Here is a 72,089-nt window from a genome sequence, read left to right as displayed (position 1 = left end):
CTTCACTTCTCTCGGTCTCCTTGGTGACAGGCTTGGAGAGAGCTCCTTATCAGCTTTTTCTTGTTTCTTCTTGCTCCTTTAGCTGACAGGCCCACTGTCAGCCCCATCCACAATTCCCCTTTTTTGTTTTTGAACTGTAAATACAGCTGCTGTGGATTTTTGCAGGGCCCTTTGCAAAAATCCAAGCAGACCGGGGAAACACAAAACAACAATCACAACCATCAACAAAATTAACATCCCCATTCTTAATACAATCATTCCTGTTCTACACCCATTTATAAATTTCTTTACTTTATTCTTAATGCCCAGATTTAGCGCAGCAATTGCATACAACATCACTTGGCTTAGATGTCGTTTTCCGGGTATAACCCTTACACGCTGTTGTTGTCCACAATTATAGCATTTTGCTGAAGGTCTTAGAACTGCAGCAAGAGCTGCCATTTTATGCTCGACTGAACCAGCTTTCGAGCAAGCAGTAACAATTTCAGGCAATGTGGGTTCCCCAGGTAAGGTGTCAATAATTCTTCTGCAGTCTGGGTTTGCATTTTCTTTAATCAATTGGATACACAATTTGTTCCATCATCTACCTGTTTCTCAATAGCTGCAGCAAGCTTTTCCACAAATTGCAAAAATGGTTCTCTCATACCTTGTTGAATAGTAACATATCTCTGTTTTGGAGCTGCCATTTCCATTGTTTTGATTAAAGCACTCATGCCAAAATTGAAGGATCCCACCTTGCCTGTAAATCCGGGCTAGCAAAAGGCCCAGTGCCCAGTAAGGCATCAACACCAACAGCATGACGAGGGTCGTGCTGAGGCAACTGCACATTTGTTAAAGCTGTGCACTCAGCCACTTGCCTCCAAGTGTCTTGAAATACACCGTATTGTACTGGCTGGAATAAAATGGTTGCAAGATGCATGATGCCATAAGGTGCAGGCAGATCTGCATTAATTACACGTACTAATTGCATTACCTCTGAAGAATTAATACCGTACTGAGCCACTTTCGACTGGAGATCTAGCACAACCCTCCAGGCAAAGACATGATGACTATCATCCTGTCCTGTTCCAGGAGCTGCTTTAAAAACTGGAAAAGCCATAGGGTTATCACAAGCAACATTTGCATTGGCACTGTTCTCCTGAGGTAATCTTGGAGCACCTAATTTTTCTGTGGCGTCCCAATTCTTTTCTTCAACTGCTTTCCTTCTGACAAATTCCCAAAACTCCTGAGGATGTCGAGGAAGCCCAGTTACTTGACATGGGGGCAAAATCCATGGGGCAGTAGGGCTAGAGCTATTAGAAAGTAAACTGACAGGCCCCAACTCAGGTGTTACTGCAGGCATCTCATCACTTGACTCACTGCTGCTGTCACTGGTAGGTAACGGAGGATACGACTTTGCAGGTTGTTATAGCAGCTCAGAGAGGAGCTGGGGGGCAGATGGTTGGACCTGGAGCAGAGGGAAGCGGCGGGGCAGATGGCTGGGCTTCCTTCTCTGTTAAAGACATTTCAGCCAACTGGCGTAATGGTGTGGTATATACAGGCACCATGGTGAGCTGCTGCACAGGTGTGAGATAAAAGGGTTTAGGGGTCTGATAAGGAGCCACTATGGCAGGTTGCTCAGAGGCTCTGGCAGCTTTCCCAGAAGCTTTGGTAGCCTGCCTGGTAACTTGCGTGGCACCCGGACTTTCTTCAAGGACAGTTCCCCATTCCCCCCCCCCCCCCCCCCCCCCACCCCCATCCCCCCATCAGTTTCTGTTATCAGCCCCGACTCTTCGTCCACGCCCTGCTCTGCTTGTCCTCGCTCTGTTTTCCATTCTTTTAATGCCTCAAAGAGCGACCCCCAAGTCACCGCTAGATCGACAACAGTTTTATCTCTCGCTCGGATGACTTCCCACGGTCTGTCCCCGACTCTTTTCCATGCTTTAACACTAAATGCTGTGTCAGGATCAGTGCCAAAATCCTGTGATTTAGCCCACAGCAATATACTACGAAGGGCATAGTCTGAAGTCCGAATTCCCTTATTTCTTAATAAAACCTTCCATGTAGCCAAAACATTTTCTTCCTCTTTAGATAAATTATGTCCCATTATTACTAGTTGGTGGCTCACCTACTTCCAGGTGTCTTGATAGGAGGAAATCAGGTCTGGACCTCCCCGTGGCTTCCACCTGCCACTCTCAGCTGCACCAATGCCGCCTGCCCCACTACATCCCGGTGGGTCATGGTTGCCAATTGCTGGGACCCCTTATGGGTCCAAGGCGGAGGATGTTCTTAATGGTGTTATATCACGTCGGCGATCACCAGATGTCGCTGTCGAGGCGGTCACAAGACAAAGCAGAGACCACAAGCAGTCTCAGCTGGCAACTCTATTCTTGAACATGCCTGACCTTTTACCCACTTTCCAGTTGTTTATGCTTCTTCTACCTGAACTATTGGTCGCAACAAATCAACGTAATTCTATTGGTGTAACTTATGGTGACTTAACTAACTTTCTAAAAATACTTTGTCCAGCTGCAAAGGTCTTATTTTTCTTCAGTTCCTCACTTCTCTCGGTCTCCTTGGTGACAGGCTTGGAGAGAGCTCCTTATCAGCTTTTTCTTGCTTCTTCTCACTCCTTTAGCTGATAGGCCCTCTGTCAGCCCCATCCACAACCCAAGGCTCTTTTCCGCTTTCCCTCCCACTAAGCCATTGAAATATAAAGTCCTGGGTCTCTGGGGCCCAGCAGCTTTGCTTTGCTATGAAACTGTGCTTTATAAGGAAGTTGCTCCACCGAGGGCAGAGAAAGAACTGATCTCTTGCAGCTGAGACTATTTATTGTTTCGTCAATTGATTGCACTCACGGGCCTCCTTCTTAGAAGCAGTTCAGTATTCCAGGTCATTCCCTGAAAAGGCTTCTTGATTGCTGTTAATGATGTATTACCTGCATTATAAATTTTTGTTTGCCTCTTTTTATTATGTGAGGAGCACGTAAATACATTTTTCCACTGCTACAGATATGCAGTAAAGTTTCCTGGGTTTGAGGAGAATTGTGGATGCCAGCACACCCAGAGAACATGTAAACCTTGCGTTGTGGAAAACCTCTTTGAGGCTACTGCCATCCTGGAGGTGACCAATAAGTCTGGTCCCCTTTTCTGTTCTGTTTCTTTTTTCCAGGTTTGGCCATGAGGACCTAATTGGCCTCAGAGAGATTCTGCCTTGTATCCCTGGTGGGAAATGTCTAGTTCTTTCTGTCAATCCTATTCAGATAGTTGTGGTTGGGTATGGACATAGAAATTTTAGGAACTTTGTTCTGATGTTCCCATGCTGGCTGAGCAAAAAGGGCACTATTGCCTCTTCACCCACTTTTCCCTGCACCAGGCCCTATTTCTGTATTGTAGCGCCTTTCCTTTTCTTTCCTACTGTCTGCTGACATCCCTAATCCAATTCCCTTTACAAGGAGGAAGACTGGATTTTTGCAGTGTTGCTATCAAGTAATAAATCAGATTTGTTTGTTTGCAAACACTCCTGAGTCTCCTGGGGGTCTGTACCAAAACCTCTGGTGCTGGGAGTAGAAGTTGCTTTTATGTCTGAAACTTTTCCCCAGATGTGGGTGAGTTGGGTCTTGTTTCCTTCCTGATCTCAGTGAGGTGTAGGCAGCAGATGTCCTGCAGCCTCCCAAATACCTGCCTGCTGACTTCCCCACTCACTGGCAGTTGCATGGGAATGCATCCTGGCTCACTGACATGGGAAATGTGTCCACATACAAGGGTTGTGTCTTAGCCACAAACCACAGACCCTGATCTTACACCAGGAAAGCCCTGTGGAGTACGTTTTTTGCTCCCTGATGTTGTCTTACACAGGCGCTTGCATTTTGGTTTCTGACTCTCTGAAGTTGTGCCTCTTGGTGCTGTATTTCAGGCTGCACTAGTGTGCCTTGCTCAGCTCTTTGCTATTCCCAATCAACCAACATTTTTTTCTGTGACAGATTTCCATTTATCAGCCTCCTTGGCTTGTGCTGGATTCTGTAATGCTCAGGTACTCTGCTCTGCTCCTCCAGCTCAAGATAACCATGCTTATGTTTGCAGACTTTTGGTAGGTCATGTCTGTAGTTAGAGTTGGTGTTTGTGATCTAAGTTATGTGGATCACAGACCCTTGCCTGGCCACCAGAAAAGCAAGCAGAGCACATATCTGACTTGATTTTAAACCTGTTTTTCTTTAAGCTTAGTCTTTTCTGTCTTGGTGCAAGTCAAGAGGACATTTAGAGAGCTCATCATACTTTTCTTACCTTTCAAATAGTTTTTTGTTTTTCTTTTGGTTTGTATATTAAAGAAACCACCTTATTTCCTTTCTTGAAACCTTGTGCCATTTGAGTTTTGCAGTAAGTTTTTGCAAAATATTGGTAAAATCAACTTCCCCTAGCATTTGTAAGGTAACTTTCAGAGTCTTTCAGAAAGGTTCTTCATACCACCAGTGGATCTTGAATTTCTCTTTTTCTTTAAGGGCCAGGACTCTGAAACATAGCCATTGGAATAAACTAATCCCCTGTTTTTTGAATATTTGGCTTAACTCAAAGGAATGAAAAACAAAATAAATAACTAAATCTCTTAATGGGAGGCTTTCTGTGAAAATACTTGTGTTAATTGCAGGGGTTATTACATCTTGTTTGCTCATGCTGCTTTACCAATACAACTTAAAAGACAAAAGGTAGTGGTGAGATGATTGGATAGTTTTACAGAGCAGTGTCTTAGTAAACTTCTGTCCTTATGTAAGCACACTCCTAAACTGTTTTGAATGGAAATACACACAGCAGTTAAAATCAACAAAATGTAATCCAGAACAGCAAGCTGTATGTAGTTGAGCTGGATTTCACAGTTCATAGCTAATACCAAGTCAAGGTGTCTGGAAATTTTCGTGGAACACAGCTTCCTGAACAATCCCAGTTCTCTAGGACTCTCTTCATATGTGAGATACTCCATCTTTGTTGTTCTTCTCTAGTCTCTTTCCAGTATGACAATGTCTCTGGTACTATGGAACTCAGGACTGGATGTAGTAATCTCGGTGTGGCCTCAGCAGTGTTGAGTAAAAGAGATTCCATTCCTAATTATGAATAAAAATTATTTCTTGAGGATTAGAAATATTGTGTTGTATGGATTCTTTGCTGATTTTTGGCGCTCCAAAAGAGCAGCTACTGTTTTTCTGGTAAGCTGTTCTGATAATATTTTTTCTGGTTTAAGGTCTGGTGTGTAGCTTAGCGAATGGCCAATATGAGTTTGCTGCTCTCCAAATGCTGCAATAAACTGGCTGGAGTTCTGTCTACTGAGTCATCAACTCCTTCATGGTGTTGCCATGGTTAATAAAACTTGGTATTTCCCCAGATTTACCAAATGCATTGATTTCTAGAGAATAACTTGGATGTTTATAAGACCCCATGGATGGAACAGGGACTGTGAGCACATGTGCAAGAACTCTGAGCAAACAGAGCAGCATTGTAACCAGGAACTATTAAGCTAATTTATTAAATGCTTTTAACAAATTTGTTCTAACATGCCATGGTCAGATCTGTTATCTCAACCCTTTGTGCCCCACACTGGGCATCAAAAAGGACTGTTGTGGTTTAACCCCAATTGGAGTACCATGCAGCCATTTGCTCACCACCTCCCTTCTCCTAGTGTTTACTCCACATTTCCCAGCATAAGAGAAGAAACTTGAAAGGACAGACCTAGAAATAAAAGCCTGAAGCAATTTGCCTTTATTAGTATAAAAATTGTCATGCTGAGGTTTCTTTTACCATTATACACAACTCCTGTTTGTAAGAAAATCTGTCTGTACAACTTAAAGGGTGCTTTGCAGCTGAAAGTCTAACAGCAGCAGCAGGGATAGTTGATTTGATAGGCACACATGATGAAGTAATTCAATAGCAAAAAAAGAAAAAAAACCAATATGAAAAGAGTATATGTTGAGAAGTGTGTATAGTTAAGTGATATGAATTTCTTTGGGAACAGCCTGTAATAAGATGGCATAAAGAAAGAAAGGTTTGCCTTTCTTCTACAGCCAGAAGAAACTACCAGAATTTATCTATAGATATACCAGCTACACTCTCCATACCTCTCCTTTATTTTTCCAACAGCAAAGGAGCAGTGAGTGTTCCAGACATGCCACAGGATGCTCATTTTGCTTTAGCATTTTCAGGTGCCTCTTCTTTTTCCCAGCTCAGGTATAGGTAGCTTGTAGAAGGAGAGTAACTGGAGAGATATGGAAAAAATGAGCCCTCTCCACTTTAAGCAGTATGGGAAAAGCTCTTATATTGCTGTATAAGTGCTTGGGCTATGTAAAAAATTTGAGTCCTTAATGTTACATTATTACCTGTTTGGTTTCAGTAGAATATAATCAATGGCATGATGAATGATAACTTTGGGAACCTGCAGATTAAAATTTTCTAATCATTTTTATGTTAACAGCATAGACAATAGCTTCCTCTTGTCAGCAAAATAAAGTGAAGTACAACCTTAAATTTACTGTGTGCAGAAAATACTGCAAGTGAATATGGAAAATGATAAATATTTTCCTGGTTACCAAGGAAGCATGGTACTACTAATGCTTTGCTCATTGTCATGATTATTTGGTAATTAAACTTTCTTTTTTTAAATCTTGTTAGAGATTCTGATATGAGGACTTGGTGGGGGGATGAGAGAAGTTGGTGTCTCAGGTCATACTTAAGTCATTATTTTCAGATTTTTCACTCATTTTCTCATGGTTACAATTTAAATATAGGTTTCTTTTCTCCTCACACCCATCATTTTCCTAAGAGTTGCTACAATTGCCAGTGGTGACAAGCTTTCCCACCAGCTCTGCTCCTGCGCTCTGTGAGGTTTGTGGGATTGCTTTGTGTCTATAACTAAAAAAACCAAACCAACAGAAACCAACCCATATAATTCTTTAAACAGCGCCAGCAAACCAGTATTTCATGTAATTTTTTCTTGAGAATGGAAAGAACATGAGCAGAAATAGTGCCACTTTGTGATGCTGCAAAACTGTGTGTGGGAGATGGCGAGGGATGAGGTCCATGCCCTTCGCTGTTCTGCATGAGGAAAATGTAGAAAGAGCAATGGAAAAATGGCAGAACCTTGAGATCACGGCAAAGAAGGGATGTTGTACACGATCTGAAGTTTTACTTGTAATGGACAAAAGATGTTGCAGGATTCATCCAAGTGGCAGTTTAATGTGCTTCTTGCTTCTAAAACCACTTCCTGTTCTTTTTCTTGCTTGTCTCCCTAAAGCTACTTAAAATAATGTAAAATGAGCATTTTCCATTTCTGCCAGGACTTTTAAACCCATGTGTATCTAGCACCACCCGCTGCTTTTAATCCTAATAGGATTTTTAACTGCTTTTCTATGTGCTTTATTTCCCCAGCGTCTACTAATGTTTAAAAGAAAACTTGTACTAAGTAAATAGAAGATAGATTTCATGTATATCCATCCCTTTCTTTTGCTGAGTGTGTCTGATATTTCCTGTGCAAAGAGATCTTTTGAGTTCTGTTTAATCTTTGAGGAGAGCGCTGTGTTGCTTTAAAAGTTAGTGAGCAGTCAGTATTTTACAAAATGTTGGCATTTTCTAAACTCTTCTAAAGACCTTTGCAAGGGGCAGAACTAGGCAGAAGTAAGAGGCCTGCCTTTAACAGGCTTTTTGTGAATAATATAAACAGTGAGAAATTACTTTCAGTGTAATTGCAGTCCTAAATTTAAGAGACATTTGAATGTTTATTGTGATAACGGACATTTAAGCGAGCAGGTAGAGTGAATAGGATGAATGATGAGCCTCCAAGGTATCCTGAATGACTGAATGGCAGCAAAGAGATGTCTGAACCAAGGGAATAATTACCAAATGGTTGTCAACCTGCATGTTTCAGGTTCAGACAGTGATGCCCAGGATTTATTTCTTTTTTCAGAGTGTAAAACTTGCGAAGTCCCCAGTGACTGGTCTTGCAGGAGAGCACAGGCGTTTGTCATGGACTCTGACTACACTGCCAAGTTGTGACTCATCTTGCCTCTGTCCCTCTGGTGGGAGCTGGCTTTTTACCCAGCTGGGGGAGGTTGCCCAGCCCTCACCACTCTTCTGTGGGTGCCTCTACAGTGAAGGTAATTTGTACCAGTGGGGCAGTAGCAGCTAACTAGGCACTTGGTGCAGGGCAATAAACAGGAAGCTTCGTGAAGAAAGTTATTTCACTTTGTTGCAGTGAGTAGATGAGAAAGAGAAATACAGAGGGGTTTTTGGTTGTCTTTTGTAGGCTTCTTTTTCTGCTTGGATTCAGGATCCAGGCCCTGTGCCTGCCTTGCATGGTTTCCACCAAGTCTTGTGTGGCTGCTGAAGCGGGACATGGATTTGCTCAGTGAGTGACTAGGAAGGACTCAGTGTTACAGCAAGGGAGCAGCAGATGGAGAGAGCAAGCTATTGCACACTGTACTGCAGCAGCCTGTCCTTGGCACTGTGACATGGCACCACTGTGCAGTGCCAGAGGTGGTAGTGCTGCTGTGCATGCTGAGAGGTGTCGAGTCATCTCCTCACTCTGTGTGATCTACTTGGGATTGAGAAGCTTTCTTACTGCTGTTTGTGTGTGCCCTCTGAAGAATGAAGTCCTGCCGAAGATGAATTAATTGTGAAATAAATTAATTTTTCCTTTGTGTTTTCATCCTTTGTTGTTGTTTTATAGAGAAATCATAGTAATCAGTTTAGCCTTAGCGTGTTGAGCATTGATGAGCATCTGTGATGTGTAGGAAATGTCTGTAGAGATCAGAAGGCAGAAGATCAATGTCCTGCAGAGAACTGAGCTACAAACAGCAAGGAAGAATGAAAGACAAAAGGCCTTTTCTTATAAACAGACTTTAATAAACACCTAGGTTGCACAATTTCCTATTACAAATCAGTAGGTAAGGAGGAAAAAAAGAATGAAAGATGAAGTACTTGAAGTGGATAGATAATACTTTACCCAAACATTTATCTAAGAAGCAAAAAGTGAATATAACCAAACAGCAAAGTTTCTCTGAGCCTGGACTTACTGAAAAATCATTCCACTTTTCCCCAGCCAAACTTTTTTGATTCAACTAATTTTCTTATCATCTTCTAACTTCTCTACTTTACATCCTTAATAAGGAGTAAGTAACCATGACCTGCCAAATGCAAAGGAACTCAAACCAAACCAACCTTAGCCATAAATATGTGTGTTCATACCTTCAGACCAGCTGCTATGGCATCCTCCTCCCCTAGCTGCTCAGCTTTTGTTAATTTATGATCATTATCATAAAAGAGATTCTTAAAGAATCATAAAGAGATTCTTTTTATGATACTGATCATAGCCAGGCTGGAGTTAAATCCAGATTGTGAAACATGGTCTAAACCCAAATCTCCATTTTTAAACATGAGATCTACCTCAGTCACTTCCTAACCTGACAAGAAAATTTGTAACAGATACACAGATCATCTTGGAGACAGTAGCATTCCTGTAATTCCAAAGATGGCTAGCAAAAGTGAAGGAAAAGAAAGCCAAACCAAAACAAACAACTACTCTTCCAGCACTCGCATTTCTTCTTCCTGTTAATGTGGCTTTAAAAACACGTTTGGGAATAAGAACTGAAAGTGTCATGTTCTGGGACTCCAGGACAGACTAATGAAAGAGATGCAGTGTTAAAAATCTTGTATCTGTATCCATTAAGGTGCACTTTTTCCTGTTGAAGGTATATTTTTGATGCTGGAAACGGAGTCCACAAGTTGGCTAAATAACCCCTGGCTATTTAAAGGATGAACTTGTTAAACTCTGACAGAGTCTTCTCAGCTTGAATATTGGTTACAGTGAGAGTTGTTTACCCATGTGCGTCCGGGTGCACTGCTATCTAATAAAAGGCTTACAGCTGATCAGTTTAAGTAAAAGGACTTTCTGTTCCTGCAGCCTTTTCTGAGAGCCTGTTCCATTTTGTATTGTTCAGATAGGTTTCTTGCTACTGGCATAAGGTTTTGAAGCAAATTTTGAAATCCTTTTGACTTTCAAAGAAATTCTGTGTATGAGAAAAATATATGCTTTCCATATATATCATTTAAACTTGGTATCTCCAAAATATCAGAACTTTGATTTTTATTAACAAAGAAGGGCTGTAATAGGACATAAAAACAGTAGTTCTTACAAATATTTTTACAAGACATCATCTAGCTACATAAAGATAAAAAGAAATAAAATTATTGGGGAACAGTTCACATTCACACTTTCTGCCTGCAATTTTTAAGCTTTTGGCTGAAACTAAATTTTCTTTAAGAAATAGGAGCAATGATGACATTTTTGAGGTAGGCAGTAGAACATCTTTTAAATTCGCATTAGGTGGGTATAAAAAGGCAGCGTTTCCCTGATTTTTTAAAATTACTGTCCTGTAACTGAAATATTAATGTTAAATTGATTAAGCATTCTGTCAGTCTCCATTTGAGATACTCATTAATTTTTACATGAGACTGATTACAAAATCTGTCATATGATGTTCTAACATGACAGGTGTGTCTGTAAGTTAGAATAGGGAAAGTTGGGCCTTTTATCTTTTTTACTAGAATAGGGAAGAATGGTTCGCACATAAACTGAAAACATTTTAAAAATAGTGACAGCATGCTTTTGCCCTCTTGAAATAAATCAAAATTGTAAAACTTCTTGGCTTTTGAGTCCAAACTTAACTGAAGTAAACCTGCTTTTATGCAGTATTAGAGAATTGTGTTAGATTTGCTACTTTTGGGGGAGATTTTGATGGAACTGCCTTTTTCTAGTGGGAAGTTGTTCTCCCAGAAGATTTTGACTGCCTTTCTTTTTCTCAAGTGTCTACAAGCTGTTTACATACAATCCTTTTCCAAAGTACATATTGAAATTAGTCTTCACTTGTGCTGCCCTGAAAGGAGAACCAGACTTTCAAATTCAAATGTTTCTAGCTAGAAGCGCACACACTTGAAAAGATCACGAAGAGCAGACAGGCTGCATACTCATCTTAATTAATGGATGTATAAAGCTGCTAATCATAGAACCATTTAGGTGGGAAAGGGCCTTTGAGATCATCAAGTCCATTAACCCAGTACTGCTAAGTCCACCACTAAACCATGTCAGCAGATGCCACATAGATGCATCTTTTAAATACCTCCTGGCATGGTGGCTCTACCACTTCCCTGGGCAGCCTCTTCCAATGCCTGACCACCCATCTGGATATTTGGAGGATTTTCTTTGCAATCTAAACTTCTGCTGGTGCAACTTGAAGCTGTTCCCTCTCATCCTGTCAGTTGTTACTTTTGAGAAGAGACCGTCCCCCACCCGGCTACAGCCTCCTTTCAGGCAATTGTAGAGAGTGAAAAGGTCCCTCTGAGCACCCTTTCCTTTTTAATAATTTCCAAAGGCTAATTATATCACAGCAAAAGCAAACTTCTAAAGCAATTTTCTTGTAACTTTTAATATCTTTCTTCTTGTTGTTGTTTTGATTAGTGTTGTATGTCATGTTTCACATTTACTTTAAATGTCTTAAAAAGCAATGTATCTGTTTCCCCTCTAGTCTTTCACAGAAATCAAGTAATGAGATTTTTTTTCCCCACCTACTCCCAGGCCAACACAAGCTGTTTGCATTCCAACCACTCACCTGCACATGACTGCAGCCACCATGCAGGTCAGCCAGGAGGACTTCCAGAAGGCTCAAGAACAGCTGAAGCTTTTGAAGAAGGATCCTGGGAACGAAGTTAAGTTGAAACTCTATGCCCTGTTTAAACAGGTAAGCATGACTTGACTTATTTTTTTGGTAAGGAGCATTTATAACCTGAGGGGATGGGCCTGTAAAATTTATTTGAAATACTGGCTGTATGTACTGTGTGTTAACAGGCTCTTCATTTTATGTGCTCAAATTGTGTTCCTGAAATGCCAGCCCCTTAAAACCTAAATTCTGAGGGAAACCAAACCTGGTTTTTCATGCTTTCAGTAGAACCTTTATTCAAAGAAATAGAGCAAAATTATATCCATTGTGTGATGCCTTCCATATGGTAGTATTAATTCAGCTTTGGAAAATTACTTTTGCCTGAGAAAAAAAGAGTAGGTTGAATGCTTCCTCATAAAGTTCTTGTATCTCTTGTCTGGGTCTATAATATCATGGTGTTGACATTTGAAAGTTCATTTCTGGAATTTTTCCTCCTTTTTTTTTAGTATGTCATTGTAGGTTTTGTTTGGGGCTTTTTGTTTGTTTACTTTTAATTCAAGGAACTGTTCCTCCACAATTCCAGTGAAGGTTATTCTTTGCCACAGCATGAAAGGAGACCTTTGCAGAAATAACTGTACGCCCATAGCAGGGCTTGTATTGGTATTTTGTGAAGTATTTGTGGATCAGGATTCACTGCAGGGTCAGTAGAGGCTGTGGCTTATGTTGAGGAAGGCAATCAGTAAGTCGTTTAGAAAACCATAGACAGCTGATGGTTGCAGGTACCTTTATTGATTACTAATAGTGAGCTCATAAATGTTTTTGTTTTTTCCTTTTCCTTCCTCCCTCCCCCTTCCCCCTTCCCCCTTCCTCTCTCTTTTTCCTGCCTCACACTTGAAATATTTCTTTCCGATAGTTTATTTTTCTTCAGGAAAACTGATGATAGAGTACTTCAGGATAGCTCAGACTCTTGCAGTTCAGCTGGTCCATTGCCCTTGCTCATAGCAGGGCAAACTTTGAAGTAAGATCCAAATTTATAGTTCCTATTCAAAAGTCTCTTCACACAGGTAACAAGTCTTTAAGATTCTTCATAAGTATAATATTTTCACAGTGTTTGCGGCAGGAGAACTTAACATGTGTGGGGGTTTTGGAAACGAATCTCTCATGTTGGTTAGGGGCTTCTGGAAACCCAATTCAATATTAGAAATAGCAGACACTGAAAACCTCACAGTGTGTGAACTGTCAGAAAATTGTCCAACCAGTATTCCTTTTCTCTCAGAGTTGAATTCTGTATCCGGATCAGATAAGTTTTCAGAACAGTCATCATCTTTTCTACCAAATCATCTGAACTTTAATCAAAGGTTTAAATAAGTCTGTTTCTCTCTCTTTTCAGGCTACTGAAGGTCCCTGCAATGCTCCAAAACCAGGTATGCTGGACTTCGTCAAGAAAGCCAAATGGGATGCATGGAACTCTCTTGGCAAATTGTCTCAGGTGACAAAACCCATAATTTCACTTAGATACTTTGTAGATTACTCTACCTTGAAGTGCCTGGTCTTTATGTGAGTGGCTGATGACTAAAAATATTGCATGCTAGTTGAGCATCTCTGCTTCAGCCATAAAATGTTTCCTACTGTATTCCTCTATCACTTCACTGCTTCACTGTTTGGAGATTTTTTTTTTTAGTGTGTAAGCCTAGTTATACATTATTACTGCCAGCTTGTATCTGTGTAAGAGATCTTAGGTGGCGACTTCCAATGAGAATAGCGGTTTTTTGCATTATGGTCCATTCTGCTCTGCTCTTTAAGAAAGATGGATTGAGCTTCTCAGTTCTTACAACAAAACACAAATCTCTGAATTCATCATATTCTTAACGTTGCCATTTTAAAAAATCAGTCTATTATGCTGTTGACTAGAAGACTAGAAAAAATTGGTATATTGAGAACCTCTCTTCATTCTTTCTTTCTCAATATATCTTGATATTTTTAGTAAATTTCATAACCTTTAAAGAAGTCAAATGGAACAAGCAGGGAGAATAAAGATGCAGAGATACCATAAGCATTCCTTTTTCTTGCAGGCTTTAGTAAGTCTGACTGCATAGAGCTGCCATGGTTTCCTCAGCTGCTATTAAATGAAGGAAACAAGCTTTTCAGATCATCTGTGTCAGTGCTGCATTAGGCCTGCTGCTCAGTAGTGGTTGCTGAGCTCAGTCAAAAAGATTCTTTAATATAGAGGAGGGGTTTTGTATTTTTCTTTTTTTTTAAAAAAAGAAAATATGGTGGCATAATACCATGAATATAAGATATTGTTCTGCTTTGGGTTTTTTATGGTGCATTTTGATATTTGGTTTAGTTTGGGGTTTTAGGGTTATTTTTGAGATGGCCCTGCAGCTTTTAGGAGTAGTCAAGAAATTCTTAAGGAAAAGAATTGGCTCCTCGAGTTAGAGTGGAGAATGGATGGACAATTTCATGTGCTACTCATTATGGATTATAGAACTGTTCAAAGTATGTTATCCTTTCAAGCCAATAAGTTTTAACAACCAAGTAGTTAAAATTCTTCTAAATTACTGCGTACTTTAGAAATAGGGAGACAGGATTCTTTAGGCTTCTGTGTGTCATGTTAGTGCTAACTGAAAACTATTGTCTTCAAACAATTTTAAAAGGCCATAAGATCCATTTCAGAGATCTTACTTTCAGCAACACATATTCTAAAATAAAAACTTCTGTTGGAGAAATGTCTGACTGGAAAGCAGAAACAAAGGATCCATAGAAATGTGTAAATGCTGGGAATATGACAAAGATCTCTCTGGTAATCTTAAACATGGATGGGAGCACTCTTCCAGCAAAATAAATGTCATCATCCCAACATCTGTGCAGGTTCATTTTGTGAATCTGTTACTACTCCCTTTAACGTGACTTAAGCATGTTCTGCAGTGCTCAAATACAACGTTCCCCTCGTCTCCCCACTAACTGGAGTATGTTATAATGGAGATTTTCATTTTCTTTTGCCTGAAGCAGTCACCTTCCCCTCCCCCTCCACTCAGGTACCCATTTTATTAGTATTGTAACTGATTTCAATTGTCTCTTTTCATAATCTTGTATGTGTTATTTTCTTCTTACTTTTTAAAGTATTTTTCTTTTTTTTTTCCTCCTTTTTTTTTCTACCTTATTTTTAAATTTCTTATCTTTTATTACAGGATGATGCCAGACAGAAATATGCTGAACTTGTCTCAAGTCTGGTCTCTGCAGAATCTGCTCAGCAGAAGAAAGAGGCTTCTCCAGAAGAGGGCAGACATGATGGCTATGAAACATTAATAGTTACTACCAAAAACAATATCACGAAGATAATGTTTAACCGACCTGATAGGAAAAATGCCATCAACCATCTGGTAAAAAAATGAACTTGTGAAGACTAATGATTTTGTTCTTTCTGAAGAAGCTACTTTAATCTTTAAAGGGTCCTTACTGTGGGTTCAACAGAACTGACTGAAGCATGGTGGTCTTACCTTTGAGAGGGATCCAACAACAACCTAAGGAATAAATATCCAGGAAAAAATTAAATCATTCAGCTAAAATTTTACAGATTAGGCTTTTCTGTGTCTCTTGATTTCTTTCGAACTCAATATAGGATTATGGTTCAGAGTAAATTAAAATAGCAAACTGCAGGAAGACTGGCCTGTGTTTTGGATGCAAGATTTGACTGCCATGTTGAGTATAACAAAGCATTTGTGCAGCCTTTGGCTCAGTACTGCTGCGCGTATGTGTAGGTGATATTCTGTTTCCCACAGTTATCTTCATGAGCATCACAATCATCCTGGTTCACAACTGCAGAAATACTAGAGCAGGGTCTACACCCCACTGCTGCTGATTCTTTAGTGTGTTTTTTTGTCCACTTAAACTGCTGTATTGAAATTAGCTCTTTCACATCAGTGCTTGTTTTTCCAAAAGACTTTATTTTGTCCTTTAGATTTGCACTGCAAGTTTTCAGTATTGCAAGCATGTGTCTTTATGGTCTGAAGTACTTCACATGTAATACCAAACTTTCTGTGCATGACAAATTTTTCCGTAGTTAAAAGGATCATAGCTAATCTGTCTCTTGAGTTCCTTGTTGTCAGTGTCAATCTCATTTTTATGTTCTTTTGCAGCATCACATTTGTACTTTGTTGATTTTCTTTTTATGCAGATGTACAGAGAAATTATCAAAGCACTTGAAGAAGCTGGAAAAAATGATTCCACCATAGCAGTTATTACTGGTACGTTTTACATTATACCAAGGTATAGTACTGACATGAAATACCTACCTGTGTTTAGACTAAGGTAGAATTAAGTGAGGAAATCCTTTCCACTGTTAACAACCAACGCTTTTCCAAAGTGTTTTGGCAAATTTTCTTTAAGCTGGTGTTTTAAATTCTCAAGCAAGCTTGTTGTTGCATCAAAACATCTTTCTCACCTGAGAAGATGGATATGGAATACTTGTAAAGGCTTTATTACTTTTGAGTTGCCTCCTGTCTGACTCATCCTCATTGCAGAAAAGTGTCCTTTTAGGAAATTAGCCAAAATTCAAGTTTTGGCTGGTAGCTAAGTAGTGTGAATTCAAGGTGAATTTGGGCTTGATCCTGTTTACTCTGAGGAAATTGCTTGCAAATTCTTCTCCACGGTCTGCTTTACCAACACCTGGTTCCCATACCCAGGATGCTGGATTTCCTTTCTGTAGCAATGACTGTGCACCACAGCCCTTACAAGATAAGAAAGGCGATTCACACAACCAAAGCTGGAAAGTCTAACATATTATATAGCTGTGAGTCAACAGCAAACACCTCTGCAAAACCTTGCTGTTCCTTTTCACACAGGGAATAAGAGCACTGCAGTGGAAAGTAGGTCCCATCCTGTGAATGTCCTCATGGAACACAGGGTGATTTAGGAAATTGAGTCATGCAGTAGTCAGCTTTGAAATGCTTCTTGCTTTTTTGCTGGTGCCTCAAATTGACTTATACATTGAATACCAGCTTATCTGTTTCTTACTGAAGAATTCATCTTCCTGTATAGTGATGTTAATACAGTGCTGTCAGTCTTATGCTTAGACTGCTGTGCCTTTTTCTAAATAGATCATAAAAGTGTGAAAATCTACCATGTATTAAATAGGTTATTCTGTCTCCTTTTGATACCTTCATCAGTTTGAAGGTGGGTGAAGGGAGATGCATCGACTTACATTTCCATTGTCCTATTTAAAAAAAGTTTATCACATCTAATTGTTTGAATGGTTGCAAAAAACCTCTAAGGAAGTGTGCAGGAAAAGAAATAAAATATTTTTTCCATCTGGCAGTAACTGGGAAAAAAAAAGAAAATTTATTTTCCCCATCAAATATTTCATAGCTAGCATTCTTTGGCTTTTACTGATTGTCTTTTTCAAAAAATTGTCAGTCAAAACATATGTTTAAACTCTAGATGTCTTTTAAGGTATTGTGTATATTTTTGAGAAAATCCCTCTAATTTTTGAGAAAATCCCTCTAATTACTTAATGTTTTTAGACACTCAAGACGAAATTCTTTTGTAAATGAGATAAATGAAAGCTTCTCTTCTCTTTCCTACTCAGAAACTATTGGTGCATTTACTCCTATGTGTTCTCTGCAGGAAATGGAGACTACTACAGTAGTGGAAATGATCTGAATAATTTCACTAATATCCAGCCTGATCAAATGGAGAAGATGGCAAAAGATGGAGCAGTATTACTCAAGTAATACATATGAGTATTACTCATATGTAGATAAGTTACAGTAATGGGAAAAATGTAATTTGCAGGCATTGTTAGAAAACAGCAGCAGAGACCCAGATTCATCTATTTAGGTGGCTGTGTCTAAGGGCTCACCATATACATAAACACAAAGATCCTGTGGGAGAAAGTGGTATTAATTGTATTAAATAAATAGATTAATATTAGAAATCTTTTTAAGTGCAGTGATGCTAAAGACTTGATTTCCTTGTTTAGTCCCCGAAGTACATACAGGTATAATGACAAAAAGATTGTTTTAACTGTATATGAAAAAATTGTGGAGTTTTTGATATCCAGCAGTGTCTACACTAGCAGGAAATGCCAAAATACCTTCACTGTTAGAGTTCTTTGAACAGAGACAGGTGTAATGAGCTTGTTCGAAATTGCCCAGTAATTCTGGGATCTTGGTTTTGCCTTTAAGTTTTAATTTACCTGTTAAATGAATTTATTTTCTAAGGCCAAGTAGATCAGGGATATCATCTCACATAAGGGTCTGCTTAATTTTTCCCTTACTTAAGCACATTCTATCTTCTCTTTTACTTCTGTATGTGTTAATTGTATCTGAGAGATGCTTGCAAATTGGATTGTTTCCTTAGACACTTGAAATTGGTGAAAAAGCTAAAATGCACAGAAAATCAGCAGTTTTGGTTTATGTTTTAAAGATGAACTACAAGTAAAGTACTCCATTTTGCAGCTTTTACTTAGGTGAGCTGTCTGTGGATCACAGTTGCCCCTCAAAGTGATAGTGATGGAGTGTGAGCCTGTTGTGAAGATGTTACTCAGTGGTACTTGGCGAGTGTTCCAGCCTGCAGTGTTTTGCAGGGTGTTCAGCACAATGCAGGGTCTCGTGTGCATTATGGTCTTTAACCTTGCTCTTGTGAGAAGCCTGTGTTTGTTGGGCTGTTACTATTACACAGGCACAGTGCTTCACTACAGCCAATGCACAGAGATGCCAGAGAAATGGAGTTCTTACAACACTGTTCTCTTTTGTAAAATGTTTTATTTTGAGAATGCATTTTGCACCTCTTGGATGGAGAAGCAGCTGTCAGATGAAACAAACGTGTGCAGAAGAGCTCTAGGGAATTCTGTGTTGAGGTAGCATCACAGTGTTGGTGCCTGTTGGGGCTTCACTGCAGAACAGAGTCTGTGAAGGGAATTGCTATCCCATGGGTGGATGGATGCGTAGGCAGAGGGCTCTTGTCAGTGTGCTGTATTCAGCAACTGGAGCTGAAGAGGAAAACACTTCCATAACTTGATCGCAGGAACTAGAAAAGCTCTGCTGACATGTACATGTTTGATTCTTAGTTGCTAAGGAAATGCAGCTGTTCCAAATAGTTCTTATTTACTTTGTTAGAATTTGTCAGAATTAATTTCTGAAAGGCTCAAAACCCATACATTACATATTTCCGTCTAGCTCATGGGTTTTGTTATGCGGTGTCTAATTACGTGTTTTGCAATTTGTTTATATTGGATGAAAAACTTGAGGTGTGTCTCTTACATCTTGCATCTTCTGTTTTCCCTTCTCTCTAGAGACTTTGTGGGTCATTTTATTGATTTTCCTAAACCACTGATTGCAGTGGTAAATGGCCCAGCTGTTGGAATCTGTGTAACAGTCCTTGGTTTGTGTGACCTTGTCTATGCTTCTGACAGGGTAAGTACATTGCATGGCCTATCCCAAGAGAGTCTTAAAGCCTTTTTCTGTATTAAATACTATTTGATTTGGGGTAATCTGAAAGAAAAGAACACTTCAGAAAAGTCTAAAGGCTTTGGATATCATATAAAGGAGCACCTACCTATATCAATAACCAGCACAGGGGTGCATCAGCCAGTGGTTAACATGCATGGAATTTCCTGTGCTGTAGTTATGCTTATCAAGTTACTGACTCCAGCTTAGAGACTCTTTTTCTAAGAGCCCCTCTTCTAAGCTGGTGTGAAATGATGTTTGTAAGGCCCCTTTTAGGTTTGAAAGGGGGAGCTAAAGTTTATTGTGGAAGTTCAGTAACTGGCTGAAGTAATTAATTACAGATCACTGATGACTGTGTCACTCCTGACATATGCTTGTATAATGTGTATGATTTATTCAGTCAATTACGGCCCATAGATCTCTTTTTTTTACTAGAAAAATGTTGGCTTCTCCCTCTCTCACCCCTCTCATATGATCTTTTTTTTGCTACAGGGTGAACCTATGTTTCTTTGTTTCTCAGTTTAAAGAACAGTCTATGTTCATTCTCCCTTGGAATAACCTTAGCCATCAGTGTACGTAGCCTATTAGATATATCTGAGGTTTACCTTCTCAGGCTTTTTCTTTTTTTGAGCTGAACAGCTGCCATTTTTTCAGCTTTTCCTCACGTGGCCTGCAGTCACATTCCTCAGGACTCCTTCCAGTTGCTCCGAGTCTGTTTAAGTATAGTGGTGCAGGCTGGACACATCACCCCAACTTGTGTCTTACTGACGTGAAATGGAGCAGAAGAACTTCTCCACATTCTGCAGGCTGTATTTCTGATTTGACATCCCACTGTGTTATTTGATTTATATACTTGTGATCTGATCTAACACCTGGATCCCTTACTGCAAAGTTGCCAGTAAAACAGTTTTCCCTATTGTGTATCACATGTTACATACCAAGTTATTCCCAACAGGCTTTAACTTGTCCATCAGTAGTATCTTCTTTTTCATACCTCTCAATTTTGTCAAGACTATTTGGAAGTCTAGTCACTTGCCCTCAACATATCATCTCCTTATAGCCTGAGTTAGTATAGATTTAGTTGAAGTTTAATCCAAATACACATGAAATGTCTTGTCCTGTTAACATTTTCCTTCTTTCTTGAATGGCTTGAAATTCATACTTGAACTTTCTTTTACTTTTTGTGTATAATCATTGATAAATGCTTTCTTATTTTTGTGGTTTTTTTTCTAAATCTCTGACATAGTTTTCGCTTTCTATATATTTGTGTTTAAAGTGCATGACAAGCTCATTATTTAGAGTCTGCTAGTACCTTCCTACCAGCACCACCACTGGGACAGCTTTTGCTTGAACTTTTGGTAACAGTTCTTGGAGGATTTCTGTAGGATCTAACCTAGCCTTTCACTTAGATTATCCTTCATGACAATTTTTCTATTACCTTCAAGTTTATTGAAGTCTTCTCAAAGTTGATTGTTCTCTGTTCTAACAGATTGTTCACTGTTCAGTTCTAACTTGCAATTATAGTATTATTTTGTATGACTCCTTGCTGCATTTCTGGCACAGGCTCTTTTTATATTTGCTTAACATTTGGTGAAAAAAGATTCAGTGACTTGAATTTTTCAGGAGTAAAATAAACTTGGTGTGCCTTCAGAAAGGCAAAAATGCTTTTTGCCTTTTAAGTTATTTGCAATATGTATTTGATAACATATTTAAGGCAAATGTGCATGAACATCCTTTCTGTAAAGATTTTGCACATACACATTAGTTTCTCTAAGTGCTGTATTCAATTACTGCAATTTCATCAATAGGGCTGTTGGATGTGGCAATGGAGTTACACGAAGTTGGCTCTGGGGTGCATTGAGAGGATGAAGCACTGTTACCAGATGGTATTTGAAGGCTATTATGGCAGTAGTTCAGATGTGTTTGGTGAACTCTGTCTCAGTAGGAGATTTAAAATGAAAATGAAGTCCTAGTATTTCAATTCCATGTTTTGATATAAGGTTTCCTTTATTTTCTTCTCTTTTTTTTTTTTTCCAGGCTACATTTCACAGCCCATTTAGTCAACTTGGGCAGAGCCCAGAAGGATGTTCCTCTTACCTGTTTCCAAAAATGATGGGCTTAGCCAAGGTAAGAATGTCTGCACAGCCTGTGTTATCATCTGACCTTTGTGTGTTGGTATCCTCTGACCGTGGCAGCTGTCCATACTCTTAATTTCTCTGTCTATCCTAGAAATATGGAAACTAAGTAATAGTAAAAAGAAAAAAAAAAAAAAAAAAAGGAAAAAAACCTGAAAAATGAAGAGACAACAGAATCAATTTTTTTTTTATCAGAACAGCATGAATCCTTTTTGCTTCTTTTGATATTCTTCAGAAAAGATCTGGCTAGTTTTAAATATTTAATGCATTAATATAATGTATTTCTTTGATAATGTATTTCTTTGAGCAGGGTTTAAATCTATAAAGAGCAGAGCAAGTGCTTCATTGACATCCAAGTACCAAGAGTAGTCTGTTCAGTGAGACACAGCCTGCCAGTACATGTTCTAGAAATCTTGGAGTCACTGCAAAAGTGAACAAACACATTTATGATGAGGTAATTCCAGACTGCAACCTTGGAGCTCTGCTCAAAAAGACACGTACAGTCCTAGTGAACAGTAGAAACTGTAGGCCAGTTTCTAGTGATGAAGCCCAGGGGTTGATTTTGAGTGTGAAACTTGCTTAACCTCTTCCTTATGGCCTGGGTGATGGGACTGAGTAAGGCCTGCTCAAGCAGGGCCTTTGAAGTAGACAGTATCTGGAGGTCCCTTAATAATTACAATAATAATAACAACAATCGTCATCTATTCTGTGTTCTTTTCAGAGGGCAGATATTAACAAGCAAGAGAGTAAAATGAATGTGATGTAGAAGCATGCAGCTTCCCTGTCAGATAACTCAAGTCTTGTGTCTTGTTGAATCACACTTTTTTTTTTATATAGGCAAGTGAGATGTTGCTTTTCAATAAAAAGCTGACTGCAGCAGAAGCCTGTGCCCAGGGACTTGTGACTGAAGTCTTCCCTGACAGCAGTTTTCAGAAGGAAGTTTGGGCAAGATTAGAAGCTTATGCAAGCCTCCCCAAAAATGTCAGTATTTTTAATTTTTCTCCACGTTGTAAGCCTGTAGCATTCCCAATCCTTCTGCCAAACCTATCCTGTCGCTTGGTTTCACTTCATCCTTAATCGAAATAATGAGGCTCAATATATTTTCCTTCAAGCACAGATCTGGCCCTCTGCTGCTGGGAATCAGATCCTTCTCTTCTACTCTGTCTGCATCTAAGACAGTGCACTGTCCACAAAGATGCAGTGGCTGAAAAGCTTTACAAATTAACTGATTAATCCACCTTTGCAGTGCCTCTGTGAGTGCCTTAGGTGGCTTCTTTTAGGTTTTTATTTTGGCAATATTTTAAATTTAAGAATCTTACCACTGGTTTTGCAATATTATTATAGTGTGTGCACTCTGTGTACTCAAGATGACATTGAGTGGCTTTAATTTTTGCTGAACTCAGTGTTCCTGCTCCCTAGTTTAGGATTTGCAAGACCACTGAAGTCATGGTGGTCTTATGTTTACTTGGACAGGAGGAGACAGCTGTGCCAGCTGCTGGTAATGTGAGTGGCATTTGACACTGCAAACAATTCAATGGGTTTTGTTTCTTTTGCCCATCTACTCTGATTATAAGCACTTATGAGCAAACTGCTGGTTTGCTTCCTATGAGCTTTCTCCACCTTATTAGCAGTCTGGGGAATTAAATGCAGTAAATATTTCCAGCAAAAAGGTTGACTGAAATCTAAGAGATCTGATGTTAATGCATTTAGGATTAGGGTTAGGATTCCATTGTGGGTTTTGTATTATTTTCTGCAGCATTAAAGTATAGAAAAGAAAATTTACCTTCCTCATGTTCCTCTCTTTCTCCTCCAGTCCTTGACACTGTCCAAGCAGCTGTTACGAACTGTGGAAAAGGAGAAGCTCCATGCAGTCAACAACAGAGAGTGTGATTTGCTGATAGAGAGGTGGTTGTCTGATGAATGTTTAAATGCTATTGTCAGCTTCTTCCAGAGGAAATCAAAAATGTGACCTTCACCAGTAGAGTAATTCGCTATCTGCAGTAGCCTAATCTGCCCTCATCATGAATAATCTTCCTCTTACAGTAAATAGTAATTCTTACAGCTTTTCATGTGGTATATCTTTTCTGAGTACTAGGTCAGACCTGGCTCCCAAAATTAATACACTATTATGTGCCTTGGATCCATTATGGATGTTTAGGTTGGGGAAAAAGGTTCATTGTTCTGTAGGCATCAGTGATGGTTCTGAATAATACTAAAGCAGGTGTCTTCTAAAGGAAGCAAGAGATTCTATAGCACTCTATTTTGATAGCTCTTCCATAAATATCTTATGAATTATTCTTTTTATTTGTCTGGGGGAAAGTAAATACTGTTTTAATAAAAAAATAAACAGAAATATTTAATTACCATTGTGGTGATTCTTATTTTTTTTCTGTGAAACATCCTGAGTGAGAGGGCAAATAGTTCCTGGGTGCCCTGTTAATGTAATAATCTTATAAAAAAAGCATTCACATTCAACTCACAAGCTGTTTGTTTTGAGCTTTGTGGGTCTAATCCCCAATGTGTTTTTCCATTAATTGCTTCATATGACTCCTTTTTTGTGGAAAAGTGTGATGTGTTCGCTTTCCTCATGGGAAAATGCAGCCTGTTGATGGATGAAACAGCAGAAACAGGGATGCCTTGATCAGTAAATGCCAACATAGCAATGGGACATAAATCACTGCTCTCTGTGAGTAGTAAGAATAAATCAACATTACTTCTAGGGAATGGAACTCCTGTGCGGTTTTGGTTAACTTTTGGAAAAGTTAAATCGGTGTCTCAGATCACTTAGAAAGTTCATAACTTTTCTGTTCATGAAATGGTTGTTTCAAATTAGCATCTTTAGAAATTTATACACATTTTATAGGTGTATGGTATTAAGAACAATGAAGTCTGATGAATCTCCTAATTTCTATTTACTCCATACAACAAAGCAGCAACTTTGGATAATTTATTCTGAAATGCAATCACTTATTAATTACATCTATTATCATTAGGTTGTGAAAATTACGTAAGTGTTCCTGAATGTTCCCTTCCAAGGTATCACTGTTGGATGGTGCCCATTTTCCTAATTGGGGATGTGCAATAGGATTTGGGTCCTGCTTGGCACAGTGATACACACACTTACTGTCTGCCTCTGTGTTTGTATAGAATCACTGAGAAATAATCAAATGGACCACATGAATACTAGAGGCTAGATACAGCACCAAGCTTCAGAAAATAGAGCGTTCTAAGCTTACACTGATTAGACCTGCAACTTTCATTGATTACATTCATTATAGTTGCTGCTCATACAACACCTGTTTGACTAAAAGCACATTTGAGACCAACAAGTAGAAATCCAAAGTCTGTCAGAACCCACAAAACTGCCTATGAGTGATACACTTGGTGTTTTCAGGCTCCATTATGAAGCCAGCTTTTGTGTTTCTAACATTGAATTTACAGTGAATATCCATAACAACTGCTGTCTTGAAGTGCCTCTCTGTTGTTCCAGCTGGATGTGAACACTTCCATGAAGGTAATGTCATAGATTTCTGATCTGAACAAGGTCATAAAAAGTTTTCAAACAGGTTAGAATTTATGATGAAAAACTAAACTATGGTCATCATTAAAAGGTTTTCTGCACCTAGAAAATTTCCTGGGTACTTACAGACAATTATGTCTGTAAGTTATTATAATAACTTACAGGCATATATAATCTTGTAGAAATCAAGAAAAATATCTACATTTGCAAGATTTTCTTCGAAGATTATTTTTCTTCTATTTGCAAGTGAGTGAACATTAAAATGCACTCTGTATTGCCTATAACATACATAATGTCAATATCAATTGGTATCAATATATTTTAGCCATGAAGTGGAGTAGGTTTAGAATGCAACATGTAAAACCTGGGGAGGAAAAAGCAAGCCCAAAACCTTTGTCCCTTCCTAAAATTCCCTAAAATCTTGTTCGTGCAGACCCAACACCTGTATGTTAAAAGCCAAGTTCAGTTCACTGGAACTAAGTTACATGCTTGTTGCATGTTAAAATTTTCTAGTAAAAGATCAAAGGAAAAAGGCAAGTCAATAATTTCTGCAAAGTGTTTTCACATGCACTATATCTCAAATTGGTTTTCTTTTTTTGCAGGACTCTTGTGGACTTTTTGCCAAATTTGAGTTTATCTAAACATCAGTGTAGCATAACAGAGGTGAACTTTGTTTGCCAAATAAATTTGGTATCCTGTTTTATTTCATATTCCTTGTGCTTATTGTGGAACAAATTTCTGATATTTGAACAAAATTTTCCTTACTTCAGCTAACTCAAAATATCAAAAGGAATGAATGTTTTATTGAAAGAAGACAAATTTTTCTGAGCAGGTAAAATAATGTTTCAATAATTATATCAAGTTAAATTGAGTAGTTCACATGTCATAGGCACCCACCCAGGCTAAACAGGGGAGAGCGATGCACATAAAGATGTGTTAGCAGTTTGGAATTAAATATCAACAGTTAATCACATTTATGTACTTTCTAATTGGAGCACTCAACATGTTTTTATTAATTGATGTCAATTTTTTTGTCATTAAAATTAAGGAAGGGCATTTGGGAGGTAAAGACCAGTATGTTCCAGTAAAAGCCTTGAGTCTTCTCTCAAGCATGCTAGTCTGTTGCACCCTGAAGATGCTTGTAGACATCTAAATATGCAATTCATTAACCCCATTATTAGTATCATTTCTTCAGTAGATAATCTTTGTTCTCTGTCTGATTGTTGGTTTTAGTTATTGATGAAGCAGGATACAGGAGGAAGGGAGGTTTGTCTCATTGTTACTGGGCTTTCTCTTCCAATTTACTTAAGATGCTGGAACTGCAAGAGCCATGTCAGTACTTTCAATTTTAATTTCTTGTGCACCATACATTCTAATTCATAGAAAACATTTATGCAGATTGAGAACTCCAACCTGAACTTTGAATAATCACTTACCTTGTTTTCCCTGAATGTATACACAAATAATGATATATCCAATTTGTATCCCTCACAATAATTAGGGATATGAAGTGTGTTCACCTTAATTGATATCTAGTGATGTGTAGTTTCACATTTTTCAAACAGTAAAATATCTAGTGGAAATATATTTTTTACCTTGTCTTTTAGATAAAAGTAGTATAACTAATTTACAGATATAAAATAAGGAATTCTTTACTTATTGATATGAACGTTAATTTAAAAGCCTGTGAAATATTTGCATAGCTTATAAAAACAGGAATTGAAGTACTTACAGAAATTCCATGGAGTTTGTAGCAACATACCTAAAAGAAGGTAACAAAACAATTTTTAAGTTGCTGCAATTTGCAACAAAGGAATATTTTTGCTGTCTCACAGCACTGATGAATGTTGTTCTGTTTCATTTTGACATTTACAGTGATGACCGTGGAACATTTAAAAACCTTTTTTAAAGCATCTGAACAACAAAAAGCCAACTTCTGACATTCAGATATTGTTCCATTAGTCCTCATCATTTGAAAATGTGTGACTTTACAGTTCTTTTGTGATACAAGTACAGAATGCCATTTTTTATCAAGGTCTGCCATTGTAAAAGAAGTAAAAGAAGGTACAGGTAAGTACACAAAATCAGTGAAGAAATTTCTTGGAAATCTCCAAGTAGTAATGGAATTCAGAGACATAGAACAAAACATTTTGTCAAGGACAAACAGTATCAAGTTGATCTAATTTTCTTCATTAGTGTGACCTGCTTGGTGTGTAAGTGGACAGCAGTGAATGTCTTTTAAGTTTAGTAAGGCTTTTGTGTTCTGCAATAAACAAAGCCAGGAAATGGGATCTAAATTAAATCACAGTTGTAGGGTCATAGAATTGGCTGAAACACTCAACTAAACACTCAGGTTATCAAAGTGAGAGGGCTTAGACTCGGATCTGCAGGAATTACAGAACATTTGGGCTGGAAAGGACCTTTAACAATCATCTAGTTCCAACCTCCCTGCAAGGAGCAGGGACACCTTTGCTCTAGAGCCCCATCTAACATCCCTTTGAATTTTCCAGGCGTAGGGCATCCCCCACATCTCTGGGCAACCTGTTCCAGCGTTTCACCACCCTGATTGTAAAAGACTTTGGCCTTAATATCCAGTCTAAACCTCTTTTCCCCTGCAGTTTAAAACCATTACCCCCTGCATATTGCAACAGGTTCTGTTAACAAATCCAAGTGTGGTAATGATGTGTATCTACACATGTACTTTTTCCTAGAAAAGTACACAGAATTTGCTGCTGCTGCTTTTGCTGATTGTGTTTGTGAATTAGTTGGATGTCAGAAGAAAACATTATTTTATAAAATACATGGCGAACACCAAGTTTTAACAATAATGAGATGGATTGTTCATAATCAAAACGATGAATTTCAGTGAAGAAAAGCACCTTTCCTTTCATACTAATACTGTTGTACTTTCTTTTGATGATTCTACTAACAATTATTGTCTAGCAATGCTGCAACTGATACCCCAAGCATGGACATAATTGCTCTAAAAGTGTTACCTCAGAACAATTTCAATAATGATTAACGTTTTAGCAAACCTTAAATAGGTTTGTTTCAAATTTAGTTCTTGCTAATCCACCCATCTAGGACAAACAAATTCTGCAATATGAAGTAAGAACTCAAAAACCTCTTCTAGTAAACATTTCCCTTTCCCAAACCCTGCCCTTACCTCATAGATCTTCATCTCTGAGATTGTGCTCTCCCTTTGCTCTTGCTGGAAAACATAGAAAAAGGTGATACTAATGGGGTGGAGAGGGGAATTGTCCCAGGTTTTGCTACTTATGTGCTGTAGCTAGCAGAGAGCATGTGGCCAGGTTTTGGAAAGTTTTTTCTTTTTAATATCCTTTTGCAAGTGTTTTGCAAACTCTGTGTTTCAAAAGATTTAGGAAGAATGTCTGCAATATTACATCTCCTGTTGCAGGACACTTGTTACAGTTGTGCCTTCTCCTCCTATAGTAAATCAGGAAAGCAATGGATTTATGTGTGATTGTCTCTGCTCAGTCAACTAGGAACGGGGAGAACCATGGTGGGGGCTTCTGCCACTCTCTCCTTCCCTGCTCCATAAAGCCCTGTGGAAGTCCAGTGGCTTAAGGAGTGCTCAGCAAAGGCAGATAATATTTTACCTGTGATGGTTATTAAATCAAGAAGCCACTGAGATTTTTTAAACTCCTGCCCCTTGCATTCAAAATCAGCTTAAACCAAACCACATTTTCCCCTGTGCCCTTCAAGCTTTATTTCCTTTTATCATTCCTATTGCAGACAAAGACCCTGATAGCACTTTATTTTCTTCTGGCCAGTGTATTATTACTGGGGATTCATCACAGGCCACTGGACTGCTCATGGTTATGGGAAAAATGAGATTGGAGCTAGAACACTTTTTAGACCAAAACCAGACTGTGGTTTGTGACTTTTGGTTTGTTTGTTTTGCCTGGCATCTAGTTGTGTTATGGACATTTGGATAGCTTTTAATTCATAACATTGCAGCATATACTCTGAGTAAGATTCTGCTTTGCCTCAAATTTCTGTCACTGAGGGGCAGCTGGGAAACAGGAAGGAAGCCTGGACGTTGCCTAGATGTTACTTGTGTTTTGATGTCTTGATGTGTTTCTTTTCTGTGATCAGTGTACTAGAAAATCAAAGCCATGTTGTGAATTCAGCAGGAACAGTACAGAAAAGGTCCTCAGCCTCCCCTACGAGCATAAGAAGGTAAAGCAGGCGTGCACCTTCTTGTGGGAGTCTGGAACAAATCTGGAAGTTGGTTACACAGGATTAGTTGCAGTCTTTGGAGCAGATAGTCTGTGAGATATCCTAAATTGCTCTCAATTTCATGTATCCAACTGCTATGTAATTTATTACAGGAAATGAGGATTTCTGGATTAAAGAAAATCCCCAAGAAAGAAAAGGCATTTGATCTATGCATTATTTGGGATTTTCATGTAAGCACAGCTCAGGTTTTTTATTAAGGTTTTATAAACATAAATAGATTGCAAATTACTTGCAAACAAGAATGGATGTGGTATATTAGCTTTAATGAGCTACAAAGCAATTTGGGTCAACTTGTGAAACCACCCATTTCGTACCCTGTCAGAGTGCTGGATGTTCTCTGTAAAAGGAGGAACCTCTATGCCTACATTTGCACTGCCAGCTTTATTTAAGCCTCCTACAGGGAAGAAAAGGATAGGCATTCTGTGCATTTCAGATTTAATTTAAAAACTCACAGTGACCAAACTGTCATTATTCTGTGTAAAGGAGATCACCCAAAGGAACACTGGTTACAGGCAGTCCTCACGTTCAGCCACAATGCTGCATCTTCATTCCAGAGGCTGAAAGGAACACACCTTTACCAGATTGACCCAGCTGGCCTAATCTGCCTGGCTATTCAGACTAAATCCAGAAATCCAGACTAAACTTTTTGAAATTATTTAAAGAATTGTGTGTGTTGCATTCCTAGTTGAGTAGTAGATACTCAAGTAACCATGGTATGGAGGTCAGTTTGGCTTTGATTGAGCAAAACCTTGTTCCTTCCCATGGAAAAGCTGCAACCCTAATGTCAGGTTGTTTTACATGGAGTACTTATTCTGGATAACATTTTTAGGATGGGCTTTGTTTTAACAAAGGAGAAAGATTTGTAGAGTATCTGAGCTGTCCCCTTCACACACAGAGTTTTGCTATCAGTAGTTAAGAGCTGTTTGAAAAGTGAATATATGCAGACTGTCAAACCCAGAATATTAAATACCCTTTTCTTGCTAAGACAGAAGATTAATTTAGGTGGCTACCTGTCTTTTCATCAATGAATTCAACTTCATCCTCTAAGAAACTATGCTTGTGCCTGATACTATGTCAGATTCTGTGACAGATCTGCCTCTCCAAATGGAAAGGTCTAGTGTAGCTACAGGTTTAAATTGGCTCTCAAAGCCTTGAACATGTCAGAGTTTCACTAAGAGTCTGTAAAAGGTGAAGTGCATTTCCTACAACAATTCAGAATTAGGGTTTTAACACTTACTGGCCATCAAGAGTAGTTTCTTCTCTGCCTTCTTGTGCCCAGTAACTTTTATTATCAACTCATTTTTAAAGCTGTACAGACTTCCTTTGCTTATTAGTCTTGGTAGCTACTACCAGTCCCATTTTTCAGACTGGGTGTACTTCAGGTATCCTCAGGGACCCCTTCTAATTTTTTTTGTTGCACTCTCACTTAAAAAGTCACTTCTGAGACTGAAGCATCAACAGTTACTCTATCAGATATAGTCTGTTCATTGATACCTTCCCATAAGAAGCTTAAAATTATTTCTCAGTAACTTAAGCCAAACACTGAATCTTAATAAATGTTCATGGGTTTTCATTATTTTATAAATAATTACCTCATACCTACTTTATAGAAATATCTGGGCAACAATCATCAAAATTGATGTTTATGAAGAAATAATTAAGACAGTGAAAAATTCAATAGATGTATAATGGAAGGAACGCCAAGGTTTTACATTTAGAGTAAGTATTGTCACAAGTTAATTTTAAGTTTTAATTATCTACATACTTAAATTAACAAAACTAAGATGACACAGATGTGTATAACACACATGGTAAGTCTCACTTCTGTACCCACACACAAACATAGTTTAATTATGTAATACATAATTTACAAGTTAATAAATGAAAACACACATTCCTTCCCACTTCACCATGCTGCTACTCCCCACCTATTTTTTTTTCTTAAAAAGATTAATCTGTGAGTATATATGGCTTCACTTTACTGCAATACAATCCAATTCTTTCATCCCCTAACTCAGTACAGATTAACACCTTGCTATAAAAAGATAAAAAAAGACACAGTAAAAATAAAAGTGAATTCACATTAAATATTTGGTGCTGAGGGCCTTCCAAAGCTATGGGAAAGGCACCTCAACAAAAGCTCCATTTTACAGGAAGACTTTTCCCAAGAGATTCTCTAATGCCTCTGATACCTGAAGAGACAACCCCATTCAAAGAACTACACTTAATTTCTAGTGCATTTAAAAGTTGTTAATATATTTCACAGCTTTGCAGTAGGATATGGAGGCAGAACAGAAGACAGGAGGAAGGCAAGTTTAAAGCATAGTTTATTAATTTCAAGCAATTGCCACTTCTCAACATCCTCCACCCACATTACAATTTTACACAGGCTGTAGAAGATCCCTCTATCTCCAGCAGTATCACAGTCTGGTCTGCCTTCTGTATGGGGGTCAATATACACATAAAGGTTCTTCAGAGGTTTAATGCCACTTACCCTATGCATGGAGATAAAGTATCATTAAAAAGGTTTTAAAGGAATCATTATCTTCTATGAAAAACTCTTGAACAGTAATTAATTTTTAAACTAAGTAGTATACACCAAGGTAATAAAAACACATTCTAACTCCACAGGGCTGGAATCTTGTTTTTTCTGAAGGCTTGGAAACTGAGTATGTTAAATGTGAAGCTCCTTGTCACCATGAGGGAGAAGGAAACAGAAATCAGCACAGTAGATTTAGCCAAACTTTCTATATGTAGGACCTCTAGCAAAGACATAAATTAAAAATTTGTGCTCAGGAGGAAAAGGTAAGTTATCCTCCATATTAGATGAGCTGAGAAATTGTTCATTCTGTTGCACAGCTGTTCTGTTTGCACCCAGCCACAACCATGAGAATTCAGCTGACTGTAGTGGCGGCCACAGCTACTCTCCTCAGAGACCTCAGGCTACAGGGACAGGCGTTGCCCAAAACTGGAGGGGGGGCTTAACGGTGTCAAAAACTCCTCAAGCCCAGAGATTTTTGAAGCCAGAATCAAAGATTCTCTACTGTTGTCAACAAGAAATATCAGCTGGATGGGGGACTGAAATCCACTTTTTTTTTAAAATAACCACTGCCAGCTATTGTCTGTAGGGATAATTAAGTTTGACAGAGTTGAAATAAATAATGAAACTACTCAAGTTAAAGAAAAAAGTGCATCACCTGCTTAAATGTTTTCTGGTTAACACATTTACATTAACCAAATATAATGGCCTGTTTTTTCCCCTAAATGTAATAGATTTTGTAGTGCTCATTCTATCATTTTAAGAAAACTACATTTAAAGAGTAATGCTAGTTTAACCTGCACTTAATTGCAATAAAAATCTCTCCAACCAGAAACAAAACAATCTATGTAACAAATTTTAATACAGCAAGTATGTTTCAGGAATTATCAGTAATGCAGCAGTGTTAATCAATTCTAAATTGAAATGCTGGAAATTAAAAGATTAAGACAGAACTAGATGAAGAGTATTTTTCATATCTTTTATAGGACAGAAACCTTTGTTCATGTCTTCTGGTAGCCTTCATCTTCTTTTGAGCTGCACCTACAACACAAAGAACAAGTAAACGAGCAACTTTATGCTTCTCCAGAGCAGCTTAAAACAATTCTGTAGGCATTAAGGGGCATCTTTTCTACTGCTTTGTTTCACCAACTCATTTCATTGTTTCATATTCCTATTTTAATAAAGTACAAAGCAACAGAAAGAATAAGCTATTACTACATCTGTGTAAAAGTGCCCTCAGAAGTGCTGCCTATGTTGTAAAAGTGCAAGTTACACTTGCTGTATTTAACTAGCAAGCAACTGGTGTTTCACTAAACATGAAAGCTAACTTCTTTAATTTCCTGTATGAAAAAGATATCTCAATATGTAGAAATAGGGAGAGATTGGTTTTTATCAGGGATTTTACAATATAAATTGAGAAGAGACAGGTTGAAGGTTCCAGATAGGTATACAAAATCACCCATCTCCTGCTTGTTTTCGTAGTTCATTACACCTCCTCGGTGGGGTATTCCCCACCAGCAGAATGACCTGCTTTGTGGCATTTTTCCTCATTCTTGAGTGCACTAAGAGTGCATGACTGTTGCCATTATGTACCTAGATGGATACAAAAATCCTTCTTAGTTCAAAGTATTATCAAGTACGTGAAACCAGTGGGGTTTTCACAGACTGTCAGAATATATTAATAAAAAATGAAAAGATGAACTTTTTAACATCGTCAAAGAGAACATTAAAACAGCAGTATGGACCTGAAAAGGTTGTTTCTGTTTTCCTCACCCTGTACAACCAACTCAATTGTCTCAAGCTCTTTTAACTTGTTGCTAAATGTTTATCTACACATGCTGTCAGAAATAACCTTGTTAGGAAGGTGAAGTTGGTGTCTCAGCAAATCAGACCCATGGAGTAGGCGTTGAGTGGCCTGTGACTCGCTTTCCTTTTTTCTCTTTCAGCACCATCAAAAAGGAAAAGTGAGAAAAACAGCACAAACATTAGTTAAAGCCTGAATTTAATCCCATGTCCTACAGGAATAATTTCATTACAATGAAAGCAGACAGACAGTATCTGTAGGGTTTTTTGCTTTGTTTTTAAGCAGTGATAATTATATATCCAATTAATATAGCCTACAGCTCCCCCAAAGATCGTAACATTTAATAATCCTTTTAATTAAATGATTAATAAGAAATGCAGGGGCGGGTCTTACAAATTACCTGATTTACCATCACTGAAGACAGATTCTTTTAAAAATGGCTACAAATGCCTTGTTCACAAAAGACTTTATTATCTAATGATGCATACTGAAAACATACAGAAATCTGCATGGTCCACTTTACATGCAGCAGAACAATCTTCACTTTACAATAAGTAAGTGTCAACTGTTTTATGCAAGAGACAACACTTTAAAGTCACATTTCTTAAAGAAAAGCTTCATTTACAAAAGAAATAAAAGGTAAAGAAGCAATTACCGCTTTTAAAAAGCAGCTGCTTTGTTCAAGAGTGGAAGGTTTATGCCTGTATTGAAAGACAACATGATCACAAATAATGAAAACAATGAACAAATGAAACACTTTTAGCATAAAGCAGTACACTTTCAAAATGACATACAAATAGTTAAAAATTATGTTGTCTATCTATCCTTTAGATATAAGGTCTTTCGAATGAGATCCCAACATATGTAATTACTAAATGAAAACTCTTCTGTAAGTACTGGTTCTATGTCATAGTGAACTGTATTTAACAAAATGTATACAAAGTCTATAGCAAGTTGATTAAAAAAACTAAAGTAATAAGAAACAGTACACTGAAGGCGCTCTATCCATCAAGTGCGCTCTCTCCCAGTTTTAAATGTGATGAACAGAACAGAAGTTGTAACTATGCCACGGTTGCAATGCCAGAAAATAAAACAAGATCATTTCTCAAACATGCAGGGAATTCTGCCACAATGCTATTGTCTCTCATTTGTCAGTTGTTCCAGTAAAATAACAGCTTAAACACCGGTGATGTTGATGGGTTAGCTTACCTTCAGTGTACTGAAAGTTGTACACAACCTGCTTTAAAAGAGGAGACCATCCCTGCGGGCAGGCTCAAGAAGGAACAGACCCCCTTCGGCACTGACTACACCAAGGGCATGCTGCTGTGGCCTGCACACACACACCTAGGAAAATGTGAATATAAACAGCATTTATGCTGGCCATTTTGTAAAGACAAAAATGAAGCCAAGTCTGCTAAAAACAAATCAACCACCCAGTATTACTGCTCTCTTTTTTTTTTTCTTTCTTTTTTTTTATAACAGATGCTTTTTTCTTTTTATAATATATACGAACTGCAACCATATACATTAGCATTGTACTTTTGTGCAGTCTTGGCAATTAAAACAGTTCTACAGTGAAAATTTTCACATAAGACACAAAACAGAATTACTCTAACATTTCTAAAAGAAATATCAGCCTTGATGTTAATTCAAATGTATCATTTCTTCCTCAACTTTGCAGGGGAAATATTTATGTTTATATACATTAATAACTGCTGTGAAATTTCTTCAGTCTTTGTATCTTAATTAATCAAACCCTTTGAACTTCTTCATCTGGTTTAAATTTTCTCCTGAATGAAGGCGTGCTGCAGAGCCTGGTTGATGCTAATCCGTTTAGCTGGGTCTAGCATTAGAATCTGGTCCAACAAGTCCTTAAGCTGGTGCACTTTTTTACGCTGGTCTTCAGGGAGTCGTTGGCACCCAATCAAGTCTGCTAATAGGTCCTTGGTTGGATTAATGGTGCTCATAACAGTAACCTTCTCCTACAAACATAGAAATGGTAGCCTTGTAGAACAGAAGTAATGCACAAACCCCTTATCCATCCCTTTTACAGAGCTTCAGCTGCAGCTTTTCAGCAGGCTTGTCTTGTTTCTGAGCAGCAATCCTGCCCCCATATAACCTCATAAAATCGTCATGTGCAGAGAAAAGAGTGGAAAAAACACTCTGGAGGGGGAGGCCACAAACACAGGTTCACACATGAACCTAACATCCCATAACTCAGAACATGGAAGTCCACGTGGAAAGTTCCCACATCTGACCACTATTTTGTGATTCTTAGGTATGTCAAAATGGTACCAAAATTAATAGAGACTTCATACAATATAACCATATCATACTAAACGTCCTTCTACAAAATAAAGGCAGAATTTATTTTATTAGCAATTTCAGGACAGATTATATGGAGATACCCTGTATATCTACCAGATTAAATTTAGTTTTCTTAATCACGTTCCTACATCGCAGGGAAAAAAAAAATTTCTTTGGCAATTTTATAACTATGTAATCTGTCCGTACTGCTGCAAAAGGACTTCAATAGTTTATAAAATTTAGTTTTTAATTAGGAAGCCAAGGTACATTTGAAAGACCATGTAGCAGGAAAGCCTGGAAAAAGAGTGATGGGTTGGTCAACACATGGAGGACTTACCCTTTCCGTCACTTTATCTACTTCTATATACATAAAGTTGAGATTTTGATCAAAGTGCTGATCTTTGAACACACCTTTTCGAATCATCTGGAAAATGAGGAAGAGGCAAGAGTTTCAGGCAAGTTCTCTCTGTCTTACACATTTCACAATTAACATCAACATCTATTAATTTGCTAACATTAGTAATTTAATACTAATAAAAAAAATACCAAAGGACAGGACGAGGTGTTGAGATTGAATACAAAGATACAGTTCAAACCCTTTGAAAAAGGACACAGTATCTTTCATTGACTTACGCTTTATTTTCAGGTCAGTGCTTAGAAGGTTTCTGCTTTCACTTTATACTTAGTCTATGAAAAAGAAGCTGTATACTTTCACTTCATAAGATTTTAAATCAGTATAAATTACACAGTCAGAGCAAAGTCTAGTATTTACTGTTAAGAAAAAATGTGTATGATTAACAAACAGAATTCCAGGAGAACAAAGACGGTATGTTCTACTGTACATTAGAGCAGTTTCATATATTAAGTACTTATTTTTCTTACCTTGTTTGGCATCTTTCCTTTGAGATCCATGGCAAGTTTCAACATATGATTATTGGTTTTGCCAGGAAACAGTATTTTTCCTGTATAAAGCTCATATAATGTGCAGCCTACAGACCACATATCTATACCATAGTCATAGATTTTTCCTATAACTGAAACAGAGCAATTCCAGTTAATTCCATAAAAGCAGACTTTGATATATATCACAAAAGCAGATAGATGAAAAAATTCTGATTTGTAAACTGTATTGGTGCTGCTCTTCTAGGGAATAAAAAGCTACCATAAAAGAAGGACATAAACCTTTTAGCTTTTGAAGTACCTCTATTTTAGAAAGGGAGGCTTTTACCTAACATCTAAACTGATCAGCTTTAAATTAGCAAAAACCAAGAAGTCAGAACAATACCTCTAAATTGAAACATAACTATAACCCATCAGAATGACTTCTCATTGAGCTAATCACTAACATACATGAAGAGTCGCACGAACGTGCTTTTAAAGTCTGAATTTTTGACAGCCATCATATTCTCAGAGTCATGTCTTGCTAAGACTAGAGAATAAATTCAAGTCAAATTTTCATCTGCTAATACTGGCACTTGCTGGTAAGTGATAGATGTAGCTAATCCAAAATGTACTTACTGATTTCTGGAGCTCGATAAAATCTGCTAACTAGATAAGGTGTGATGTCGTTATCTGCGACATGTGAAGCTGAGCCAAAATCACAAAGCTTTAGTATCGTTTTAGACTCGTTCACCTGCAAGTTAAACATAAATATCCATTAGCACTATTTGTGGACAGAACTGATAACAGAACTGTAAAAGAAACTACACATTTAAGTCAGAGACAGGAAAAACATTCAGCCTTTAAATTGGAAGGTCCTTCCTCTCTATATTCTAAGACAATTATAGAATTTGCTCAATATGAAAGTGAGAGTTAATGTCTTCAGATCCTACAAAATCCAAAAAAATGTCAGTTTCATGTACTTTTCAAGGATGTACAAAACATCCTTGGTGGACCCAGATTTCATTCCAGATACTGAAATTTTACCGATTTAGACTTGCAACTCCAGTATCCAGAGTACCACTTTTAAAACAGCATATTATTCACATCTCATTCTTACATAGTAGATTTTACTGCTGAGATAGTAATAAGAAAACATTTCAGATAAATTAAAAATCTGAGTTTGTCACAGGGATGATGTCCAAAAAAAACCAAAGGAAACCACTGTATTCCTCTGATGTATCTCTCACGCCCTACCAGAAAAGAGGCATTAAAGACCTTTCCCCATTATCTCACTCACATAAACAAAATCTCCATTCAGACTCAAACAACCTGCTTCCATTTTGCAGAAAGCAAGAACATCTCTCAACTATTGATGGGAAAATTTGAAATCATTCTCCTGTAAGACAATGTCCTGCTTTGGAAAGTCTGCTTTCTATAAAGATAGAAGGAGATGAATGTTTGTTTGAAAAAGATTTTATTTAGATGCTGTGTTGTATTCCTTTACTATTTATACCACATACCATTTTATATCAAAGTGTGAACCCTTAACATTTTTAGTAAATTTGACTTCACCTAAATTAACAGAATGATATAATTTCAAATACTTCATTTTACGCTACAGACCATGCAAAAAAAGAATTTTAATTATTAGTTACTTACCAAAATATTATCTGGTTTAATATCTGCATGTAGGATATTGCATCTTTTAAGAAGTTTTAAAGCCAGGAACAATTGCTGGCTGTAAGAACGCACAGCTTTAATGTGCAGTCCAACATCTTTCCCGTACTTCTTCAACACCTCTCGTAAATTCATACTGTTAAGGGAAAGGGGGAAAGAAAGAATTGGAAAGAGCTTAACAGAAAAATTCCTAAATTCTATGACAAGCTTGAACAAACCAGATAGCTTTACATTATTTTTTGAGAAATGTAGCATTCAACATTGCACTCTGTGAGCTACAGAATTGAAATAAAAAGGCTGGTCAATCAGATCTGTCTTACGCTGTGTAATTACTTACTACACTGGACTTAGTTCAGAGCATATCTTTTTGCACATGAACAGCATTTTCTAAACAACTGTAAACCCTTTGTACTCGTTTTTTTCAGAAATAAATGAAAAAGAAAGCACGCAAAAGATAGAAGCTGAGGAGATTTTTTTGGTGACCTAAGCAGCAGATAAAAAGACCATCATTCCATGACAAAAACATAACTGGACATAAATAAGGTAAAAGTGTGTTATCAAGATAGTGTAGCACAAGACAATAATTTGTTCTACAGCTTAATAATGAGATAGGATAGTAATCTCAGAAAATTTGCATTGTTGCAGTATATAATTTATCTTCACCCCAAATATGGCAAAACTTAAAATATAACATGCACAGAAAACTTAGGATTTGAACAACTGATGTCGCTAGGTAGGAATGGGGACTAAGGCATTAAATATATCTGATCTACCATAAAACAGTATCTACAATCAACCTGTCACAAGAGCTTAATTACTTGAACAGAAAGTGACCATGCAAGAATCAGTGTAACAACTTTCTCCCTAAGGCTGCTACTGTATGTGTACTCTTTACAGGATATACAGCATTTCTTCAATCTCTCTGGGAATGCATCTTAACACAAACCCTTAAAAAGAAGAGCTATGAAAACTAATAAAAATACTGACATAAATCATTAAGAACAAAAAATCATTAAGATCAGTACTAGTGAGATGAACCATCTTTAATACATTATCTTGTTTCAAGTATTTCCCAGGCAGAAAATTCACAACAGCTAAAAATAAATCAGAAATAGTCCACTAGTCTGTGAATTTGTGCCCACAGACAATTTTTTTTTTTGTTTCCAAGTTCCTTGCATTCTTAAATTTTGGCACTAGAGCAAGGTATCAAAATAACAGCCAAATCCAGACAGGTAAAGAACATACAGTAGTACTTTACCTTTGACAGAGAACCCCAAACATTTATCATCTTACCTGAGTGGCTCAAATACCAGACAGAGATGTTGTTTGTGGTAGAAATGCCTGAACAACCGTAGACAATGAAACTTGTCATCAGGATCAGCATCATTGAGCTTCTTTAAAAATTCCAGTTCTTTTAGGCCAGTTTTTTGCCTGAAAACAGAGAAATGTGACTCTAAAACAAAATCAATTAAATTCTAATATCTTTTTAAATCTAAACATTCACTTGTGTGGCTATAATTATCTAGGAAGGAGAAGTGTCTTGTCAATACTTAATGTACCACAGCTGAAAAACCAAAATCACAACAACAGTTTGCTGTCAGTGACTACACACTAGGTAAGTTTATTTAATTCCTGGAGGTTCACTGTACCTTTGCAACCTACTTATCCTTTCCTCACTCTCAGCTGCATCTAAGGCTAGAACTGTATTTTGTCCTGTAACATGACAAATTTCAAACAGCACTCACTTGAGAAATTTACTTGCTTAAAAAGTGCTTTACCACATACAATAGTATTAAAAGACTTAAACTGAACTGACTATGCATTCAATTACACATCCAAGCATCTTACCGATACAACTCACCAAACTAAAACAGCTTATCACCCCCTCCTTTTGCCTCTGAAACTTTCTGGATACTTATTCACATAACTAAAACAAATCCAGTTATACACACAGTAAGACAACTTTTAAAACTTCCAAGATAAAATACATGGAAAAAATTTTCATTTAAGTTGTCATTAACAGAAGAGGACACAAGAAATTACTGTATAAATACTTCAACAGATGGTGAAAACAAGTACTGTAGACAAGTCAAGTCCTCAAATGACATAGTTTAAAAGATCTTACTTGTTAATGTTCACTCATTCTGAAAGACCTCTTTTTTTTTGTATTTCAACAGTGAGAGTACCATCTCTTTTTATGTATCTTATATACATGCAAATGTTTAGAAAATATACAAAAATAATTACACGTATGGAGATATTTTTGTAAGTTGCAGATGATTGACTGGGATCCAACCCACAGCCTGCCAAATGGATTTGGTCCATCAAACCAAAATTTTTACATTTCACAACTCCCATCTCAAGAAACGTAGGTCTCATAATTAGCTGTAACCTTGTTTCTTGCTATCACTGTTCCCTGCAGTTTTGCAAATGAGAAAGTGCCTGACAAAAATGCAAATACCCTTTTTCCTGTGATAGCTGTAAAGAAGTGTGGATACATAGTCTTCAAGCGCTTCCCATTATCTGGCTCATATTAGCAGAAAAGGCAGGAATCACAGCTGTGATCTGTTACTTCACTTGAAACAGGGAGATCTAAATCACACCATGAAAAACTTCCAACTGTTCCACATGCTTTATTACCATCAAAAAACCCCATTACTTACATAAGTTCATTGTTCCTGATGATTTTCACTGCTACTTCTTGGTTTGCTCTGGCCATGTCCCTGGCTCGCACTACGTTGCTGAAGACTCCCTGACCAGTGTAACCATAGACATTGTAACGTTTATCTAGAACTTCACCTATATTAACACCTGAGAGATAAAACCAAGCAAATTCAAGTTACGAAGGATTAACATAATGGCACTTTTTAAGAGAAATAAACCATTCTCTATCATTACAAAATATGAGAGCAAATAGCAATATCCTTTAATTTCATGGCATACAATGTTTTGTATCACCTAGCTTTATGGAAATTATGGGGAACAAAGGGTGAGTCTCTAAGTCTGGAGTCCTTTCAAAACTGGGGTTAAGACCTGCATGCTTGTTTCATCCATTACATTACACTCTCAGAGAGGGATCTGGGATACATCTACATTAGAACAACATTTCAATACTCACTCAGCACCCTCACTCTACCTGTCCTTGCAGATAGACAAACACAACTTACGGTAATAGCCTTCGGCATCTGTCCAGTTATCCCTGAGATTGGGGTTTTCTTTGAAGTCTTTTCCAAACCCAGCAGCCCTTAGACGAGCACTCTGAAATAAAAAGTAACAGCTTTGCTTGCAAGCTCCGTATTTTTCTTTGATGTTTACTTCCCAAAGCCCTTTTTCCCTACTGAAAAACTCTTCTCTCCACAATTCAAACACACTTATCTTGCAGGAGAGAGAAACAATGTTATTTACATACCAGTATCTAAAGACTGATGCAAGGAAAGAGGATGAGATCAACCAACAGAATTATTATTCATATTCACACGGAATTCATATAAGTCACATTAGAATGCACATTTTGGACCATCTAAGTATGACTTCTACAGTAAGTTTATAGCAAAAAAGTTCAACAGTTATCAAGGAAAACACAACAGTTTAAGCCTTGAATTTCTGTTCATTACATGCCACTTGTTTCTTACTGTAATACATACTACCATAACACTTCTACAACTGCTATTGTCATCTCTTAACAGACTGGGCAATATTTTAACCACAAATTCAAAACAATGAGTAGTAATGTTTATCTTCAAGCGAACAACACTTTCTGGAAGGGGGTGCTGCTCATTACAAGCCATATAAAACCCACTTGTAACTTCTGGGCTTTTAAAAATGCACCCTCACACACACACTACCCTTCAAGTATTCATCTTTTTCCAGGTCAGAGGGATACCAGTGTTACTAGAGTAAAACCACAGCCTGTGTTATATCTACCATCAAAATCTTCCAGTTAATTTTGCCTTAAGTTAAGAAGAAAGTTCTTTAGTTATTCCTCAGTGTTGTGCATCAGCAACAACACAGACGATTTATAGAGAATGGCACATAAAGTCTTGAAAGTAGTCACTGGACTGCCAATATCTGAGGGTCATTGCAGCACATTTAGAGAAAAGCTACTGAAAAAGAGTTAAAGTAAAACCAGGAAATGTTATCTCTTCATCCCAAAAAATCTCCAAACAAACCACCAGATTACTCCAACATAGAGAGCATCATTAGCCAATTACAGTATTTTACACATTTTTTAATTAACCATACATGAATCCCTGGAAAAAGCTTATATTTAGAACACTGCAACATGGTAACAATAATAAAAAGCTGAACTTATAAATAGATTCATGTTTTTACCATGTGCCATTGGTAAATTTACAGCAGTTAAACTCCACAGTTGCTAACTCTGGTAAAACTGACACTAATTTCAGCAGGTTTTATTTCACCAAATACTAGTTAAAAAGCACTTTGCCTGCCTTGGCTGACCAAAAGATTAAGAATATACAAGTAGCACATGCTTTTACAAATCAAAGTTCTCACAATCCTCAAGTTCTCACAATCCTCAAGTGACAGTGACTCTAACAAAAATCAAGCTGAAAAACCCCATACATTTCATCTCCAAGAATTACCTACATCAAAGTATGCAGCAAACATATCATCTGATTCTGTGAACATATCGGGAGCTAGCAGCTTCTTCTGAGATGAACCTAAAATGAAATTCAGATCACTCAACATGAAAAAGACACCAACGATAACTCTGTTGCCAGTATACTTTGGCACTTGGTATCTTTACAACATAGTGTAAGATCAGTACATTGGCAAACAGGTAGCTCTACTAATGTTTCTAGCAAATACCGTTTCACATTCTAGAATATAAAACTCAGACTAGTTAAGTTCTTCAAACAACTCAAAAATTTATCTCTCTTTGAAAAACTATGCGCAATAGCTTTCAAATAAGCATAGCAGAAAGAAAAAACTACATACTTACATGCTCCCTACTATAATGACTATGTATATATGTATAGAAAGAAGTATAAAATTACTATGTGTCTATAGAAAAAAATACAGTTATATTTTCAATACACAAGTTCAGGCTTTTCTGCTAATCACAAGTTATTATACTAAAAGCCAAAGTTGTAAAGCCCAGAAATTCTTTCTTTAGAAAATGTTTTCTCCAACCCTGCTAAAAAAGACCCAGTGTGCAGCTTTTTTCAAACACAATGTTTACTATTGTGTTAAAGAGAAACAGTTTTGTTATGGGCAAGATAATCCCTTTCTCACCTTTTAATCATCTTTAAATCCCAAAGACATTTTACTTGGTTGATAAGATAAAAGCAAAGAAATATAAATTAAGTATACATTAGTAAAAGCAAGCAACCTTCAAACTATTTCATTCATGCACACATTATGGCAGCCCTCCATGAACACGGTAAACTGGAGACCCTCTTATCATTACACAATGAAGAAAAATAAACAGTTAATTCACCTCAAAGGCTTCAGGTCTCATGATGCACAAGCCCCTTCCATACCAATTAACCAGACAGCATAAAAAATCATCCAGCATGCTGATATGACTGTTTCAAGGTATAGATCTGTCACCTGACACTTGTGGGGAAGCAGTTTATACCACTGTTTTGAGCTACAGACCCTTCTAGAAAATTCCTCCAAGTTTTCCTTAGTTCCAGTTACCTGTACGGGGCTACAATGTGTTATTGACTAGTTTCTTAGCAACTTACTACTCTGGCCCTATAAGAGGTCAGGATAGAAATAAAAATTTACTCTTATGGAGGAAGATAACCCACTGGTTTCAGCTGTTGTTACAGCCACCTCCAACACAAAAACCTACCACCCAGATGTGAATGTAACTTTAAAAATCTTTTCTACATGTGGAAAATGCCTAGGTAGTTAAGACTTGACTTTTCATATGCTTTAATAGACAAAATTAGAGAGCAGTACATGCTTTGACAAAATAGGAAAAACACATTGTCTGTTAGACATAATAAGCCTGAACTTGTGGTATGCAAAGAAAGCCCTAAAATATTTATTTTCACCAATGTGGCAGGAGAACAATTTGAAAACATACAGCTCAAGGGAATGCCAGGATAAACTAAAAAACCGTACAGCAGTCCCAAAGAGATGCAGCTTTATTATTCTGAAGAGAAGCATCCACTAGAGACAGCATATTTAGTCCCCAAAGACAGGTGTGGCACAGGACATGAAATACAAACTAACTGCAACTCTCCCTCGAGGGGCTGGGTAGGCTCCACAGCCCTCATTAAACATTGCTTTTGCAATTCAACTGTAGAGAAACCAAAGCAGCTTGAACTAGCTCAAATACAACCACACAGCAACTGCACACACCTCTCACTACTTGGAAGATGTACAGTAATCCACTTTCAAAAGACAAAAAAAGCAGCAGACTTTCAATATTACAGGGTGTGCTGGGAGACCTACCATGTTCCTTTTGCTGCAGCTGGCAAAAGGCAGGTTTTATCAAAATTTATTTCATTTTAACATGGCTGTACAACAGAATACATGATGGGGGGAACAGAAAAAAAATACCCATTTCAGCAATTAGCTATGCTGCTAAAATGGACTTACTAGCAATGACCCTCAAAAGCTTTACTCATTCTAAATTACTACAGATTCACCTATATTATTCTGTCACGGTGGCTTTGACCAAAAAAAGGTATAAAAGGAGCATAATTTCCAACCCTCACAAAATAAAGTCTAGGACTATACTAAGTTTCTAAGAAAACAACTTGCCTGAGTGAAAAGAAAAACTTGGAAAGGTAATTCTTAACCATAGAGACAGATATCCTTGTTTGCTCTTCCAAATGTAAAGCACAAATTGTGTTAAGAGTTACCAGAAATATAGAGAACGTGTTCCACTCATATTATCCTTCCTAATGAGGAAGCTTTATTTTAATTTAATGTTTTAAGCACCGTAATATTTGCGAAAACATTCACAAATTCCATTCAAAAAGTCAATCTACTTCCTAGTCTGGAAGTATGTAAGTAAACTAAGCCAAGTGTTTGAGCTTTCATAAATTGCACTAGAGAGATTTCAGAATCTTACCATTGTTCTGTTCAACTGTCATGAGGTTGTGCTTGGCTTTCACTGATGCCTCAAATGTATCCACATTTTCCCGTTCATACTCCTTAACATCAGCAGCAACTCTTTCTAGGATGTCGTCAGGAGAATTTGAGCGACTACGCGTACTACTCTGAGGGCTGCTTGGTTCAGATGGTACAGATATGTTACTGTCTTCTGTCTGGCCTTTGTATTTCTAAAAAGAAATTTAGTTTTTAATCTCACTGTTATAATTTATGACAATTTAAACATTTTCATATCCACCCCTTCAATGGTTTGGGCTGTCAGGTGAAATATTAATCTTTGCTTTTATAATCACCTATGTCTATAAAGACAACAGATTATTTTCAGAATAGGATATAACTTCTGAAAATTCAATTTGTCACAATGCACCACAGTCCAGACCGTAAGACTGAAATATTCATGTGTGTTCTTTAGGTCTTTACATTTCTGTAAAAACAGATTATTACCCAATATTAACTATTTAGTTATACACAACAAAATGTCAGCAGCAACAAATTTATTACTAAACCATCCTGGCAAGTCCGGGTCGGCTGTTGTCTGTCTCTGCCCAGACACGCGTAGGATGGTTCGTTCCAATCAGGCTTCAAAAGACCAGGCTGGACTCTCAGGTTTCTGGTCTTCAAGGTTGCTTATTATTTCTTATCTACAAAGTTTTCTCTCTGCCCAGCCAGGATCTGACCAGCAAGGCAGCCAAAGGCACTCTGACCGCCCACAGGGCAGTCGTGTCTTTTTATAACAAAACCTACGTAAATCATATTTACCTTTTGTCCCCAATACTTATCATCCTTACTAGCAAGTGTACCTTCACAAAGAACCTATCAAAAAATATCTGCGTCACACAGAAAATGGAAGACATGAAGAAGGAAGAAGAACCATGAGATTGGCCTAAATTCCTCCACCTTGTCTCCATAACCCCCCTGTACCAAAACCTTAAAACCCGTGTTTTACCTTGTAATTATATTATTTCTATACCATTTAAACCCCAGTGATTCTCATATACTCATATGCAGGTGGCACATCCCTAGAAGGGTCAAAATCAAGCCACCAGGCATTTTTGGCAACATTCCAAGACCTCTGAGCCCCTCCCAAGGGTTCTCTTGGTAGCTCTGGACATCTGGAGCGATGTGCTGAATCCCACACTGGCACACAAACACTGAAATACAGTCTTTGATGAAAAAATTACTTATTTTATATCCTACATTCTAGAATATTTCCCAATTTTATTAGTGTTATGCTACAGGAAAGTAGCCTTTAAATTCAGTTTTTTTAATGTGAACTATAAATCCTATTTATTCATTTGTGTTGAAAAATTTCAGAAGCATTAAAAACCTTCATCTTTAAAATTTTTGTCACCCTTAGGTACTATGAAATTGTACAGATCTCACTTCCTATCCCAAAAGGTAAAAATCAAGATGAAGAAATGCTGCTACCACTCAGTTGTGTCTGTTGAACTATTCAATAATACAAGCAGAGGTTTTTCCATTTAAGGAATTCAGCTCTGCGATTTGCTTCCGGCCTGCACCAACATCAGGTGTAACCAGTCTTTAAAAAGAATTTATATGGTTTGGCTCAGTCATAGTTCTGAAGGATTTTACAATGGGCTTTGCATAAAACTCAAACCATGAACAGTATTTTTAGTGCTATTTAAAATAAGCACTACATCAAAGCCAGTAATTTTGTACCTGATACTAAATAAATACACTACAGCATTTTGCTTGCTATGTTCCAGTTGAGTAGCAAATCCCACCTTTGAAAAGAAATAGCTGACTCCTATTGTACAGTGACACCCCCTCTGGCAACGGCTTCTTTCAGGGGTTTTGATCCCACATTACACCTGTGATTACTGTTACCTTGTTACTGGAGTAAGAAGTTCACGCAATTCACATGTACTTTTAAGGAGGACACCATGACAGTGGCTTTACATAATTTTGGAAATTGACAAGGACAACTTCTACTTGAAACAAACTGACCAGTTACGTTAATTGATATAGAACTTCCTGTTACACTGATGTTATTGTGATACAGCTACAGAAAAAACCTACAGATAAAGGTAACTGAAGAACATTATTAACATGTCTTAAGACCATCAGAGAATGTTTAACTGGAGCAAAAAATGACTGACAGAAGAGTCACTTCAATTTTAAAAGCAATGCTGTGACAATACAAGTGTAGAGTTTAAGAGAGACTAACATTTACAATGGACTAACTGGAAAAATACAGCAACAGGAATTACTATTGTAATGCAGCAATAGGCAAAGAGCCGTCCATTACCCTGAAATTTTACACTAAAAACACAGAATTAGTTCCTGTAACCATGTACCTGAACAATTGCTTGTCGCTGTAATCTCCTTTGTCTTATCTCTGCTTCTTCATCCTCTTCTTCCAAATCAAAGTCTTCAAGACTACAAAAATATGATTTTTATTATAACTTCATAAACATATAATTATGTACTGAATTTTACCAAGTGCAGTTGCTTGGCATATAAAGCACAGAATATATTAAACAATAGCTGTTCAAGTGACTCAGAAAGCAATGCAGCATATCCCACTGCATATATTTACATTTCCTTACAAAGAAAATTTATCTCTTGGTATCTCATTGAGACTTTCTGCATTCTATTTTTAATTGCAAACAATTAACAGCCCTCTTCTAAAAGACAACAAATAAACAAAAAATCCTTGCTCCTTTTCACTGCAGCATCATTTTTCCTTAATAATTTCATTAAGAATGCATACTCTTGCAAAATTGAATAGGCAGATGTTTAGGAAATATAAACACAATTTGCAGACAGCAGTTAATCGTTTCAGCTATTAAAGCTTTTCCTCAAGCAGTAAGCTTTAGTAAGCAGACCAAAAGTTTTCACAAGATCCTGATCAGGTTGAATTTAAAAACCTAATGATACATCCTCCCCACAGGTCTGCCCACTAGCCAACAGGTCTTGTTATTTTTGTATATTCCAACGTTTTTCAAATTCTCACAACACTAATTGGACAAGACCACAAATACAAAGATATGATTATGGTTTTAGGTGACAACTTAAAACTACACCATCAAGATAAATGTTAGTTCATTCTTGGTATCAGTGGAACTGCAGATTATAAATAATCAGTGTAAGTTAGAAATATAGTCTTACTTTTCATCTGATGAAGACTCCTGTTCAGCTTTCATGCCCTCAGAAAGACTACCTTTAAATTTGTCTTCTTTAACTTTGCTTCTGCTTCGACGTCTATGGCCACCACGTGACCTGGACCTCCTTCGAAGGCGAGATCTACTTCTCCGGCCTCTGTCCCTGTTTGATAAGAACAAGGGATTTGGATTTTGAGTTGGGGGGTTGTTTTGGTTTTTTTAAAAAAAGAAGGAAAATCTTTTCAGAAAACATAGAGACATGAAATGATTCCAAGTAATAAAACAATTTTATTCATGGAGAACAAAATGAATTTAACTGTGCTAGCAGATATTAATATGGACAAAAAAACCCCAAAACCATGGTCTCTTTACACATATGATAGCAATCCTTATTCTTCTTGTAATATCTTGGAAAATACACTTAACAACACAGGGTGTCCTTACCTCCTCCGAGGAGATCTACTCCGCCTCCTGGGAGATCGGCTACGTCGAAGGGGTGTTCGAGATCTCCTCCTAATGGGGGACCGAGATCTTCTTCTGGATGGGGACCATCTGCTGGGTGGGCTGACATCCTTGGATCTTTCACGCCTAGACAAAATGTCATCCCTGGTCCGTGTTCTTAAAACAGAGGAAGAGAGTGGTAGTAAAAATCAGGAGCAAGCTGAAAACAAAAAAATTATTCCCTCTAAAAACTCACTTGAAAAATTTTACTGCAGGTGAGGGACCACCAGATGGGCTTCTGAGGGAGGGATGGATAAGTAGGCTGCAGAGCTGGCTGCCCTTCCTGTGTGTCTCTCCCCACCCTGGGAAGCATGCGCCCATGCAAACAACTAGTTCAGGACAAGTCTGGAAACAGCTCATTAATTACTACCATGCAGCTAAGAGAGGTTTTAAAAAAAGCTTGTGTTTAGGTCTTACATAAATAGTGGCCTGTTTTCACTTTTACCAGACACAGTACTGAAACAATACATAAACCCCAAAATCTTATTCTTGAGAATTATTTCACCAACTTCCCACCATGCTATTGAAATTTAGGCTTAGGATCATGCTATTTCACCGAACTGACAACAATGTCTGTTTTAATTTGAGCACTACAACTGCATGGCTTCAACATTTCACACATTCTAAAACAGCAGATGAAAACCAGAATTCTTAACTAAAATCGAAACTATCCCTTCTCAAATAAAAAAATAATTCAAGGCTGATACTATATACACTCTTCAAAATTTCTTTATTCTTGCACAAACAGATTATTCTCACAATTATTCAAGAAAAAAAATCCTTGATGGGATTAAAAAGCTTAACTGCATGACAGCAAGAGGTCAGTCAAAAACTGGAAAGAATATAAATTACAAATTCAATAACTACTCTTACGAGGCTGCATTAGAAATACTAAAATAGTTTCACCCTATTTCAAAGGAAATGTTGCTACCCTATTTTTTTCCTGCTCCTTATTTTTGATTTTTTTTTTAAATTAAGTTGGAACAACTTGGAATTACAGGTGTTATATCTCATCAATAAACAAAATATCTTAGGTCTGAAAGACTAATTCCACTCATTCTGCGACTTTTTTCATTTGTTTTGAGACTGCTACATCAGTTTCAATTACTTTAACTAGAGACAATGGTCAGACATACAGAACTGATGCAAAATAGTACACAGTGAGGCAAAAGGAAAATTTATGCATATGCAGAGTACTGGCAGTTTCTACAATGAATTACTGTACTCAAATGCTGAAGCAGGCCAATACCTTTAGCCCAATTAATTTATATTATGTTCCTGTGAACAATATTACATAAAAAGGCACAGGATGAAGAGTTCCAGGCTTCCTGACTAGCAGAGTTGTTGTACTGCCAAAACCTAATCAAAATATCTGTTACAAAAAATAAATTAGTTCAGAGATCACAAGGGTGAGATAAAAAGTGGAAGATTATTAAAAATTCATAGTAACATCACATAATGAGTAACTTCAGTCAGAGACCTGAGAAGTATCTTACAAGATTAGAACACTGGAAACAAACTTGAAAAATGAAATTACTAGGATTTTTTTGTTAAAACTGTTCATTAAAGCTCCTGAAATTCTCTGGGAGTTTGAGTAATTACAAGTAGTTAAAACCCAAACACAGGTGGAATTAATTCAGATATCTTACAAGGAAAGATTATTTCTGCTGATCTGCAAACACCTCCAGCAGAAAATATTTTAGTAGTCCCCCACTCACATGCTGCTCACCACGCAGTTACAGAAGTATGACTTTGACAGCAAAATTCTAGACACATGCATCACTTGAAATAAGTGTCTAGACAACCAATTCAAGCTGGCTGCAATGCAAGCTGTCAAGAAAAATGAAAACTGAAAGATGCAAAACGTTGCAGAGGAAAAGTCAACTACTATGCCAGAAAAACTCAGTGGTTGGGCCGACACATTCCTGATTCACCAGAAAGCAGCCAGACAAACTGGTAGCATTTACAATACTCACTTGATCAGGTTAGCATCACTGGGGCCACTCTCCAAAGTACCCAAAGATACCTCATACGTGAAACCAGAGTAACCTTCAGTGATTCAGGCTGAAACTTTCATATTTTCAGGTGCCAATTCACTAAGCTTTGTGGTTCCAATTAATTTTAAAATTGATATTTCTTAGTTCTCAGCCCGGGTGAAGCTAAACCCCCTGATACAAAGTTTTAAATTATTTATTATCCACTGCTGAACTTTTCTGACTCTTAAACTTCTTACAGCCAATGAATTAACTTCCAAAAATGCACACACTCATATTGTTCTCTTCTTGGAAACTCGCTATCCAGGCTTTATTAGCTTTCAAATTTCAAGGTAACTGCTTTCATAGGCTAAATCTGTCTTTTTTAAAAAATGCCAATCCTACACCAATACAATAAATAGTTATCCACCCTTCTCCTTTAAGTGTATGCAAAATATGATAATTGCATACGGCAGTCCAATAACAAAGCAACATTACCCTTACACTAGCAAATGAAAATCTACAATATTTTGAAGAAAAAAAAAAAGACTCTGAGAAGGACATCTTGCTATAAAAACTGGCTTACATTCACACATACTGACTATCATAAGGGCATTTTTTGAGGGGAAAGAGGGGTTAATTATCCACTTTTAGCCAACACTAATATGTAACACTTAAGAGGATTCTCACTCCACAGAAGTTTCAGAATGCAAAAGAACTACTGACAAAGAAACCAAATAGAAGCCAAATTTTGAATCCAACCAGCGATAAAAAGGAGAATACAGCTACAAAACTTGTTCCCAGTAAGGGTGTGAGCAGCAAGTAACTCAGAACTTTAACAACCACAAGATGAATTTGCACCTCTGACAGCTGGCAAGAACAGTCTTTAAAAAAAACTGAATACATAGAAAGGAAGCTCATGATATAATGTACTATCTGATTACCTTTTTTAATACCTATTTTCTGAACAAAATGAGGAGATAAACTCCGAACTAGAAGATAGTTCATCCCGTAACGCATTTTTGTGGTGGCTCATGACAAATTTAAGTTACCTGGGAGAAGAAAGACGCCTCCTTTCTGATTCTCTTCTTTTTCTTTCTGCAGATCTACTCCTCACTCTTCTAACCGGAGAGCGGGTTCGAGAGGGGGATCTACTCTGTTTAGATCTACGGTCGTTAAAGAGAGGGGATCTGCTTCTTCTTGACTTTTCACGCTGTTTGGGAGATAAGCTTCTCCCTTTTGGGCTGCGGCCAGGTCTTCTAGGGGACCTGTTCTCTTTCCCTGAAGAAGCATCTTTAGAAGGAGATTTAATTGGCTTTTTTTCTTTGTCAGTCTCTGATCTTCTAGGTTTTCTATCTTTGGATCGTGATCTTCTATCTTTGGATTTGCTTCTTAGTTCTGCTGGAGATTTAGATTTTCTACCACGATCTCTGCTTTTGCTTTCATTTACAACTGGAGACTTTCTGCGGTCTCTTGATTTACTTTTATCATCAGCCTTATTTCTATCCTCTGCAGGAGACTTAGACTTTCTGTTTTTCTCCTGAGATCTCCTCTTAAGTATTGGAGACCTAGATTTCCTTGTCTGATCTTGAGACTTACTTCTCTTATAAGGACTTTTGGATTTCCTCCTTTCTTTTGACTTGCTTCTAGTAGTTTTCTCCTTAACTCCATCAACTCCTGCCTTGGCTTTCTTTTTGTCAGATCTGTGCCTAGTCCTTTCTTTTGATTCACTCTTACTTGCTTTCTTGGAACTAGTTTTATTGTCCACAGGTTCTAATTTCCCCTTAGTATTTGACTTTGCTGTAGGTCTTGTTCCATTTCGTGCTTTTTCATTAATCTCCCCCTCTTCTTCAGATCCTGACTCATAACCTTGTAATATTAATCCCATCCCAGACTGGACTTTTCCTTCCATCAATTCATTTTCAAGTTCAGCTTTCAGCAATGCTCTTTGTTTCTCTAAGTCTTCCAGAGGAGCCAAAAAATCAATTTTAGTTCTTTTAGCTGGTCCATCTTCTTTGTCAGAGGCATCAGCCACCTCTTTCCATTTATGTTTCTTATGTTTGTGTCTGTGTTTATGTTTTTTGTCCTTGTCATCTTCTGAAGAATGTTTGTGTTTCTTGTGTTTACTTCGGTGTTTGTGTTTCTTTTTTTTGTGTCTGCTGTGCTTGTTCTGAGGTTGGTCTGCCTCTGACACTTCCCCATTTTCTTCATTCACACTTTTCTCGGATGCCTCAGCATCCTCAACCCTGCAAAAAATAAAGAGATCAGTACTATAAACTCACTGTAGTCCTTTATCTCATGTTAAATAGACAGCCTTTTATGACAGAAACTAACTGGCATTTATTCACCTACCTTTGGGACAATTAAAAAAGCACCACTAATTTAAGTAAGTTATAACAGGAGACGCACAGCCTCAGGAACAGGCAGCTATGGCTGCAGAAGGAAATAGTACAGAGGGAACAGACAGCAAAGGCACTGACAAAACCAAAACTGTGCATGGAATCAATGCTTATGCCTTTACATCCAATTCTGACCTATCTGTTAATAGCATACAACAGTGCTGAAGATTTATTTGTCAGTACCTCATCATCTATGTCACTTTCTGCTCCACTCCAATGCCTAACCCAAGCTATGCCTTTTACAAGTATTTCCAAGTGGCAGAGAACAGTTGTGCTACAAAGATCAAAATTTATTTCAAGGCATGATGCTGACCACCTTATGAAACCTTCTTGCAATATCTCATCCAGAGCTGACTCTCTTAGCTGCAATTTTTTTCTCTAGGAGTACACACCTGTTAGAAACTCAAGAAATGTTCTTACAGATTTATATTATTTATGCAATACAGGAAACACTATTGAGGAATAGGACAAATTAAGGAAATCTAATTTCAGAGCAGCTTTCTGATAGTATGCAGCAGATTAGTAGCTTCAAAAAAATGTGGTAATCTTGACACACATAAAATGCCATTGACCAAAGCAGCTGAAAATAAGTCTACAGCAGGTTATTAAAAAAATTATATACAGTGTTTCTTCTAAAACGAGTATTTTCGATTAACTATAACGTCTCCAAATAGTAGCTTTAAAAAATATAAAATTCAGTCCTGATGTTACATATTCCCTTGTATTATCCTCCACAGCCATTGAAACTGGCTTAGCAATAGGGGTTTTTAGAGTGTTTAGCAAATTCCTCCCAATCTCCTTCTGAACATCAATTAAGTTACTGTCTGTTAATACAGACATTTGCCTTTTGAAATAATATTACAGGTACCAGAGCTCACCTTTCTACAAACCCACCCCATCTAAACGACAGCTCTGAAATTTACTAGTTACCACTTTAATAACTTAAACATAGCTCTTTGCTGTATACTAAGCCTCCACAGGTGAAAAGAAATCCCCCAAACATGACAGTCAGCAGCAGGACACCAATGTACACATAAATGTGGAAATTATCTTCTGAACTCTACTGGTTTCAGTTGTTTCTGAAGAATATGATCAATCATCTGATCCAATAAATGTATCAGAGATATTCTAAGCCAGACCTAAAGGACAGCACCACACTATGAATTTGATTAGTGTCTTCCTAATTAAGGACAGGATCTTCAAGCAGCGCGCATTTACTCTCTCCTGCTTGAGTTAAGGCAAATTCTTGTACTAGTAAATAAAGCTGACTTTTCTGCAAAGTACACTAAAATTATTGGCTAAAATTATTTGTTAAAACTTTAGTGCTATGAAATGATGAATGTCAAAAAGGAACAAAGAATATAAAATATTCTTATAAATATTATATATATTCAGTATAAATATTATACATATTCAATATAAAATATTGAGTTAAGAATATAAAATATTCAGAGACTCAACTCAGAATGCTGCTTGTCTTTTATGTTTTTATTACTAGTTCTGTTTATCCAAGGCACACAGAAAGGTGTTTTTCTTAATTGCTACCTCCTGATACTCCACACCATTATGATAAAAGAGTATCAGAACAAAGGAGGAAAAACTGGCTTAAAAAGAGCTTATCTTGCGCTTGGCATTATAAAAAGTCAAAAAAGATGCATTAAATGCGATTTGCCATCCTGAGCAAGTCTATCTGTGACATAAGTGGGGAAATGTGACAATGAGAATTTTAAGGGAACTATGTGCCTTTCAAAATTTCTTTTTGGTTGGATCCAGGATCCAGTGTAAGTCCGCAGTTAGCATGTTAAAGGTACTTCAAGACATTATAAAAATATTAAATACAATACAAATCACATCTGTTCAAGCTGTTCCAGATAAGTCTTCCTTCTCTTAACACCAGAAAGTGACAACAAAATCTTTACGAAAGTTATTTTGCTATTATTTTGGAGTTATGCAATAACCTCATCTTAAATTCTGGAAAAGCCAGCTGGTAGCTAAGGTGCCAGACAAGACACACCACCACAACAGCATCTCAGGCCACTACAGGCTGCCAATACAACTGCCAGCTGTCTTTGTGACTCAACAATAACATGAGGTTGATTAATGTGCAAGAAACAGTTCAACTTTTCTTCATGTACAGGGAACACATCTATTTCAAGTAATTTCATTAAACTATGGCTAAATTTTTACTTCCACTAAATGCTTCAGAGATATAATGACATGGATGAAAAAGCCTTTTAATAATATTTCAGAAGGTGATGAGGCACGTCTACATGTTTAGGCGCTAATGGCTTTAAATAGAGAGGAACTGTGACATGGACTTGTTATAGTCCTACTTTTTACTATTTTTGAATTCACGGAGAAGAATAACAGGAAGTTCATAAGGATGTGCAGTGATTTCACCTATCTTTTCCTTCATACAGGGTTCATCAGCTTCTACAGTATAATCAGCTTCTACCTTATCACTTAACATACAGTATCAGCTTCTACCTTATCACTTAACTTCCTCTCTATAATACTAAATGCTATTCTTCATGTGCATATGTTTTACACGGCTCACATGTACTCCCACTGCTTTTCCTCACCCGTTTTCTACTCCCAGGATAAACAATAAAATCAAGCCTCAAATCAAAACTTTTTAAAGAGAAAAACACATAGAAGGCAGTTCATATGGCTAAAATATTAATGTAGTAAAGACGAGCGATAGAGCAAGCATTATATCGTTAACTCCCAGCAGAATTTCCAGAAGATTGTGTTCACGAGCTCCTGACTGTGGACAAACCCAAACCCCGCGGCACAAACCGGGGCGCCTGGAAAACGCACGCCCGGGAGCCCCGTTCCGGCAGGGAGGCGGCAGCTCGATCTTCGCTTCCCAACGGGAGCCGGGACTTGCCAGTCATTTCGAGGGCTGGAAGGAGGGGCTGGCGGCAACAAATCACTTTCTGCTTCCACCAGCACGGGCACTTTCTACACCGCGAGGGCGGCCGGGGCCTGGGGGAAGGAGGGAGGGAGGGAGGAGGGTTCGCCCCAGGGCGGGCAGCGGCTCGGCGGCCCCAGGGCAGCCCCGCTGGCCCGGAGCCCTCCGGCCCCGCTCGGAGAGGGTGTGTGGGGGCGTGCGTACATTTGAGTGGCGTGGGGGATCCCGGGGAGCGCCGGCCGGGATCGCCCTCAAGGATGCCCGAGCCCTGCGCGCCCGGGCGGGCAGCGGCCTCGCAGCCACGCGGAAGATGCGCATCCCTCCGTCCCTCTGTCCCACGTCCCCCGCACAGGCGGCAACACCGGTTCGCCGGCGGCAATCCCGGTTCGCCGCGGCGGGAGCACCACCAGGGCGGGAAGGCGCACGCGGGACTCCCGGGACACGCGCCCGCCGCCGCTTCCCTTCCCCCCTCCCCCCGCGCGGCCCTCCAGAATCCACGGGCGGATCCAGCGCCCCAGGCCCCCCCGGGCCCCCTCGCCGCGGGGCCAGCGGCGCCTACAGCAACCCCTTTCCCCCGGCGCGGCCGCCTTCCCCCGTCCTCCTCTTCATACCCCCTTCCTCACCACTTCCACCCGGGCCGCTTCTGGTCGTCCCCGTCCCGTGTGTGTATCCCGCCTCCCCAATCCCCTCGCCCGCGCTTCTCCTTCCACCTCCCATCTCCTCCTCCCCAAAGCTGCAGGGCGAGGAACCTCCCCCCCTCCTGCGGGTCCTTACTCGGGCGGTCGCTGCTCGGGCTCGGCCGCGGCGGCCATTTTGAACTTCCGAACTCCTTCGCTGCCGCCGCCGCCGCTGGGAGGGGGCGGGGGGAGATGCGGGGCCGGAAGTGAACCCCGCGCGCGGGGCCGGGAGCGCGACGGAGGCTCCGCCCCCCCCGGCCCTGGGGGTGGCGGCGGGAAGGGATGCGGCCGGGAATCGGCGGGGTTGGCTGAGGTGTTGGGCGGGAGCTCTTCGCCGTGAGGGCCCTGAGACAGAGGAACAGTTTCTCAGAGAAGCTGTGAATGCCCCATCCTTGTGAGCGTTCTAGTCTGGTTCGGCCGGAGCTCTGAGCAGCCTGGTCCCGTGGAAGGGTATCCCTGAGCCTGGCAGGAGGTTGGAACTGGGTGATTTTTCAGGTCCCTTTCAACCCGAACCGTTCTGTAATGCTGTGGTCCTGTTGAAAGGCGTCGCTCCGCTTAATTTGCCTTTCCCGGCTCGGCCTGGCTGTGCCGGGCTGCAGGGCAGGGTCGGTGAGGTGCGGGGCAGGGCCGCGGGGCTGTGTCCGGGTGCGCTCCTGGGGTGACTCCTGGACTGGAGGGGCAGGTTTCTCACCAGCGTTCTCGCCTTTAAAAATAAGTATTTGATTTAATATCACTGCTGCAGGAGTTTGCTAACAGGAGCTGTTATAAACTTAGCGCAGAAATGCCGTAACGTTGCTAACCTGTATTTCGCTTTTAATTTCAGCAGGTGATTTGAACAGTCATTTGTGGCATCACTTTTCTCATGCAGGACCCTCACTTTTTTCAGATAGTCGTAAAATCTGCAGACATCCCTGGGGCTGGAATCTGAATGTGGATGTCATTGCTCCCCAGACTTTGGAGAAGACACTCGAAATCATGAAGCGGATTTTAACTCTTTTGTTTATTGTCTTTTCACCGATTGACAGACTGTTCTGAGTTGGAAGGGATCCACAAGGATCCTTGAGTCCAGCTCTTAAGTAAATGTCCAGTACAGGGATTGCACCCACCACCTTGGTGTTACCAGCTCCCTGTTCTAACCAACTGCAACTCCGGAAAATTAACAAATTTAATGACAAATATCCATGTGTTCTGTCAAAGAACCTACACATCACCATGAGGACATCACAACATCCCAGCTATATGCTGCTCTGCTTGAAGATTTTGAAGCCCAGATTGCCTGGTCTGGTGGAAATATTTCTGGTGGAAATATATAGGTGCAAGCTGTGCCATTTCACAAGACGGATCAAAAGTAAGATCAGGAGACTCCTGGCTCAAATCTTTGAAACTGATATATCATGTCAAATTTCAGGCTGCCCTAAAATGGACCAAGGCAAAAATGAGCTTTGGAGATGAAAAGAATGAAAACAAAGAAAATCTCATGAAAAAATCACTCTCTTGTTGCCTGTGTGTCAGGTACCTTAAAATAAGAGTCCTTGCTGTTGTGAAATGAGCCCAAGCATGATCCTCATGTGTCTCACTCCTGTGAAATGAACGCCTTGTTTGAGAAGTAGCAGCTTATTTTCAGCTTGAGGAACCTTGCAGTGCTGACTTCTCTTCCATATTCCAAGAGAAAGGACAGATAAACCCAGTCTATGCCTCTTAGCATCTGTCACGTTTCCAGTGTTAGAACCCAGACATTTGCTGGTGAAATGAAAAACCCCTAAGGCTCAATCAAGGTGTAAACATCATAGTAAAATCAGTTGAAAATCCAGTTGAAAGCTGGATCTAAAGGCTCAACTCACCCTATGGAAGATGCTCATGCCTAAAAGGTGGCTCTGAGAGAAAGCAGCATTTGTGAATGTGTGGGATGTAGCACTAGAGCCAAAAGATGCTGAGAAAATCCATTTAAATGGTCGTGATGTGGATCATGGCTTTGAATGTGTTTATTGTCACATGACTGAGTAGATCTTAATGGAAAATCATTGAAAACTGCACATGTGGATAGAAGAAACCTTCCAGTGCTTCATCTGTGAAAGTGCTTTTATATCACTTTATAAAGTACCTGGAAAGTGCCCAGAAACAGCCATCAGAGGAAATCTCATCTCAGTACACATCATCTGAAACTGAGCAGATAAGCAATTTTTGTGTAGCTTGCTTGGCATTATCAGGATATGGTTATGTGCCCACACAGTGATTTTACCAGTAAGTCAGGTTTTATTTTTTGCTCTCATCCAGTTGCCTCCTCAGTTTAAACTTATTGCTGCAAATAATTTTGTTTGGTCAATGCAAAATGTATTGGAGCCTTTCAGTATGCACTGTAAATGCTATTATCAGAAGCTACTGTAAAACATCTTCATAGTGGTTTGAGCAAAGAAAATGTAAGAACTGTAAAAATTCTAAAAATGTGTTGTAAATGTTCACATTTTGATGATGTTCATTCTGCAAAATCCTTTCTCATTTCATATTTTGGATTATGACTGTTTCTATGAGTAGTTGACCATCATATTCCAACAATTCCAATTTTAGTAGCTTTTTAATGACTCATTTAACATTACTGTGAAGGTACTTCTATCTAGGTGGATGCCTTTTAGCTCTACATTTTGTGACATTTCTAATAGCTGAATATTATCTCCATTTATAGATGAAAGACCTTGACTAGCATAATCTGTCTCCTAAATCACAAAAGGACATTGTTCACAACTGGACATTGTTCCAGTATTCTAGTTCTGTTCCCCTTTGCATTAATTACTAATGTCATTTTTGTACCAATTATACTTTTTTCCTCATTGCTTAAATAAGGAATGCGGATTTAAGCTTCTGTTAGTAATTTCAAGTGCTTTGTCCTCCATAAAACTATGCATTTAGTGCTCACTTTCATGTCTGTAGGTAAAAATCTTGAATGACAGTGCACAAAGGTAGTCTGGGCATTTTTGTGTTTAACCATTCAGTGTTGCACGAGGTTGCAGTGATTAATTGATTTTAGCAAGGTTGCCCTCGCTGCTGCTGGTACATAAACCAAATACTTGCTTCATGGTTTGAACTACTGCTTTGGTTCTGATTGCTCAGTATGGCCAAGTGAAAGAACACGTGATTGTGAAATAAGGTGATGGCTCACGGTTGGTGGCAGTGGTCAGGTAAGGAAACAGGCAAGGTTAGGAATGTGAAGGAATGTGGAATGACAGGGCATCCTGTGGTTGTAGCCAGGAATCTCTGTCATGATATAGGGTTTAGATGAGATTATGAAGGGTTTTGATGGAAAGGTTTAGATTGCATTACATGTTATGCTGTCTAGTTTTGATGCCTTTGTTGTCTTTGGGATACATGGGCTTGTTCTAAGGTTTTTAATGCTTGACAGAGCAGGAGATAGAATTTTCTAAAAGGTTATAGCAGAATTTCTGGAGGAAAAGTAATTGAGGAAATGGCAATTTTTAGAACTAAAAGCAAAACAGGTTTTTTATTTGCTTCACAATGACTTACAGCATCTCCTTAATTGGGACTGTAAGTCAAGAACAAGGCTGCAGTCCAATTTAACTTTTTCTCTAAGAAGGTAGGAAGGAGAGCACATGGAAAGACAATTGAAATTCACAATATTTCAAAACAGAGATGATGCAGTGAAAAAATTTATGAGTGCTTATACAAGCTGTTGATTTGAAAGTGAAAGGAGAACAGCTTTTAATTAACAAATTATAAATTGTCCCTTGAATGTGTATTCTCATTCCTTTTGGGTGGGAGGCATAGGGATCAAAAATCCATCTTCCTTACAACTGTAGTGAGAAAACCTGGGACTGGATTTCCTGAGATGCTCTTTTGACAATTTCCATTATGTCTAGGGGCAATGAATTTTGAAGAGTATAACTTACTATTCATTGTTATGTTAACGTGCAGAAAGTTTACTTAATTTTAGCTTCCTAGTAAAAAATCCAAGAGGTTAAACACTTAACAATTTTTTTAGCTCATCTTAGTATTGTGGAATTGTAAACATTTTATATTTTTTTCTGAATGTTGCTTGCATTTTTGTGATAAATGTGAGCCAAGGAAACCTTTCTAAGTATTTATTTAACACCATGCTAATTTCTATACATTTTTGAGGTGCAGAAGAAACAATAAAGAAACTAAGAAATTTCAACTTGCTAATGTTTTTCAGATGTTTGATTCCATTAAAGGAAGCTTTACTGTAAAATTATAAGGAACTGATGTCTACTGATTCCTTGTGCATGTGGAGCTGATACAGTGAGAGCCTTCCTGTTGGTATGGGGATGATTTTTGAAATAGTTTTAAGCACAGCTTCTTAGCGCTAAGCTAGTGTTTAACTTAGTATCAAGTTCTCACTGTAATTGCTAATGTTATTTGGTACAATATGTTTGTTGTAGCTTTTAACCTACTTGAAAGCCTAACTGGTTATTGAAAAGCAATGTACAAATTGAATCTTAAAAAAAGAGTTCAGAAGTTGCTATGAAGTTATTTTATATTAAAACCTTTACAAGAAAGGGTTAGTGGTTTTGATTGCATTTCCCTTTAAACAGAAATCCTCTGGGCAAAACCTGCAGCCTCCTACCACTACTTTCTCCAGACCAAATTTAGACTGTCAGCAGATGTGCTTAGAAGAAAACGCACACAATAAGGCGTGTTGTGTCTGCCACTAAAAATAATCCTTTGGAACTTGGGTATTCTGAAGTAGCTGTTCCTTCAGTATTTTTCATATGCTCTGTAATTCACAATGAAATAACTCCACTGCAAGTGCATATTTTGCTAACTCATTTTTAATTATGGTTTGAAATCTTTGAGAGCTCCTTGTTGTCATGTTTTGGTTTGTTTTGTTTTTTGTTCTGTTTTGATATTGTGGGTGCACTAAGGATTCTTAGAGCTGAGCTAACCTTGGATTTGCTGCCACAGTCCCCATGGTCAAATTATGTCTTCATAATCAATAATTGCTCTTTCTTCTTAAATGCTGTGCATCTCAGCCAAATTTGGCCTCATACTGCCTAAATAACCACAAAATACTTGAAAATTACATAGGAGTTAAGTGTGAACATTTATGTTAATAACTTTAATGTGGACAAATGTCTTTCTTCTATTTTAGATCAATATATTTGCTCTGGTTTTAAGCTACTGCAACAAACTGTGGCTTTTAATACAGCTAAGGAATGGATCAAGGTCTGCAAGCATCTGTGCAAGCATAGGTACTGTTTCTAACTGTACTGAATGCAAGATGTGAGTTTTTTTGCAGTTATTTTTCTTTTTTTTCTCTTTCAGTGCTAAATATTTGCCTAATACAAGTGTACATACAAGTATATTTGCTGTAATTGATGGAAGAAGGCTTTAAAACTCATTAACATAGATTAGAACAGTGGTTTGAAGGGCAGGGAGGAAGGATTAGGAACTTCTTAGAGTTTGCTTGAGGGCACTCAACAAGGATCCCCATCTTTCCAAGGCAGTAGGTGGGTGGGATGTGGCAGCTGCATTGAGCTTGCAGCTGAGCAGCTCTTATGTAGGTAGAGGAGAAAAGGCAACTTTCAGTGCAGGAAATCTGGATGGCAGGACATGATGAGATACTTGGGTTTTGAATACTTCTTAGGTTGATTTGAGTTTCTGATGGGCTCGTTTTGGCAATTAATTATTGCTTGGTTGGCTAATTAGCTGTTAGTTTAAAAGGAAATTCTGCCTTGTTAAGTTAATAGCAGCAAGTCACTTCCTTTGTCCGGTGTTGCTTCATCTCAGTGAAGCTTTATTTCCATCTGCAAGAGGTAGAGATCCTTGCTTCATGCAAGGAAGACTCTATGACCTTATTTTGTTGTTTGTTGTGTTGCTGAACTGGAGTCTGGGATGCTGTGCTGCTGAGAATGTCAAAGCTGAAGGATGCTTCATGTCTGAAGATCTTCTGGCTTTATGTCAATGTGACTGGAGTGACAGCAGAATTGTAATACTTTTAATGATGACCATCAAGGTTCAGTATTCAATTTAGATCTATTTTTACCCAAGGGTTTAGTCTCTTTCTGATTTATTTTTGGACATTTCATGATGTCAAATGTGCAAATCAACCAAAACGATTCAGCCAATTTTCTAGAAGGTATATGGGAAAAACTTTCTGTTCATAGTGTTTTCAAGTAGAACCTGCAAGACAGTGGATGCCTTTTATTTAAAAAATCCTAACAGTCCATGTCTTGAAGGAAATAAATAAGCATTTTTCAGGAGGTGTCTTCTGTTAGAACAGTTGAAAGGCCACATTCCTGATGGAAAAATCTGTTGAGATTTGGCCTTTTCAATGTCTCTGGAAAATGCAGTGAACAATGACAATACCTTACTGCAGGAAGCTAATTGTGACAGACTGTTTTAGGGAGGCAGGGACAGGGATAGGAAAACTTGCAAGTTGCCTTTGGCACCTGGATTGCAAAGGTTTTTAATTCTTTTGTAGACAGCATATAACAGATGTTGGCTACTGAACACCAGTGGGGCTGGAAAACTTGTGAGCTGTTGCCAGAGATAGACAAGATGAGGAGATGAACTTAAGCAGAATTTGGTGTGTTAGGAAAAGTGATAATGGACCATGGCAAAGTGGGCAAATAGTAAAATAATGGGGAGTCTCAGAAAATGAGAATAACTTGGACCACAGTTTGGTCTGAAGTGAAGAGAAGGATTTAGTCTCAGACATGTGAACCAGTGTTAAATTAACAGGGTGCACAATCATTTCCATTTACTATTGCTGCCATTACTCAAATGACAGCAAATTCAAGCATCAGAGGTTTTGGTGTATATGTGTGTGTGTATGTATGTGTATGTATATGTATATATATATAAATAAAAATTCCCCAATGTGAAACCTGGCATTAATGTTTTAACTTCTTAGGTATTTTGAATCCAAAAATGAAGCCTAAAACTCGTTGAGTGTTGAAAAGAAAACAAAATCACAAAAAAAAAAAATTAAAAAATCAATGCAGGTCAAAAAAGCCAAGCACTCATCTGTGTGGGTGGGTATGCTTGCAAAATCTTCAATTGCCTGATTTGCCTGTATGCAAATTTCTGCTCCCAGTGATCCTTTTGAAATTCAGTGTCTAGAATGGGTAGTGCTTCATTAACCTTGCTTTATTCTTTAGAGAGCAGAGTAGATATACAAAAAAAATGAGATTAAGGTTACCAAGGCAACTTTAATTTTGGCAATACCTAATTTTTATTTCTTGTTTTAGCAATCTTAATGAGTTGAGGCTTTGTTTGAGTTTTTTAATACAGCTTTTATTTTATATTGTGGGAAATATGTTGGGAATTTACTTTAATATACTAAAATAAATGACCAGAAATGCTGTCTTCTTTAGCAGTATGTATGTTCTGAGTTACTAGGTTCTACATTGCTATATACCATGTATGTGCCATACAGTGGCTATATAAAAGTTCACATATTTCTTCCTTATGTCCTGTGACATGCAGACCCTTCAGAGTTACTGGCTTCAGCTCCATCACAACATCCTTACATTTGTTGGTGGTGTCTTGATTGAACCACACTGGCGCACACTGGGTTGGAGAGTCAGGTAAGTGTTTATTTGTGCTTGAATACAGCAAATGAAAACAGCATTCTCAAATATTTTTTAATCAGTATGTAGTCACAAAACTGGCAATTTATCTTGCCTTTTTTCTTAGTCTAGAGACTCCAGAATCTCACAGTATTTGTAATCTGATGCTTGCTGTGTCATCATATTAAAAGGAGTGGGCAATTTAATAAATAAGGCTTGGTGACACTGGGTGAGGAAAAAGTATCTAAATTTTTCTTTCTGTAAACAGTTGTCTGCTGAAATGTCTCACATGATCAGGTTCTGCTTTTTACAAATTATCTTCAGAGTTGGTACTTCTGTTTTGAGATTGATTTATTTATATAACAATTAACATAATTTTTTATATCATGTTTGTAAGGTTTCGGGAGGGTGGTGAAAGGACAATTTTTGGTATTTTGTTGCTAGTACAAAAGCAGTAATATACAAACTATGTCAGCAGCAAAAAAAAGAGTCAAATTAAGTTATTCTGTGCCAAATGATACTTGCATGGTTGAAAGTATTTAATTTACTCTGAAACAGGCACTGGGTATCTTCTCAATCACCTAATGGGCTTTTTTCCCCCTAATTTTACAAAGTATGGTGTATATATTTAAAAGTGTATGCAGCACTGTATTTCTTAAGGTTATATGTTGTCATCTTATTGCAGGGGATCCATACTGTTGTCCCCTATCACAAAAGTTTCATACCTTCTTGGTGTTTTCTCATTGCCTGCTCCTCTGAGCTCTGACTCTTTCTTCTTCACAAAGGAACCAACTGACTCCAGTTCCTCTCTCAACCAGCCAGCCCACTCTTTTATAGCATTCTTCTTCTCATTGGTTACAGCTGTGGCTTGTTAAAGTCAGGCCTGCTCCTAATCTTTGATAATTGGCCCAGCTGTGACTCCTTAGAGGTAAGATTACTTTGTACACTATCTTTATTTCCTTATATTCTATCCCCTTACAGTTATATCTTGGTTTGACATTTCACTCATCTTTTTTCTAGTCTTAACAACATAATTAGCATTTTATGTTATTTTAACAATTTTTGGATATTCATAACATAATGAAAATCAATTCCTTGTAGCATGGTAGCTGTAATATGTAAAAAGGTTGGTTGTTCTTTATCTTCATATATTATGATCAATGGAAGCTTACCTGAGGAAACTTAGAAAAGATAGGAATGTTAGAAATGTGCATTGTAGGATAAAGCTTTTGTATGATGTAATCTGGTAGAACAAAGTGGTTCAGGTCAAATGAGAAATCTTAAAATCACATTTCTCCTTCCTGCATTGTCACTTTTAAAAAGAAAGGGATATTTATTGTCGTGGCAAATATGTCAAATGCAGTAGTAACTTTTCAAATGCTGTCATTTTTATGGTTATAATTTGTGCTTACCTAATTTTGTTTTTATCTTTCACTGTGCTGAGCAGCAATTTAGCAATTTTATAATGCAACTGTGCATCCAGTAATGATAATCTGTATTTCCAAGATGTGTGTGAATGGCAGTTAAACATTTCTGTAAATCACTTCCCTATTCATTGTATTTGCAGTATACACAAAAATAAAACAGCGCAGTTCTTTCCTTAAAATTACTTATCTTTAACTTGCATCTAATTTTGCCCTACAGGTTAAAAAAACCCCAAACAGCACAACAAATGAACAAACAAAAACCAACTCAAACAAATTACTTTTCTTGAGAAGCTCTATTTTAGGTGTGTTTCACAAACATGGCACAGAATGAGGAGCAAGGTTTATGTTCTCTACAGCTTTGTCTTTCCTCGCCTGAAAGTTTCATATCTCAGATTTTTAAGTCTTTCCATCACTGATGGTATTATAAAATATTGTTATAGTGTATTTTGGGTTTCTTTTTGAATTAGTTTACTTAGCTTATTTCTTAAATGGCAATCCAGAGAAGAGTTGAAGGAGCATATGGAAAATTACAGAACTGCTACCACCCTTTCATCTTCATTTTGGGATCAAGAATTCAAAACCAGATGTCAATTGAGCGGACATGACAAACAAATCTATCATGAAGAAACAACAAACCCACAAATGAAAGAGAGGAAGAGAAGAAAAAAACCTGAAGATAATCCTGTGTGTTTCAACACAAAAGCAACTTGAAAGAAGGATTCAAGCTAATTTAAACAAGCATGCACAGTAGGTATGATCTGTATTATAGCAAAACTTGCTATTTTGTTTCTTAATTGCAGAATATTTGGTAATCTGGCACATCTCTTTATTTGCTGATTTACTTACATCTTTTTGTAAGAAAGTTGCTCTTTGATAGCCTGAACAAAAATAAAAATTGCTGCCGCCTATTTGGTTTGTGATACTCCCAGTCTTTGGAGTAGATTAAGCATTTGCTGATCAAAAGGTGCAGCTAAGGTTTTCTGCTATAGTTGTTACAGGCAATAACAAAGTACAGCCAGTGAAATAGGCTCTTTCAGGAACCAGGATAAATGCTGTGAGACTTCTTGGAATTCTGCAAGTTAAATAGGTGAAAAAACAGCTTCCTTTGGGTCATGACTGCACTTTTAAGAGTACTATTAACTAAAGCACCAATTTTATCAGTTAGTGTAAAATTCTACTTATCTGCACTTGTAAGAGTTAACACCAAGACTTCACCTTACCTCAAGTGCATCCTTTCTTCCAAAGAGATTTTCCTGTTCAGAAAAGATCTCTTTTTCTTTGATAAAGAAGATAATATCTAGCATCCATCTGTCCATGAGTTGACATTACAAAATGTTCTGATAGCTTTTCTAATATTAGGTGGAGAAGCTTGAGTACATCTCTTTCTCTAAGTTTCTTCTAAGTTTGTACATTTGGCTGGGGTGATTTCTCTTTTTGTTGTTGTTTATGGCCATACATGTCTGTTACATTGGCAGAAAACATTTTTACAGTATTTAACTAGAGAAGTCACTTTCTTACTTCCACAGTTGTGTATCATAAATGAATTCAAATCATCAAAGCTTTTTCCCCAAAGGCTTCTTTATCCCACTGTTTTCTAGGACTGAAATAATTGTCTATACTGAATCTGGCTTTCCTCATTTGAAGTTGTTATTGCTCATGTGGAAAGAAATAAATGCACGCTTTAGTAGCTCTCTGAAATTGGTATAATAAAAAGAAAGCAAAAATGGAATTTGGGTTCAGCTAGTCAAAGGTCTAATTGCTTGAAGTGGGCTAGAGCATTTTTGTTAGTAAGTAGGGAGCAGACCAATGTGCTGATGATGTACCTTGCACATAGGCATCTGCCTCCGGGGCTTTTTTTAAATCAAGCAGTCTGTTAACAAAACTTATCTCTGTTTTAAGTGGCAGAAGTATCAAGGTAAGCACTTTACATTGTTACATCATTGCAAGAGTTGCTTGTGGAGTTACACTGGAATATGACAACCCAAATTTTATCTGAGATTACATTTGAAATGTGGTGTCTGATTTTTACAGCTATGTTTTGAAGGAAAAATGAGTTTTTATAGACTAGATCTCTGGAGCTCTCCCTGGAAGAGGGAGATTAAGAATTTACTTGAACTTTTCATGCCTACTTCTGACTTGAGCTTTGCTTGACTTTTGTACAGCAAAACAAACTTCATGTCAACACTGTTCATTTCCTACAGTCCCCCTGAGGTGCAAGCTCATGAAACTGGCATTGGACGTAGTCCCAGCCTGCAGCTGTCCCGTAATTCTTTCCACTCAAGTCCCTGTCCCCACAGCAGAACAGGATCTGTTGGGAATCACAGCCAGCTCAGTGGTGTGTCCTGCAGCACACATGGAATAGCTGATGGCAGAAGGGTGTGAGGATAATCCTGCTGTGCTCGCTGTGACTGAGAGCACGGACTGAGCCCTGCACATAGCTCCAGAGTGCCAGAGCAAGCTGCCTCATTTCCTCTTTGTCCCACAATTGCCTCTCGGTATGCCCAGATTAACAGATGCACATGGGAAGTATATTTTAGAGTCTATGGATACTGCAAAATTTAAATGAATTCTTTTAAACTGAGAAAAATCTGCTGTCGGGAGGTTACCAACAAAGTGTTGGACTTGGAAATCCAGCTGTTTTCCTGGCCGTCCTGTGGCGCTTTGTTTGTTTTCCTCCAGGAGGGGGCAGCAGATGAACAACATCAGGGGCTGTTTCTTACTTTTCGAACGCTTTCCAGTGTCCCCCTCTGCCTGTGGATCCCAGCGGGGCCTTCATACCTGCGGGAGGGTTTAAAATTATAATTCCTACCTGTTTGCTACAAGGATAGCTGGAATGCGTGAATCGGAAGTCTTCATTCTGTTCAGTATTAAGCAGTAGAATTTATTCAGCAAAATCTATCTCAAGTTTATAGAAAGGGCAGTTCAATATTGAGACTTAAGATTTTATGGCGGTAGGTGTGTATATACTTTAAAGGATAAAATAACCAAGCAACCCAACCCCACGAGCTTATTCGTTAATGTCTTGCTTAACATCTTTCAAATACTTATTTTCTATCAAGTTGCATATTACATATACATATATTCAAAATAATGTTCTCATAGCCTTTTTCTCTCATCAGAAAATAAAACTAAGAATGCACTGAATCTAGTGATGCTTTTCATTTGTGTGTAATTAATGTGCTCATGCACATTCTGTGCTTGTGCATTCTGCTGACAGAGCATGGGAGTTAAAAGTCCTCAATTCACAGGCAGTGCTAATGATGCTAAAGCATATAACCAAATTTTATTGCATTATTTCAGCCACAAAGTGCAGGCTTCTCATCTAAAACTTTATGGAGGTGTACCATATTACTGATTGGGAGTATAGTGGAGTCTTTTTTAAAATTGTAGGGAAAATGCTGATTATTACCTACCATTGTGAATTTCTTGAAAGTGTGTGGCTGTAATTCTCTTTAAGTTACAGTTCAAGCAGTTAACAAAAAGACACAGAGAGAGCAGTCAAGCCTTTTCAGCTGCTAAATTTTATCCAGTAGTTTATATAAAGAAAGAAAAATCATAGTGGCTTCTGTGAGTATCAGCTGCTGTAATCAGTGTTCAGAAGCTAACTAGGAGGAATGAAACTAATTCCTAACAGGACTGATTCACTGGTAGACTTGCCTTGATGATTTTCATTAAAATTGTGTTGTAATGCATGTGGAACTTTTATGGAGCCTAAAACTTTATCAAGTGACTTGACTTTTTTTTTTCTTTTCTGGTGCTTTTTCCTTTTCAAAGATTACAAATGTTTAAGAGAGGAGGAGGAGATAATTACAAAGATTTATTCAGAATGGCACAACTTGCCTTTCAGAGTTGCCTTTAATCCCGCTGTTTAAATCAGATTTTCTATATAGGCCCATGGTTCTAATGAAGTCATTGATTTAGCACCGTCTAGGCATCAAACACTTCAACAACTCCCCTGAGTATTTAAGTTCCCTCGTGCAAGTTCAGGGCTTTTATTCTTTAAGCAATTCTTTAAGCTTTATTTTTCTAGTGCAGGAAAGATCCACACAAATAAGGATTAAATTCCCTTTTTTCTCTTTCTTGTTTTGAATACTGTTGCATAAAATAACTCTATGATTCACTCTTGCTTTGTGTAATAATTATTGGGAAGACTTCTACGAGTAGAAGTCTTGAGTATAGTGTAAATTAATTCCATAGTATTCTAAAATACTTCATTTTCTGAATGTTTGGACTTGAACTGCCTTCACATATATGTCATTAAAATAGCTCTGATTTCCTTATAGAGTGTTTAAAGAATGAGTAATCCTGTTTATTACATCTAATACATGAATGTATTACATGTATTTGGGAATAGTATTTACTCAGTTATTAATTATTTACAGTTTGTTTTGAAAGGACATTGTTTCCTGTTGCTGGAAAGGTCAATAATCTGGATAGATGTGTAAGCACTTTTAAAACCTGCTATAGTTGGTTTTCACAGGACAAGGATTTTAAACTTCTGTGCTTACATTTTGCTCTTTGAAATGATTGTGTGTTAAAGATGTGATTTAAAAGCATAAAGACTTGTGCTTGAATTTTTGAACAGCCAGTGCTTCCTCTGTTGTTCTTGAGGTATACTGAGGATGGTGAGGGGGATAATCCAGAAATCAATGAATTTGGGATAACAGATCTGTAATCTGCATTGGCCTTTTCAAATGTTTTACCATTTCCCTTCCAAGGAATTTTCTCTTTGTATATTAGCACATACATAATTTTCATATGGAGTTTTTTCCCCCCTTTTAAAATAAATTCCATTTGCAGGCCTGCAAGAGTAACAGGTCATATAGCAGAGACAAAAAAATTTCTATAAAATTTTGGTGGACCATTCACACATCAAAATAGAATAATCCAATATTCTATTTTGCATTATGCAGTATTGGCTGCTAGGAAATTAATTCAACTTAGCAAACCATGTCATTTTGGGAATATAAATAAATAATTGAAACATAATAAACTGAAGTGTTTCATTGTGTACAGGTCTGGTAGGAATCTTTGTGTTCTTATCTTTCCCATAGTGGTATGAATCTTTCCTAACTAATAGCTTTAAGTACTGATCATAGAACACATTAAAAGCCTAAATTAACACAGTAACTGGGAAACATAATCCCTTCAGACCACTTACACAGGAAGAATAGGTGATGATTTTCCAGCTGTGACAGGGTTCATTTCCTTTCTGACAGGAGGCATTCTGGTGGTTAGCTTTCCAGAAACCCATGGGAGTGCATGCTGGCATCAAAGTCCTTCATTGCCAGCCCTGGGACTAGGGAACAAGGCCTCTCTGAGCCAGCAGGTGCAAACACAGGTGGATTGCATGGGTGTCCTCTTCATGTTACCACTTACGTAAATTGCTCAGGGAGGAAAAATAGTACTTTACTGTTGAGTATTGAGTGCTGTGTAGGAGTGATTATTTTGTGACATGAAAAGGATTTCCAGAGAAAATGGTATATTTTCCAAACTGGTAGTTTTCTCTCTTATGTTGAATATGCAAAAACCAAACACTGTGACCCTGATTTAACAAAACAAGTGAATTTTTAACTGATGGGGTTTTTTATGGCAATTTGGGATATTGATCTTTAAGGATATGTTTGATCCTCGTTTAGAATTTGTGTTCAGAAGACACCTATGTAAAGATATAAATACTGCAAAGATAAGGACCGCTTATGTTCCTGCCTTGTTAACTGAGCAGGGTGTCTTTGCTAGTTCAGAGGGATGTGGACTTTAACCACACCTTTTTTTCCTCATCTGGTACTCCACAGCCAGATTAGAAATAGGCATGTCTTCTCAAAACTTTTAAAATCAACTTGCACATATAGGCATACTTGAAGATTTTCAATATCATAGAGTTGGGTTTCCACCTTGACTACATTCCCTTTCATTTTCTGGAAATCTCCCTGCTTCAGCTTTTTGTTTTGAACTTCATTGAACCTCTGTCAAAGACCCAGTCTCTGTGACTGATGCTCTGGCATTCTTTCTGACTCAACCAAGTGATTTGTTTAAATAGGCTTTGCATTGCCATGGTTATAGCAAACCTATATTCTGGGGGTAAAAAAAACCAGGCAGTTACATTAGAAATTCTGAATTACACAGAAGAGAGTACCTTGTAGCACTGTCTGCCTGGAACTGTTGCATCCACTCCATCTTGTTGGTATTTA

At 38.0% G+C, this 72,089-nt stretch overlaps 2 protein-coding genes across 7 annotated transcripts in view; one reads left to right on the top strand and one right to left on the bottom strand.

The window, feature by feature from the left end:
• ECI2 (enoyl-CoA delta isomerase 2) overlaps positions 1–23,620 on the top strand; it is a 24,847-nt gene extending 1,227 nt beyond the window's left edge. The window contains exons 1-10 of one of the 2 annotated variants that reach the window (XM_084200865.1): positions 7,963–8,113; positions 11,590–11,752; positions 13,062–13,160; positions 14,863–15,054; positions 15,849–15,918; positions 17,297–17,399; positions 18,966–19,086; positions 21,157–21,246; positions 22,092–22,235; positions 23,068–23,620. In XM_084200865.1, the coding sequence (XP_084056991.1) occupies positions 11,630–11,752; positions 13,062–13,160; positions 14,863–15,054; positions 15,849–15,918; positions 17,297–17,399; positions 18,966–19,086; positions 21,157–21,246; positions 22,092–22,235; positions 23,068–23,223 (1,098 nt within the window). In that variant the 5' untranslated portion in view covers positions 7,963–8,113; positions 11,590–11,629 and the 3' untranslated portion in view covers positions 23,224–23,620. Of the gene's footprint in view, positions 1–7,962; positions 8,114–11,589; positions 11,753–13,061; positions 13,161–14,862; positions 15,055–15,848; positions 15,919–17,296; positions 17,400–18,965; positions 19,087–21,156; positions 21,247–22,091; positions 22,236–23,067 lie in introns of those variants that run through there. The other variant, XM_084200864.1, reaches the window with a different exon arrangement.
• Positions 23,621–31,390: 7,770 nt separating this feature from the next.
• On the bottom strand, positions 31,391–57,103 carry PRP4K (pre-mRNA processing factor kinase PRP4K). 5 transcript variants are annotated; one of them, XR_014616805.1, is made up of 18 exons: positions 57,028–57,103; positions 51,993–53,186; positions 48,911–49,084; positions 48,474–48,629; positions 47,660–47,741; positions 45,301–45,511; positions 42,855–42,928; positions 41,414–41,504; positions 40,910–41,057; positions 39,540–39,677; positions 38,229–38,382; positions 37,206–37,320; positions 36,570–36,721; positions 36,025–36,111; positions 34,590–35,362; positions 34,036–34,081; positions 33,429–33,515; positions 31,391–32,617 (listed from the first exon to the last, which is right to left on the bottom strand). XR_014616805.1 is itself a non-coding variant. In XM_084222843.1 (15 exons), the coding sequence occupies exons 1-15, from the start codon at positions 57,063–57,065 to the stop codon at positions 35,159–35,161; spliced, it is 3,018 nt and encodes a 1,005-aa protein (XP_084078969.1). In that variant the 5' UTR covers positions 57,066–57,103; the 3' UTR covers positions 33,605–35,158. The 5 variants fall into 5 exon arrangements, 1 of the variants encoding a protein (XP_084078969.1); XR_014616808.1 differs by having other exon boundaries at positions 31,398–31,532; positions 32,572–32,617; positions 34,036–35,362; XR_014616806.1 differs by having other exon boundaries at positions 31,391–33,515; positions 34,036–34,724; positions 35,085–35,362.
• Between the last annotated feature and the right edge of the window lie 14,986 nt (positions 57,104–72,089).

Source organism: Fringilla coelebs (genome assembly GCF_963513975.1).
Source record: "Fringilla coelebs genome assembly, chromosome: 1".
In the NCBI taxonomy this organism is placed as follows: Eukaryota; Metazoa; Chordata; class Aves; order Passeriformes; family Fringillidae; genus Fringilla; species Fringilla coelebs.
Note: the sequence above shows the minus strand (reverse complement) of the source record. Positions and strands in the feature narration are given on the sequence as shown.

What these genes read in the sequence shown, in the direction of transcription:
- PRP4K (XM_084222843.1), bottom strand. Translation starts at nt 57,065, where the DNA reads ATGGCCGCCGCGGCCGAGCCCGAGCAGCGACCGCCCGA. An exon ending in GAGTCTTCATCAGATGAAAA is followed by an intron (nt 47,742 to 48,473) that starts GTAAGACTATAT and finishes ATATTTTTGTAG; the next exon opens with TCTTGAAGACTTTGATTTGG. An exon ending in TGTTTGCTGCATACTTTGAT is followed by an intron (nt 41,505 to 42,854) that starts GTAGGTAATTCT and finishes TTTTTATTTCAG; the next exon opens with AGTGCTCGTCTAAGGGCTGC.